Here is a 65,286-nt window from a genome sequence, read left to right on the forward strand (position 1 = left end):
AATAGATATAACCAATGTAACTGTGTGGGCAACAGAAGTTTTTCACAAGAGTACGCAAGGATGGATATAAGACATGTAAAATTACACCAAAAATATATAGGGGCTGATAGGCTAAAATATAAATCATAATGTAAAACATAAGATAACTAAAAATTTAGAAAATTGTATAGTCTAAAATATAAACCACAATGTAAACACAAATGTTACCTTGTTTGAAAGCTATTGTCTCAATATCTGTGCATCAGTTCCAGTAAATATAGTATGAATATGTAAAAAGATTACTGCTGTGAAAGGGAAAAGGTTTCATGATGGATATGTGGGAGTACTGTATATTGTATATATGAATTACTGTGATCTAAAACTCTTGTGAAGATAAGTTTAATAATTAGAAAAAAGAAAAGAAAAAGATAGGACGTAGACACTGAGGAAAAGACGGAAGTAGTTGCCTTGCCAATTTGCATACAGGGCAACACTAATTGCAGTGATGTAAGGCAAAACATCAAAAACAAAGCTTTTGCATTTTTAAATTTTTTGATACCCCAATTTATTTTTACCATAATTTTTCCAAATTACTATGTATTCTATATCTAACCTTTAAACTATCACTATATTCCATTTTACTATTAAGGGAACCTGGCAATATATTGGGTTTCACTTTTCAGGAAGTTTTGTATCACAGAGCAGTTTAACAATGGCAGCAGAAGAATACTGGAGTGGGATGTTATTCACAGGGGACACATAGTTAGCAGGGAGTTCGACAGGGCATATATCCAGGGTACATAAAAATGTTTGGAAATTTTCATAGTGGTTACAATTAAAAACAACAACTGAGGGAGTGCTGAGTTCCTAGCCAGGGGAGCTCTATCACAGTCCCAAAAGGAACAGCAACAATCCTCCAAGTGCAACGGTAATGACCAAAAAAGAATGAAGGTCCAACAATGAGCCCTTGATACTAATGACTATGCTTGTGAACCTGTACATCTGAAATAAGAACAAGGCCTAGAACTGCAGGGTGCCTAAGAGTTACCTCCTGAGAGCCTCCATGTTGCTCAAATGTGGCCAGTCTCGAAGCCAACCTCAGCTTGTAAATGCGTTGCCTTCCCCCCAGCGTGGGACATGACTCCTGGGGATTAGCCTCCCTGGCACTGAGGGATTGCTACCAAGTACCAGCTGATGATGTAACTAGAAAATGACCTTGAATAAAAAGGTCAACTCAGACCAGCAGAAGATCTCAGTCTACATATAATACCAAGAGTTAAAAATGCTTTTTGACTGGAATCAAGGGGGAAATGGAAAGGACAAATGAGTTTATATGGCTATGAGTCTCCAAAAAGAGCTGGGAGGTTATCAAAGGAGTTGCCCTTATGCACACCTCAGCAGAGTCCCAGAGACAGATAAAGTAGATACAACCCCGGGTATTGGTTCTTCTGAGGGCTACAGAGGCCCACAGGTTCTATGGTCATGGCAGATGGAGTTCAGTGCCATGTCAGTTGGCCCTTCTCTGGAGTTTGCATTTCTGTGTGATGGAGCTGGACTCAGATGTGGTCTTTTTTCACAAGCCTCTTTTGTTACTTTTACCAGAACTGTAGTTGGTGCTGGGGTTTAGTGTATACCCAGGGGACCTGAATCTCTATACTGACCATGTGATAGCCAGGCCCTGAGCCTCAACAGAGTTCAGCTCCAACACTCTGGTTTGTTGGACTTACTCCACTCAGCTAACATGGAGTTGAAGAAGGTCAACCACCACACCATGGAGCCAAGAGTGCCTACAACTGAAAGCAGGAGGATTGCATCCAGCATCCATGTGGAATCTAAGCCCCCTCTTGATATAGATGTGGAGTGGACACAACCATTCCCAGGTCCACAGGATTGAGGAATAGAATATGGATTAGAGTGGACTTACTGATATTCTATTCATGAACTATTGTGATTAGTAATTGAAGAAAATGTGGCATTGGTGTGGATAAAGTGGCCATGATGACTGCTGGGTGTGGGGAATGGGAGGAAGAAATGAGATGTGGAGGTGTTTTCGGGACTCGGAGTTGTCCTGGGTGATTCTGCAGGGACAGTTACCAGATATTGTATGTCCTCCCATGGCCCACTGGATGGAACGTGGGAGAGTGTGGGCTATGGTGTGGACCATTGACCATGAGGTGCAGCAGTGCTCTGAGATGTATTCACCAAATCCAATGAATGTCTCATGATGATGGAGGAGATTGTTGCTATGGGGGGAGGAGTGGGGTGAAGGAGGTGGAGGGTATATGGGGACCTAATATTTTTTGAATGTAATATTAAAAAAATAAAGACAAAAAAAAGTAAAAAAAAATCAAGGTGAAAAAAAATAAACTCATTTGTCTTTACCATTAAAAAAAAAGAATCAGCATGGAAACAAAACAGAGAACACCAATATTGCCATATTTTCCTCCTCCTCCAGAGGTCTAATTCTATTAGCCCCCACTGGTCCATAGCCACATTATCATGTAGGCAGCAGGGGGTTTGCACAGTTGCTCCCAGAATATTTTCCTTATCTTAGTTAACACTTTAGCAGAGAGTTTTCTTACAAGCATGATTTCACTAACAAGGGCTATGTTCAGCACTTTTGCCTGTGCGGATGTTGTCATTGTGAGTTAACGTTTTTTTTTGCACAAGCCTCTCAATGTGATTTGCCTCCATTCTAGCCTTCAAGATGCTCTGTTGTAAAGCTGACAACTTCGGCTGAGCGTCTCTGGGTATTGGAGTGGGGGGAGGTGTTGGCGTAGGGGAAAGTTACTTTCTAAAGTCAATTAATGAAGGAGCTGAAGGCAAAACTTTAGATTTTAGTATCAAAAGAGACTTAATAGTCCAAGTAGGCCAAATAGTAACAGGGAATAGAAGACCTTGTACATGTAATATTTTTAACTCTTTTTCCTACTCTTTCCTAATCTCCTAATTCTAAACTTCCTATTGCTGGGAATTATGAGCAATATTTTCCCATAATCTGTAAGAGTTCTGAAATACAAGGCCCACTGGCCTTGGCTTCTCCTGCTTTGAGCAGTTGTTTGAAGAGACAGACATACAGGCAAACTGTCTCTGTTTCCCATCATAACCCTGCTAAAATACTGAGAGTGTCCTTACTGAGGACTTGGAAGGCCTTCTAAACCACTTGGGGCTCTGCGCCATGACAACACCTTTAGTTTCACTCGAAATGAACCTTCTTCCCCTCGAGTCCCTGTTTGGGTGCCAGTTGCTGAGACCAGCTCAGCAATAGGTTTGCATGAAGGGAAGGTGATGCAGAAATTAAGAAATAAAAGGACAAAAAGAAAGACAAAAGAGAGAAAATAAAGATGGGACCAGGGGGACTCACAGCTTCTGAAACTGAGAGCCTCGACCCTAGTTTCCACCTCATATTTATTAGAAATTACAAACAGTACTTATCTATGTTTACTTTTGAGGCTTCTTGTTATAAAAGCTATAACAACTGTAATACTAGGGAATAGGCCATACAAAGTCCAAATGCCTCCTCACGCAAGTTTTCGTGCTGACCAGACAGTGTTTTCTATCTAATCAAGGCTGATATTCCTTAGCCCCCACTTTTTATCTGCATTATGGAAATGTTTCAACCTCAAACCATGTTCCCACATTCAAATTCAAGCTAGTTTCCCACAGCAGAGGAAACCCTAGGAAATGCAAATTCACTTAGAATAAGCACATACCTTGGGAAGGAATTTGGAATTACACAGACTATGGAATCAGGGTGTTTGGGCTATATTTACATAAGACTTCCAGGGAGGAGTGGTGTGGGATGAGGACAGATGATATCTAGGCACAAAAGTCATGCTTGAAAAGCATGTATAATCAATCTTCAATAAACGTTTACTTTTAAGATGCAAAACAAAAACTGCATAGCCTCTCTGCTTCATCTAGAACTATTCTCCTTGGAAAAAAAGTGGGGAAGAGTTGGGACGTTTCTAGAGTTTGTTAGCTGAGCAGCTTTATCCATGCCAGTTTACAATGGTTTCTGACACTCAGATACAGACTGTCATTGCTGATTTTGGGAAACATTAGTAAAAACAGTGGGAACTATTCTCTCATTTGTTTCTAATTGTCATAGAGCATGGCTGGTAGTGCAGATCCTATGAGGTTCTCGGGGAAAGAGGAGCCAGTGGGAAGGACCAACTTTCTTCTACAGTGGACACAACTTTGGCTTCCTTTGGGTGACAGTCTCCACCATCCCATCAATGGTCTGCCTTCCAAAAGTTTTTTCAAAAGATCCCTCAGACATTCTGGTTTATTGAAATCACTCTTGTTTTCCAGTCCTACAATGTTGGATGTTTATTTAAGTGGTACTTAATTTATCTCTAATTTATGCTATAATAGACATCTTTGTGTATGAATATTTGCCTAGATTTTAAAACTTTATTAAGGTTGAAATGGAACTACTTGGATAAAATATAATGAATCACTTTACGTTATGTTTAACTGACTGTAAGGAACTTATAAAAATTTCTTTGCACATAGTTGAAATAAAATTACAGTAGTTTTGTGCAAAATTTAGAATAGGATGAGCATTTAGGCCGTTTTCATTATTTCATTATTTTTAACAATATTTTAAAGCTAGTGCCTCATGGGAAACGGACTTTGGCCCAGTGGTTAGGGCGTCCGTCTACCACATGGGAGGTCCGCGGTTCAAACCCCGGGCCTCCTTGACCCGTGTGGAGCTGGCCATGTGCAGTGCTGATGCGCGCAAGGAGTGCCGTGCCATGCAAGGGTGTCCCCCGCGTGGGGGAGCCCCACGCACAAGGAGTGCGCCCGTGAGGAAAGCCGCCCAGCGTGAAAAGAAAGACCAGCCTGCCCAGGAATGGCGCCGCCCACACTTCCCGTGCGGCTGACACAACAGAAGTGGACAAAGAAACAAGACGCAGCAAATAGACACCAAGAACAGACAACCAGGGGAGGGGGGGGAATTAAATAAATAAATAAATCTTTAAAAAAAAAAAAGATAGTGCCTCAAAATGTATCTGTAAGAGTCGTTCCAATAAACTTCTGGAAATGTAATTTTTTTGAGTCAAAGGGAACACCCATTTTATTGGTAGAAGCTGGCAACGTGCCCCCAAAGACCCTAATCGTGTCAAAGAATGTTTTGCCAGTAATGGATGTTATGTTTAAAACTTGCCAATCTGTAGATTTGGTGAAGATATTGTTATAATTTGTATTTTTCCTTTTAAAGTGGAACACCTCAGGTATTTGTATTTCTTCTTTCTGGAATGTAAAGTACCTGTTCATATCATCTGTCTATTGTTTTAGCTGGCTTCTTTGTCTTTGATTGATGGTATTTTGATATATTATGGTATATTACTTTTCCTATTATATATGTTGCAACTGTTTTTTTTTTTTCCAGCCAGTTACTTGTCTTTTAGTTAATTTATGAATCTTCAAGTTTAAGGATTTTTAAACTTCACCTAAATGTCCTTTTTTGAAAAAATTACAATTTTTTTTTTTTGACAAACACTCTGATTAGTTAAGTTGGATATTAAATTTAGGCCTGGGTGGAGCCCAGGTGCAGTGCAATGGGACGCTAAGCCTACAATGCATGAGGAAAGCTAGTTTATTACTCACAGGTCCCAGAAAGAAAGGGGTGCCATGAGCGGGTCGCTAGGAAGGGTGGTAGGCTTGGGGTGTTCAACCGGCAGGTGGGGAGCACATGACCAGAGCGAGAGGGACCCGTGGGCTTGTGCCTTTATTGTGATCCGGGGGGGATGGGGGTTAATAGATGCTCCACCAGAGTCAAGGGTTTGTTAGCTTATCATTTAGGGCCAGCTGTGGGCTCTGATGAGGCGTGTGGGAGTTGCAGGTGGTGTGGGTGGTGGCTGCAGGTGTGGGTTTGAGCTCTGGGGCGCCTAAGCCCCCGGGGTGGAAAGCTGTTCATTAAGGCCAAGGGCGAGCATTGAGGCTAGTGGCTTAGCCAAAGTAAGATGAATGTCCAGGCAGCACGCAAACGTTTCTGATAATTATGACACTCACCAAGCAAAAACTCCCCTTTCCCCCTCCCCTTATCCCCTGATAACCTCAAATCTACTTTCTGTCTCTGCGAAATTTGCTATTTCTAGACATCTCATATAAGTGACATTATACAATATTTGCCCTTATGTGCCTTGCTTATTTCACTCAGCATAATGTTTTCAAGGTTCATAAATTGAAGCTTTGATGTAACTGATCTCTTAATCTTTCCTTTAGTTGCTTCTGGGCTTTCTTCTATATGAAAATCTTCTCCACCCCTATGATATAAATAGTCATATACACTTTATTTTGTTTCTTTAAGATTTTATTTATTTATTCCCTGTCCCCTGCCCCCCAGATTGTTTGCACTCACTGTCTGCTCTCTGTGTCCATTTGTTGTGTGCTCTCTGATTGTGCTTGTCTTCTCTTTAGGAGACACTATGAACTGAACCTGGGACCTCCCATGTGAGAGAGAGGGATTCAATCGCTTGAGCCACCCCAGCTCCCTGCCCTGTTGTGTCTCTCATTGTCTTTCCTCTTTGTGTCCCTTTGTTATGTCATCTTGTTGCATCAGCTGACCGCGCCTGTCCATATTGCCAGCTCACTGTCTTGCTTGTCTTCTCGAGGAGACACCAGAAAGTGAACCTGGGACCTCCCATGTGGTTGGAGGAAGCTCAATCGCTTGAGCGACATCTGCTTCCTGGTCATATATATTTTAAAATACTCAATTTAATTTTTTGTTTTGAAAACATTTAAATGTACATGAAAAAGAAAGAAAATATAACGAACTCCAATAAGCCATCACTTGGCTTCAATAACTATTAAGACTTTGCCATATTTACTCTATTTACCTTCTCACCTGCCTATCTACCTACCTCTCATTCTCTCTGTATGTATCTCTGTCTATCTATCTCTATCTATCAATCAATCATCTATCAATCTAATCTATCATCTGTTTTAGCTTGCCAGGCTGCTATGACAAATACCAATAGGTTAGCTTAACAACAGGAATTTATTGGCTTACATTTTCCAGAGGCTAGAATCCCAGAATGAAAACATTGGCAAAAGTCTGGTTTCTCCCCAAGTTTATGGCATTCTGGGGCTGATTGGCTACAATCCTTGTGGTTTCTTGGCTTGCATGCCTGCCTCCTGTCACTTGGCAATCTCTCTCTCTCTGCTCCTCTTGTTTTAGCTGACTTCTGGCTTCTCTCTGTAGCTTTCTCTGATTTCTGGCTTTGGCTTCTCCTTTTATGAGGCTTCTAGTAATTGGATTAAGACTTACCCTGAATCAGTTGGCCACACCTTTTAATAACACCTTCAAAGGTCTTATTGACACATTAATTCATACTCACAGGAACATGGAATAGATTAAGAACATGCCTTTGGGATACATAATTCAACCTACTGCACTATCTATCTTCCTCGATATTGTTGATCAAGTATTTTAAATTAAGATCCAGGTGGGAAGCGGACTTGGCCCAGTGGATAGGGCATCTGTCTACCACATGGGAGGTCCACGGTTCAAACTTCAGGCCTCCTTGACCTGTGTGGAGCTGGCCCATGCACAGTGCTAATGCACACAAGGAGTGCCCTGCCACGCAGGGGTGCCCCCGCGTAGGGGAGCCCCATGCTCAAGGAGTGCGCCCCATAAGGAGAGCCGCCTAGCGCGAAAGAAAGTTCAGCCTGCCCAGGAGTGGTGCTGCACACATGGAGAGCTGACAGAACAAGATGATGCAACAAAAAGAGACACAGATTCCCATGCCGCTGACAACAACAGAATTAGACAAAAGAAGAACATGCAGCAAATGGACACAGAGAGCAGACAACTTGGGGGGAAGGGAAGAGAAATAAATAAATAAATAAATCTTTAAAAAAAAAAAGATCCAGGCTTCACATCATTTTACCTACATACACTTCCAAATGCAGTTCTGCAATATGGATATATATTTTTTCATAATTGTCATGAAACACAACAAAATAAATAATAACTCCTTGGTCTCACCTATAGTCATTCCATATTCACACACCCCAGTTGTCTTTATTTTTATTATTTTTTTAAAGATTTATTTTATTTATTTCTCCCTCTCCCCCCGCCATTGTCTGCTCTCTTGTGTCCATTCGCTCTGTGTTCTTCTATGTCTGCATTCTCGGCTGCACTGGGAATCTGTGTCTCCTTTTGTTGTGTCATCTTGCTGCGTCAGCTGTGTGTGGTGCTACTCCTGGGTGGGCTGCACTTTTTTTGCACAGGGCGGCTCTCCTTGTGGGGTGCACTACTTGCATGTGGGGCTCCCCTATGCGGGGGACACCCTTGCGTGGCACGGCACTCCATGCGTGTGGCAGCACTGCACATGGGCCAGCTCACCACACAGGCCAGGAGACCCTGGGTTTGAACTCTGGACCTCCTATACGGTAGGTGGACACTCTATCAGTTGACCCACATCTGCTTCCCCCAGTTGTCTTTAAAAATGCATTTTTTTTTTTTACCATTGTGCTTGTTCACATAAATATCAAACATAGTTCCTCTATTGCATTTGGTCCTTTTGACTTTACTCTTATAATCTAAAGCAGTCCTACTTTTTTATGCCAGTGGTCTGTTGAACAATTATGTAACTTGCCCTATATAATGTCTCATATTCTGTATTTGTTTGCTTTCTCATGATGTTATTTAACTTATTTATTTATTTTTCATCAAGATCTGAATAAGATCCACCCACTACATTTGGTTGATATATCTCTAGGTCTTTTTTTCCCTTTATGCCATTGACTTGTAAAAAACAGGTCATGTCCCACTCTCTGTTTTCTTCCTCATTCTTCCATTTGACCTTATTTCTTGTAAATTGAATGTTAACTACATAGATTTAGGTTCAGTTTCAACTCTTTTTTGTTGTTGACAAGAACATTTCACAGGTGGTGATGTGTAACTATTATTTATTTATTTATTTTTAAAGATTTTATTTTTTATTTATTTCTGTCCCCTCCCCCCCCCCATTGTCTGCTCTCTGAATCCTTTTGCTATGTGTTCTTCTGTATCCACTTGCATTCTCGTCAGTGACACCATCATCTTGCTGCATCAGCTCTCCGTGTGTGTGGTGCCACTCCAGGGCAGGTTGCACTTTTTTTTCGTGTGGGGCATCTCTCCTTGCAGGGCGCACTCCTTGCGCATGGGGCTCCCCTACGCGGGGGACACCCCTGTGTGGCAAGGCACTCTTTCGCGCATCAGCACTACACATGGGCCAGCTCACCACATGGGCCAGCTCACCACAGCCCTGGGTTTGAACCCTGGCCCTCTTATATGGTAGGCAGACATTCTATCAGTTGAGCCACATCCGCTTCCCATGTAACTTTACATTGTGTCAAATCATGCAGCACATAATGACAGGTTGTCCTGCCATTAGTAAAGCAAAGCTTTATCAGTAGATTCAGATATGATAGCCCTTTATAGCCTTAGAACAGCTCCCCATCAACATTTCATCTAAATATTTTCATTCATTGAGGATTTCTCCCTTAATTACTTATTTAATTATGAGTTTAAAAATAGTATATTTCTGATTCTGTCATTCCTTCCACATTTATTACCTAGAATTATTCTGTAATGAACTTTTCCTCAAAAATTAGGGCTATTGATTTCCATGAAATCCATACTTGAACAGAAAAGAGGATGAGTACTCATATGATTCTCTTTAATTGCCAGTTTTCAGAATAAGGTGTTATTCTGAAATAATCCTAGATAACTCCAATACTGACCCAGCATTTTTGTTTTGTTTTACTTTTGCATGTCTCTTTCTTGCTTTATTTTATTTTTTTAAGTGTCATTATGAACTCATGGATTTTATTTTTCAGTGTATTTCAATCAATTGTAGTCCTTATTCTTTCTGATGCTAAAATTGTTCTATTTATGGCCAATGTGGCAATCCCTTTGAGTTAGTTCCTATTCGGTGACATTACTCTCTTTGATTTGATAACTTGCTTTTTGGTAGAAGGCGTTCAGCCTCAACATTTATAACTCGTGCCCCAGACCTGGAATCAGCCATTCTTCTAAGGACCCCTGGTACCTTTAAGTGAGGAATGGCTCTTAGAGACCACAAACTGGGTGCTAGGAGTAATGATTGCTAATGGGTTATCTTTGCTTCTAGGCCTTTTCAATAGACAGAGCTAGAAAATGTGTACAATTGAAAATAAAAAGAATCATTAATTTGTACACATATTTCTAATTCAGTTTAACATCATGAAGTTTTTTTTACTTCTTTGATTTTTTCTTTGTATCTCTTACACTAAAAATCTCATTTCCTAAAATCACTAATATAATTATTTGATTTATCCAATAAAATGTAAATTTAAAAAATAGTTTTAAAATAAACATTTCAATATTATTACTAATAAAAGACTATTGAATAAAGTTTGGGGTTTTTTTTCCAGCTCTATTGATCCTTAGAATAATGTTTCACTATGGAAGTACAGTCCAAACCTGTCAAGTGTTCTTAAGTCACTTGAAAAAAATTTCTATGTTTTGTCACCTTTATATACAGGTAAATATATTTGTTTGTTTGTTTTTAGTTTTCAGGAATTAGTTTTTTATTTAATTTTTGAATTTGTAAATCATCTATATTGTTCCAAAACTAAAGCTTTGTAACAAAGCATTATGAGATAATTCTTGTTTCTACCCATGTCTCTTCTGCCACGAATTCTCCTTGTCTTTGTGAATGATAATTTTTATTAGTTTTTGATTCATTTTCCAGTGTATTTTTGGAAAATATAAGCAAATATCTTTATCTGTTGCTCTGCGTATATTACCCAAGAGGTTGCTTATACTATATATACTGCAACTTGATTTTATCCTTTAACAAATAAATCTTGGTGACCACTGCACTGCAATTTATAGAACTCTTCCTCATTTTTATGGCTGCATTCCTTTCTTTTGAGAAGGTATATCTGAATTTATTCCACTAATCCTCTATTGGTGCACTTTTGGTGTCTTTTACTATTACAAATAATGCTGCAATGAGTAATCTTAATGCACAATTATTTCATATTTTTGCTACTGTAGCTTTTCAGAATGCTGGATTGAAGGTACAGATGTAGGTTTTCTAAATATTGCCAGCTTTTCTTTCATTTTGAATGCCCATCAACAGTGTTTGAGAGTGCCTTGTTGCCCCATAGCTTCATCATAGCATGTTTTCAAACTTTTGGACTTTTGCCAGTATGATAAAAAAGAGTGTTTTCAGAGTAGTTAATTTTCCTCAGTGTAGTTGCATTTCTTTTTTTATGTTTAAGGGCCATTTTCATTTCTTCTACTAAACTACCTGCTGTATCTTTTGCCAGTTTTTCAACCTGGATCTTTTTCTCCTCAAATTTTAAAAGGTTTTTATATAATAGGTACATTAGTTCATTGCATAGGATATAAATTGCAACCATTCTTTCTCTATTTATCATTTATCCTTTGACTTTGCTTATAATTTGGGGGCAGGTAAAATGTCTTTTAAAAATATAGTTCAATTTATGAGTCTGGATTTTGAGTTGTCAGTCTGCAAGTAGGAAAAAGAAAGAATACATTATTCTTTACAAGTATTGCAAATGTGTATTCACAGTTTTTAATTTATGTGTTCCCTCTTTTAATGATATCTTTTTATAAGCAGGCCCTAATTTCAAGATACTAACACTCACCAGTATTTTCCCTTATGATTCATGCTATTGGAATTTGGTGTAAGAAAATGTACTCTACCTTGAATTCATGACGGTATTTTTCTATATCATCTTCAACAATTGAAGAACTGTTTTATTACCATAGTACTCAAGCTATGGTCTGAGGACCTGTGCTAGTTTGTGAACTGTGTTTTTCTGGTCCGTGGTAAGTATGAAAATTGAGAGCAAGCATTTAGAAGCTTTTATAGGTATTGTGCCATTACCATGGCATGCAAGTGTGTGGGCAGTGGCTTACCTTCTTGCTAGTTCGGGTGTTGTTGAGCTCAGGTGGTAAGTAGCGGGTGGCAAGAACTACATACGAGTCATGTACAGCAGGACCATGTAGGATCCTTGAAAGCTTAGATATGAAAAAAAAAAAGCTCTTTACCTAGGGTGAGTCTCATTCTTCTAGACACTTTATTGCTTTGTTTTTCATATTAAGTCTATGATCTTCCTGGCCTATTTTCTTATGAATAGTATGATATAGGGGTCAGATTTTATTTTATTTTTGTCCCATGGAAATGGTTGTCTTTTCTCACTGCTCTGCAGTGCTCCACTTGTCATAAATGAAGTGCCCCTATATACAGGGACACTTTCTATTCCCTCTGTTCTGTTTCATTGGTCTCTGGTTTATCTTTGCACCAATAGTACTACACTGCCTTAATTCTACAGCTTTAAAAGAAGTCTTGAGGTTTGAAAGAGTAAGTTTTTCAGAAGTGTCTTGATTATTTTTGGTCCTTTACCATTCCTTAGAAATTTTAGAATCATATGGTCAAATTACACATTTGTACACACATACACTCTCTTTAGTTTTTTTAAAATTAGTTTATTGAAGTATATCACTCATACATAAACATACATAAACAATAAATGTGTAATAATAGTTTTGAGCTTACAAAACATATATAAAATCATACAGGACTCTCATAACTCATCCTACCACCAATAACTTGCATTGTTGTTAAACCTTTTTAACTAATGATGAAGAACATTGTCAAAATATTACTACTAACCAAAATATTTTTCCCCAGCCAACCCTATTATTATCTTTATATCAGTTATATATGAACATGCATAAACAATTAACTCTATAGTAAAAGTTGTGAACTTACAAAGCAAACATGCATAACATTACACAGGGGTCCCATATATCAACCCTCCACCAAAACCTTGCATTGTCGTGAGATGTTTATTACAAATTATGAAAGAATATTGTAAAAATCTTACTACTAATCATAGACCTTATCTTACATTTGGTGTGTTTTTCTCCCAACCCACCCTATAATATTTTTAAAATATATTTTTTATAACAAAGGTTGTAATCTTACAAAACAATCATGCACATGTGCAGAACTCCCCAATAACACCCCTCTATCAACATACCTCACTGTGCTGGAACATCTGCTACAAATAAGATAATATCATCTGATTGTTACCATGTCCATATGTACACTTAGCTCACATTTTCCATATTGCCTCATTATCAACACAGTACATCTTCCCATAGGTGAAAGAATATTATATTATTACTACTAACCACAGTTCATAGGTCACTCCATTGTATTTTTCCCATGCTTCCTCACATTTCCAACACCTTGCAGTAGTGCTATACATTTGCTCTAGCTCACAAAAGACACTCTTGCATCTGTACCATCAACCACAATTCTCATCCACCTCTTGGTTTACTGTGCTATTCAGTTCCTAGATTATTCTCTAGCATTTTGTCAACTGGCATTTACATTCCTAGACTACCATTTTCAGTCACATCTCCATTTATAAACTAGGTGTTACTCACTATATGTTACCATCCACTCTATACGTTTCCACACTTTTACAACAAAGCTAATTAAACCTTCTACATAAAGAAGTCCATCTCAGTCCTCCTCTTATCTCCTTTAAGAATCTACCACCTATCACCAGGTCTTGATATCTTCCTACAATTTCTTCTAGAAGTTTTATGGTTCTTGCTTTTATTTTTAGGTTTTTGATCCATTTTGAGTTAATTTTTGATAAGGTATGAGATAGGGGTCCTCTTTCCTTCTTTTGGCTATGGAGATCCAATTCTTTCAGCATCATTTGTTGAACGGATTGTTCTGCCCAAGTTGTATGAGTTTGACAACCTAGACAAAAATCACTTGACCATACATGTGAGAGTCTGCTTCTGAACCATAAATTTAGTTCCATTGGTCTATTGTGTCTGTCTTTAGGCCAGTACCATGCTGTTTTTACCACTATAGCTAGATAACATGATTTGAAGTCTGGCAATGAGGGTTCGCTTTTCCTTTTTAAAATGTTTCTGGCTATTCAGGAAACCTTATCCTTCCAAATAAATTTGGTGATCATGTTTTCAATTTTTCTTTAATGCTGGTGAAATTTTTATTGGGATTGCATTGACTCTGTATATCAGTTTGGGAAGAATTGACATCTTAATGATATTTAGTCTTCCAATCCATGAGCATGGAATGTTCTTTCAGTTATTTAGGACTTTTTAAAATTTCTTTTAACATTGAGTTGCAGTTTTCTGAATACAAGTGCTTTACATTGTTGGTTAAGTTTATTCCTGACTATATGAGTTTTATCTGTCATATTTTATTTTCACCACTCTTTTGACACTTTTAGTTACTTTTATTGATATAATCTTCTTTTTAGACTCTCTTCCAGGCCTCTATCTCCTGTCTTTTCTTTTCAGGCTCTAGCACACCCTTTAGTAGTTCTTGAAAAACTGGTCTCTTGCTTAGAAATTCTCTCAGTTTTTGTTTATCTTTGAATATTCTAAGTTCGCCCTCATTTTTGAAAGACAGTCTTGCTAGATATAAGATTCTTGCCTGAAAGTTTTTCTCTTGTAGTATCTTAAATATATCAGACCACTGTCTTCTTGCCTCCATGGTTTCTGGTGAGAAATCAGCACTTAATCTTACTGGGTATTCCTTATATGTTATGCATTGCTTTTCTCTTGCTGTTATCAGAATTCTCTCTTTGTCTTTGGCATTTGACATTCTGATAAGTATGTGTCTCAGAGTTGGTCTGTCTGGATTTTTTCGAATGGGAGTATGTTGTGCTTCTTGAACATGGATATCTATGTCCTTCAATAGGATTGGGAAATTTTCTACCATTTTTTGTCAAATATTCCTTCTACCCTTTTCCCTTTTCTTCTCCTTCCGGGACACCTATTACATGTATGTTTGCATGCCTTTTTCTGTCATTTAGTTCCCTGAGAACTTGTTCAATTTTTTCCATTCTTTTCTTCATCTGTTCTTTTGCATGTTCACTTTCTTTTTTTTTTTCCTCTTTTTTTATTGACTTTGTAATAATATTACATTAAAAAATATATATATATGAGGTCCCATTCAACCCCACTACCCCCACCCCACCTCTCCCCCCCCCCCCCCCCCCAGCAACACTCATTCCCATCATCATGACACATCCATTGCATTTGGTTAGTACATCTTTGGGCCCCTCTGCACCTCATGGTCAATGGTCCACATCATGGCCCATACTCTCCCCCATTCCATCCAGTGGGCCCTGTGGGGATTTACAATGTCCGGTGATTGCCCCTGAAGCATCATCCAGGGCAGCTCCATGTCCCAAAGACGCCTCCACCTCTCATCTCTTCCTGTCTTTCCCCATACGCATCAGCCACCATGTCCACTTTTTCCAATCCAATGCCACCTTTTCTATGTGGACATTGGATTGGTTGTGTCCATTGCACCTCTATGTCAAGAGGAGGCTCAGATTCCACATGGATGCTGGATGCAATCCTCCCACTTTCAGTTGTAATCACTCTAGGCTCCATGGTGTGGTGGTTGTCCTTCAGAGGCCATTTCTTCAAGATCACCAATCCTTTCTTCTGACTCCTCAAATCTGCTATTATATGATTCCAATGTTTTAAAAATTTCATTGATTGCACCTTTCATTTCCATAAGATCTGCTATTTTTCTATGTATGCTTTCAAATTCTTCTTTATGCTCATCCAGTGTCTTGTTAATATCCTTAATCTCTTTAGCCATCTCATTGAACTTATTAAGGAGATTTGTTTGAAGATCTATGATTAGTTGTCTCAACTCCTTTATGCCATCTGGAGGCTTATCTTATTCCTTTAACTGGGCCATGGCTTCCTGTTTCTTGGTGTGGACTGTAATTTTTTTGGTGTCTTCACATCTGGTTTACTAGAGTGTTTTTTCTGGGTGCAGTTTTTTTCTTTAGTTTAGGGCTTCCTGACCTTTCTCCCTTGCTGGTTTTGCAGTGGAAGCAAAGCTTGTAGTTGGTGCTGTAAACTGTGGAGGCTCAAGGTGCCCTCATTGCACCTAGGACCAATGAAGCATCTTCCTACTTTCTCCTTTGCCAGGGATAGGGACAGAATCACAGCTGTGTGGAATAATCCAAGTCATGCAGGCCTAGACTGTAGTTGCCTAGAAAGACTAATGAAGCTTCATGCTTCTTTCTCCCCTGCCTGGGGCGGAAATGAAGCTGCCGGTGTGGGCAACTATCTATGCAGTGCAGGTCTGAGATGACCGCAGTTGCCCAGGTAGACTTCTGATTTTCAATCTATGCCAGACAAAGTTACCTACAATTACCTGGATAGGCTGGTGCAGGGCCCGCCAGCCTCCTCCCTGCCTGAGGTGGGGCTGAAGGCCAGCCTACAGCTGCAGGCCAATCTTGGTGCAGTTCCTACTGTCACTGTATTTTCAGTCCTGGCTTTCCCTCATGTTGGGCGCGGAGTCAAAACAGCAGCCACTGGCCTCCCTCTGAACCTAGGCTGATTCATACCCCAGCTGTTCCCAGGGCTATATCCTAGCCAGCCGAGTCCACCAATGAGTAGCCAAAATCGGCAACCAACTGTCTCTTCCTCCCCTGTTCCTGGGAAATGGAACTTCCAACTCCAGCCACAGCATAGCTCCTGGGGCAGCTTGCATCACAAGAGTAGGTCAATAACTGGCCTCCACAGCCTGGCTGGCAATTTCCCGGAGAGGCTGGCGCAGGTCCCCATAACCTCCTCCCTGCTGGAGCTGGCACTGGGACCTAGACTAGAGCTGCAATCTGACCTGGATGCAAAGAAGCTGGTCTCCACCAGCAAAGAGATTTTCAGTCCGCCCCTCTTCCCCTTGTGCCAGGCGTGGAGTTAAGGTGGTGGCTCTCAGCCTCTTTCTGACTTGGACAGGCTCAAACTTTAATTGTTCTCAGAATTATAATTTAGCCTGCTGAATTTAGTCATCAGTAGCTGAAATTGGTGCCCAACCTTCTCTTCCTCCCCTGTTTTTGGGAAGTGGAGCTTTCAATTCTAGCTGCGGAACAGCTCCAGAGACAGCTTGTGCCTCCTGTGGAGGATGGGCACCAGCCCCCAGGGTGTGGAGTGCTCTGCTTATGAGTTTTCTCTGCAAATGGGCAGTCTCCTTCTATTCCTTCAAAAATGTTGCAGGATGCTCTTCTGGCCCTCTGGAGCCCCCAAACAGGTGCTTCAGTTAGGTTCAGATAGCTCTGGGTGTTTACTAACTGCCCTGTAGCAGCAGCTGACTCTAGGAACTCCTTACTCCACCGCTATCTTGCAGGTTCTTCTCTCTTTAGTTTTTGATTGGAATTATATCAAGTCAACAAGTCTAGTCTTTCAATTTGTGGCTATAGTATATATATATCTTCTCTTCGGTCTTCTGAAATTTCTCTCATTAAAATTTTATGGTATTTGGCATAGAGATCTTGCATATTTTTTCTTATATTTCTTACGAACTATTTAACTACTCTGGCATTATTTTTAATAGTTTGCTGAGATTTATTTTTAAGTTTTGTTCACATTTCTAAACATATAGCATATTTTACATTGCTAAAGATTTAAAAAGATATATTTATAATTGGTTACAAAGTATCAAATTTCTAGGATTAAATATAACAAAAGATGTGCATGGTTTCCATGTGGAGATAGTATAAAGTTCTAATTGTGTTGTCTATTTGGCTATGGCTTCCATGAGATAAGTTATTGATTTTTGTATGCTGCACTTACGTTAGGGCACTATTTTAGTTTGCTAGGCTGTTGAAAGCAGATACCTTAAAAAATAAAGACAAAAAAAAAAAAAAAAAAAGAAAGCAGATACCATGAAATGGGTTAGCTTAACAAGGGGAATTTATTAGCTTATAGTTTGAGGAGGTGAGAATGTCCAAATCAAACCATCTTCAGAGTGATGCTTTCTTCCTGAAGATTGAATGCCAGTAATCCTTGGGTCATCTGCCACATGGTAGCCTCTCCCTTCTCTTCCAGTTTTCGTTGCCTTCAGCATCTTGCTTCCATGGTTTTCTCGCTCTGTGTTCATCTCATTTATAAAGAACTCCAGTAAAAGGATTAAAAGCTATACGGAATGAGGTGGGTCACCCCTTAACTGAAGTGGCCTCATCAAAAGATGCTATTTACAATGGGTCTACGTACACAGTAAAAGATTAACTTTAAGAACATCATTTTTTTTTGGGTTCTTACAGTTTCAAATCACCATAGGCACCTTCTAACTTATTTTTTTCTTTAAAATAGTTCTGTTTAGACTCTTAATTTTTTTTAAGAGAATGATCAAATAACCTGAAACATTTACTTATGTTCCTTTCTGACATGTATAGCTCTCATTTTTTTCCATTGGTTTTAGTTAGGACTGCCAGTACTTTGTTCAAAAGAAGTGGTACTGAGCACCCATGTTTTGTTCCTGACCTTAGTAAGAAATGCTTGTTGTTTCATCCAGTAAGTGATGTCTGCTGGTAAGTTCTTCCTTTAAACCAGACATTGACAAACTCTGACTTATGGGCCAAATGAAGCCCACTGCCTAATTTTAGGATCTGTGAGCTATGAATGCTTTTTCCATTTTTAAAAAAGTTGTAAAAGAAGAATAATGTTCCCTGACATATGACAATCACATGAGATTCAAATTTCAGTGTCAGTACAAAAGGCTTTATTGTAACATAGCCATACTCATTCTCTAGCACTGCTATCACATTTCAGTGGTGGAACTGAGCAACTGTGATGGAGAAGGTATGGCTCGTAAGCCTAAAACATTTACAATCTGAGACTTTACAGAAAAAAGTTAGGTTTTACATCATCTCTTTTACCCAATATGTATCAAGTGATAGAAACTGTGACCCAATGCTTAAAAAAATAGGAACATTATCACATATAGGCATGGCACGATCATCTTTCAGGTCTGGCTCACTTCACTTTCTGCCCTCTTGGTTGTCATTGTTCTTAAATGACCTGCTCAGATAGAGTCCTCTGTATTCTATTTTCTTTGTCCCTAAAACAATGAAAACTTCTTATTTGTTTGGAGAGACAGTTCCTGGTGATGTTCTATAATTCATCCTTTAGCACAAGTAGTTTAAGAACATATTAATCTGCTGTCCAACTACATGATCGGGTGGGTGGACATTATTGGTGCCATATGCAATGGTCATGTCCCAGGCATCGATGACACCCACGTTGAGATCTTGGAGAATGTCGTTCATGGTAAGATACTGAAGGTAGCCATGGAAGTCTCCAAACCTCTCTGTATCTATGTTCATTTCTCTGATGTTTTCTGTCTTAATGACCACTTTAGTGGCTGGGCTTCTTAAGAACAGCCGTTCAATAGCCTTCCGGACATTGATGACCCTACGAATGAAAATGTCAATGGGGAAGGGTCTGAAGTGTTGGCCGAGGGTGATGACTATGGCTGTGTTTTTGTCACCTGGTATCCGGTCAATTTCTCGAGGGATATAATCCTCATCTATTATAGAGTAGAGCTGAAGAGTGACAAAAGGATAGCTATGCTTTTTCCACTGAATCTGAGTATGTCTTCCTGCATCCAGAAGCAAATGTTTCTTAAACATTCCCGTTCCATGCAGATCAAAAAATTTTAGTGCTGATTAAAAAAAAAAAAATAGATCTTTTAACTAGATGGCAATGATGAATAGTTTTAGAAGCAAATTCTAATCATTTAAATATCCACTGACCCAGATTATTTCTGACTGAAACATTTCTGCCCTCTAGGGTAGTTCATATTTGTTAAATGTCAATTAAAATGTAAACTTTTCATTGGAATTTATAGAGGAACAACATTTCTTATGAAAAAGGGAAGAAAATACATTTTAAATAAAAAGGTTCAAATTCAGAGGACTGAATGAAGTTGTAAACAAAACCAAAATGCTGCCAAAAGAGAATAGAGACTTCTTTAAAAATTCCTTATAAATCAGCCTGAGTTTCTAAAAGAATATAAAATAACTACATACTTTTTACAACTTTGGGTAAGTAGTAGATCCACTGACGTAGCGTCGAGTCTCCCAGGAGGTAAATGAGTTTTCCTTTCAAGCATTCATTTATCTTAATTGTGTTGAACTGAATATGATCACAAAATGTTGTCAACCACTTTCCTTTTAAAGTATAACCACCAGGGACAGGAGTCTCCATTCCGATTTGGCATTTCTCTTTTTTTTTTTCACTCTCTGGAAATAGACAGGCTGTAGTAAGTGATTTTATTGGCATAAGTTATTTTGGAAATATCCAGCCTTCTTTCTTCATCTTTCCCTTTTCTGATCTTTTCCTTTCTTTCTCTAAATCTTATTTCCTACTTCCTTCCCATTCTATTTTTTGATTACCAGCTTTGTTTTAGGCATGTCTACTCATTCTTTTGAGAAATTTTGAGTCATTTTGACTCTTCCCTGTTCCTTTTCTCCAAAATCTGGTCATTAGCTAAATCTTGATAGTCTATTTTAAAAATTATTATTATTATTTGCCATGCTTACTGATTTTGTGGTAACTTAGGCCTTTGTTTCTAACCTTAATAAATTAATGGCTTGCTTGATGGTGTCCTTGCATCAAATAATTTGTTTTTGTACCATTAATGAAGGAATCATCACAATTTTCCATGTTTTTTAAAAATAAAATATATATGTATTTTTAAAACTTCAAATAATATAAAATATCTAGCATGAATTAATCTTTTTTTAAAAAAATAGGGCTTTGCTGAAAGTAACATGAAGCAGCCAACACAAAACAGTACCCTGAGATTTTCCATTAAGTTCTACTAGAGTTAAAGGCCCTGTTGGCACATGGTCAACCTTCTAAGGTTTTGCCATGACATAACAAAATCATCAGATTTCTCATCTGTTGCATTCCTCCCCACTGTGCCTTATATTTAGGCTCCTAAACCAGTGCTCCTAGACTGATACCACATCCTGTATTAGATAGGAAACACAGTGGCCTTAAAATGTACAGGTTTATTTCTCCTTCACGTAACAGCCCTGCAGTGATCAGACCAGGGCTGCTATGCTCTGGCTTGGTGTCAGAAACTCCAGTTCCTTCTGTCTTGGAGCTCTGCCATTCTCAACATATGTTTCCAGTCTCATGGTCACATGGTTCTTTCATCTCTCACCATTACCTCTACATTTCAGCCAGTAGGAAGGAGAGATGAGGAAAGGAAGGCATGATGTTATACTTTTAAAGGCATGACAGAAGCTTCTCATATCACTTCCCCCTGCATTCCTGGCAAGCATCTAGTCATGGCCACCACACTGCCTGGAAAGCTGTGACTGTTAGCTGGGTGGTCATGGGCCCAGCTAAAATGATGGCATTTTATACTAAAGAGGAATAACTATTAGGAATGGATATTGGGAGAACCAACCGTCTTTGCTTCTCCCTCCATGCTTAGTCTCTCCTGGGCCTTGTAGTCTCTGGTTGCCTATGTCCACAGAATAGTCATCATTACTTGGCTACAGTGTGTTTGCACAAGTATAAGGCCTATTCTTAATTATGTCACCTGTGGACAAAGTGTCATATTCTGTTGGTGGCAGAATTGGAAATTGCACCTGGAATCCAGTCATTAAGTCCTGGTGATGTGGCTTGCTAAAGGGAATTTTCATAATCCTATAAATTAATTATGTTAGAATTTCAGTGCAACATGGTTGGGATTCTATGAGGTTCGGTAATATCACACTCTGGATACTTGAATACCATGATCCTGGAGACTTAAAAACTTTGCTTATCAAATATCCCTCATCCTTACATGTACAGGCATCCTTGGTGAAAAGATAGCATTTGAGTTTATTATCGTAAGCCATATCTTGTATAATATTTATGTATCAGAGTATTCCTTTTGTCAGGAGTCATTAGTTTGTTCTACAGGTCTATTCTAAATATCTAACAAATTATCTTATGGTTACTCTTGCCTGTTTATTTTACTTCAGAATTTAGGATAAGCTTGAGCATTTTTAATAGTATGTGGGTAATGGTATTAGAATTCTATATTGATTAGTTTAGAGATCGTGGTAGTGTTGAGAAATAAAAAGCATAACCTTGCAAAAATATCTAACAAGTCACTCCTGCCCCCACTTCTGTGGATCGACCTGTGAGGCCATGGCCTCACAGGAGAATACCAAATGAATAACTCCTGTCCCCTGTTTCTGTAAATCAGCCTGTGAAAACATGGCCTAAAAGAAAGATATCAAATGAGTGACATCCCACCCCCCTGCTTCTGTAAATCAGCCCACAACCTTGCAGCTGCATTCTGCCTCTGTAACTCCCCTGCTTGCAAAATTTCACCTAGTAACGCATTAGCCAATGAGCAAAAGTTATGCTGACCCCACCTGAAATCCTATATAAACCTATGAAAACTGAAAAACGGGATTCAGAATTTGGAGATTGACGTTCCTCTGGGTCCGTGCGTAATAAATCTGTTCCTCCACTTCTCCTGAATGACAGTTTTGGATCTTTCTGCTTTGCTCCTGGCTTTGCCACAACATTTGATTCCCTGACCCGGAAACCCAACCTTTGAGCCTGGCCCTTTGAGCCTCGGGTTTAGGATTGGAGGGCGTGGTCAGCGGAGATCTCCACATGCAAAAGGTGGCGCCACCTATCCCTTTTTGGGGAAAGGATTCCTGTGGGCCGCATCCTCCACCCTGGCCTGACTTGGTGGAGAGGTGGATTGAACACCAGGAGACATTGGAAAGGTAAAGCCCTGGGGTTCTGAGTCCCAGTCAGGCCCGTCTCTGGACAAAAGGGGAGACTGATCACCTCCCCTAAAATTCGAGATTTGAGATTCCAGGATAGGGCAGTCCCTTGGGTGAGACTGTGTAACCTCTGAGTGATTGAGTGAATGAGTGGGGACTGCAGAGGCTTGCCTCTGCTGATCCAGTTTGTGGCTCCATGACCTGCGCAACAGAGTCCAAGTGGGTCCCAACCTGCACTCCATAACTTAAACTGAAAGCACCACACCCCTTCAAATTTGGAAAAGCCTCAGGCTCTTATCAACCTCATGGAGTCCATTTTCCAATCCCATCATCCCACTTGGGATGATTACCGCGAGCTCCTCCTAACCCTGTTCAATATGGAGTAGAAGCACCAAATCCTCATGGAAGCCAAAAAGTGGTTGCAGCAACAGCCCCCGCAGTTATCTTAGAGCCAGAGGAATGGGCCTGAGAAGCAGCACCGAAAGCTCAACTGGCCTGGGACTTTAACACAGATCAGGAACAGGCTGCCCTTCAGCAGTATCAAGAAGCCCTCCTCCTGCCGTGCCATGCAGGGGTGTCACCCATGTAGGGGAGCCCCACGGGCAAGGAGTGCGCCCCGTAAGGAGAGCCACCCAGCGCGAAAGAAAGCGCAGCCTGCCCAGGAATGGCGCCGCACACACGGAGAGCTGACACAAGATGATGCAACAAAAAGAAACACAGATTCCTGTGCCGCTGACAACAACAGAAGCGGACAAAGAAGACGCAGCAAATAGACACAGAGAACAGACAACCGGGGTGGGGTGGGGGAGGGGAATAAATAAATAAATAAATCTTTAAAAAAAAAAAAAAAGAAGCCCTCCTCAGAGGAGTATGGGAAGGAGCAAGGTGGCCCACAGACAGGTCCAACATGGCCTCCATCACTCAAAAGCCTGAAAAACCTCTGGGAAATTTTTATAAGAAACTTTGCAAAGCCTTCAAAATTTGCACCCCCTTCAACCCAGAAACCCCAGAAAGCCAGAAAATGGTCAAAACACAGCTTTCGTAGTCCAGGCGGCACTGGACATCAAACAAAAACTTCAGAAGCTAAACAGGTTCACAGAGATAAACATCTCCCAGCTCCTCAAAGTTGCAAACAAAGTATTCGCCAGTTGGGAAAAACTGCTGAGTGGGAAGCAAAAAAGCAAATAAAACAGCAGGTCTCCCTATTAGCAGCAGCCTTAAAAATCCAGACCCAACCAATTGAGAAAGGCTACCCCAGAAAGGGAATATTTCACCCTGAAACTCCCGGCTGCTGCCAGTACCTCCTGGGGCCACCTTGTTTATGTGTCTGGGTTTAAAGGATGCTTTTTTTTTTTGCCTGCAGGTAGTTTCCCAGAGTCAGTCACTATTTGCTTTTAAATGAGAGAATCCCAAGACTCAAAAAAAAAAAAAAAAGGACTCAATTAATTTGGACTCAGCTCCTGCAGAGATTCAAAAAACTCCCCTACCTCTTTTCCTAAATCCTGCCATTTTCCTGCTGACCAAAAGAGGAACTCATGAACACAACTGTGCAGACATGACAAAAAGGTGTATATCCGCTGCCCCAACCTCCAGGATGGGTCACTTTCTTGCCCAAATCAAACCCTATTCACAAATGGCAGCAGTTTTGTCAGAAATGAAAAGAGGCTTACTAAATACACAGTCACCACAGCTAAATAAGTAATAAAACCAGCTTCCCTAACTGAAAGGTAGTCTGTATAGAAAGCAAAACTCTGGGCGCTAATTCAAACCCTACAACTGGCCACCAGGCAAACAGTAAACATTTACACTAATTCTCGGTATGCATTCACTACTGTTCATATCCATGGAGCAGTTTATGAGGAGAGGGACTCCTAACTGCAGGGAAAAAAAGTCCTTCAACTACTGAAGGCTGTCTGGCAGCCAAGCAGGATTACTGTCATACACTGTCAGGAACATCAGAAGAAAACGGATGCAGTTACTAAAGGAAATACACTAGCAGCTCGACAGGCAACCCAAAAGGCCCTCAAACTGCACCCCACCACTGGTATCTCACCTGTCCTTTTTAAAACAACACATTAAAAAAACTAACCTATACCCAGGAAAACAGGAATGGGCAAAGAAAAAGAAAGGCACCAGAACCAAGAGGAAAACTGGCTACTCCCGCATAGCCATGTCTTCATCCCAGAGGGGGCTGTCTACACCCTTGTTCAACAATACCACCAGCTCACCCATTAAAAAAAACACACAAAACTGCTTTAAAAGCCCTGCTCAGAAAATATTACTACATTACCCAGATGAGCTCGCTTTGCACCATGGTTAGGAGCCAATGCCAAATCTGTGCTAAAAAAACAACCGCTCCCAATATCCCCAGGCCCCGGCTGGCATTCACAGGGACTGCCCCTTTTAAAAACTTAACAATGGACTTTACAGAAATAAAACCAAGTCAAAGGTATAGGTACTTATCAGTAATAATGTGCACCTCCTCGGACTAGGTCAAGGCCTTTCCCACCCACACTGAAAAACAAGAAAAGTAACTAAAGCTTTGCTCTGAGAAATAGTTCTCTGGCATGGGATACCTTTATCCATAAGCAGCAACAATGGCCCAGGTTTTGTGTCAGCTGTCATCCAAGAGCTAGCATAATGTTAGGAATTAGGTAAAAACTTCACACAGCATTTAGGCCCCATAGCACAGGGAAAGTAAAACGCATAAATCAAACCCTCAAACCACCCTAGCCAAGGTCTGTTAAAAAAAAAAAAAAAAACTGGCCTCCCATGAGTAAATCTACTCCCATTAGCCCTCCTTAAAGTCAGACTGTACCCTCAGGCTTCTCACCTTTTGAAGTTCTGTTTAAACAATCACTACCAATTATTCAAACTGTCAAGGGAAATCTCAGGCTCCTAGGAAAAACTGGCTAGGAGTCTGTCCTCCAGCACTTGGAAAAAATCCTGGCCCAAATATACAAAATGGTCCTGTCTTGGGATCCCATCCCATTAGACCACCCAATACACCCACTCGCCTGTAAACCTAATTTGGGTAAAAATTGAAAAAAGAGCCCCTCCAACCTACCTGGATGGGCCCACATACTCTTATCCTTGTAACCCCCACTGCTCTCAAAGTTTCAGGTATTGGCCCTTGGATTCATCACACTCCAATGAAAAACAAGACAACTGGGCAACTTACCCTGCACATGACTGCCCCTTGAAAATCTGAATTACCCAGAGCCACCGAGAATTGCCATCACCTGACTAGATGAACTCCTGTTCCCTTTGGCTCCTACTCCTCTTTGGACTACTCAGCTTGCTGTTTGGGACTGGACTTTCAGCTACAGCTTCCAGAGACTGGAGTGTAGCTAAAAGGACACTAATCTTAACAACATACTTGTGTTTTGTAAAATGCTTTACTACCATAAGTTGTTTTTCTACTTAGCTCAAGTAACGCCCTATAAAAATTATAAGGGTGTTAAAGGGGGGAATTGTTGAGAAATAAAAAGCATAACCTTGCAAAAATATCTAACAAGTCACTCCTGCCCCCACTTCTGTGAGTTGACCTGTGAGGGCATAGCCTTGCAGAATATCAAATGAATAACTCCTGCCCCCTGTTTCTGTAAATCAGCCTGTGAAAACATGGTCTAGAAGAAAGATATCAAATGAGTGACTCCCCCCTCCACTTCTGTAAATCAGCCCACAACCTTGCAGCTGCATTCTGCTTCTATAACCCTGCTTGCAAAATTTTGCCTAGCAACGCATTAGACAATGAGCAAAAGTTATGCTGATTCCACCTGAAATCCTTTATAAACCTATGAATACTGAAAAACGGGGCTCAGAATTTGGAGATTGACTCTCCTCTAGGCCTGCGTGTAATAAATCTGTTCCTCCGCTTCTCCTGAGAGCCAGTTTTGGGTCTTTCTGCAGTTCAGAATTCCTGGCTTTGCTGCAACAGTAGACACACTAATGACCTCTCCAAAGATGTCCTGTCCTAATCCCAGAGCCTGTGAATATTTACCTTCCATGGCAAAGGGATTTACCAGATGTGATTAAGGATATGGACATTAGGATGGGGAGATTATTCTGGATTATCTGCATGACCAACCTAATCACACGAGTCCTTAAATGTGAAAGAGAAAGGCAGAAGAGTGGGTCAGAGAGATGTGACATGACAACATGAGCTACTGTTGCTGGCTTTGAAGATGAAGGAAGGGTGCTACAAGGAATATGAGTCATCTTTAGATGCTAGAAAAGGCAAGGAAATGGATTTTCCTCTCCAGTCTTCAGAAAGCAATATAGCCCTGATGACACCTTGATTTTTTTAGTTCATTGAGACCTATATCAGACTTCTGCTCTACACAAGTGTAAGCTTGTAATTTTCTGATGTTTTTTAAAATCAATTTTATTGAAACTTATTCACAAACCATACACTCCATCTAAACTGTACAACCAATGGCTTTTGATAGATTCATAGATTTGTGCATTTATCACTGCAATCAATGGCAGAACATTTTCATTACTCCAAAAGGAAAAAAACCCTACCTCTTAGTAGTCACCTTTTGATCCCTCTGTCCTTCCCCTGCCACATATAACTGCTCATCTATTTCCATCTCTATACTTTTATTTGTATGTACATTTTATATAGATGTAGTCAAACATTTTGTATCTCTCTATGTCTGGTTTCATTCACTTAGCATAATTCCTTTTTTAACCATTGATGGAATAATATTAATATATTACTATTCTTTACATTCATAGTTTGCTTTAGTTGTATTTTTTTTGCCAAAAAATCACCATTATTAACATCCTGTAACATTAATGTGCATTTTTTCTGTTTCAGAGAAAAACATTCTTATATATGTGCTATTAACCGTACTTATTGTCCATACGAGGGTTTGCTCTGCTATATGGCCCCATGGTTCATCTTTTAGCTTTCCTTCTAGTGATATACATCATCTTAAACTTTCCTTTTCAACCACTATCCTACCCATATATTAGTGCTGCTAATTGCAATCACTAAAATGCACTATCATTGCTTTTATCCACTTCCAAACATTTACAAACTACCATTTTACAAATTCTGCAAAATTAATCCTCATCTTTCCATTTTCTATTCTACTTCTATCTTCTGGTGACCTATATTTTAGCTGTTTACTCCATGAGTTTGCTCATCGTATTAGTTCATATTAGTGAAATCATAGAATATTTGTCTTTTTGTGTCTGACTTGTTTCACTCAACATAAGGTCTTCAAGGCTCATCCATGTTGTCATATGCCTCACAACTTCATTTCTTCTTACTACTAAATAATATTCCATTGTATGTATACACCACAATTTGTTTATCCATTCATTGGCTGATGGACACCTAGGTTTCTATCTTTTAGCAACTGTGAATAATGCTGAATGAACATTGGTGTGCAGATGTCTGATCCTCTCTCTGCTTTCAGTTCTTCTTGGTATATACCTTGTAGTGCAATTGCCAGATCACATGGCAGATCTATTTTAACCTCCTTAGGAACTGCCAAATTGTCTTCCAAAGCAATTGCACCGTTCTATATTCCCATTAACCCTGAATGAACATTCCTGTTTCTCCACATCCTCTCCAAAATTTGTAGTGTTCTGTTTTTTTAAATAGTGGCCATTCTAATAGGTGTGAAGTGATATCTCATAGTTTTGGTTTACCTTGCCCTAATAACTAGTGATGTTGAACATCTTTTCATGTGCTTTTTTCCCCCCCTCACCATTTGTATTTCCTCTTTGGAAAAATGTCTATTTACATCTTTTGCCCATTTTTTGATCAAGTCATTTGTCTTTATGTTGAGTTGTAGAATCTCTTTATATATCATGGATATTAAACCCTTATCGGATATGTGATTTCCAAATATTTTCTCCCATTGAGTAGGCTGCTTTTTCACTCTTTTGACAAAGTTCTTTGAAGTACAAAAGTGTTTAATTTTTAGTAGGTCCTATTTATCTATTTTTCCTTTCATTGTTTGCATTTTGGGTGTGAGGTATAAGAACTCACCTCCTACCTCCAAATCTTGAAGATGCTTTCTTACATTATCTTCTAGGACTTTTCTGCCTGGCTTTTATGTTTAGGTCTTTGATACATTTTGAGTTATTTTTTATATAGGGAGTGAAGTAGGAGTCCTCTTTCATTCTATTGGTTATGGATATCCAGTTCTCCCAGCACCATTTGTTGAAGAGACTGTTCTGTCCTAGTACAGTGGACTTCAAAGTCTTATAAAAAATTAGTTGACTGTAGAAGTGAGTGTCTATTGCTGAACTCTGATTTTGATTCCACTGATCAATGTGTCTATCTTTATGCCAGTACCACTGTAGCTTTGGAATTTGCTTTAAGGTCAGGAACTGAGAGTCTTCTGACTTGATTCTTCTTTTTTAGGTTGTTTTTGACTATTTTGTGCCCTTTTCCCTTCTAGATAAATTTGGTAATTACCTTTTCTATTTCTGTAAAGTAAGATCTTGAATTTTGATTGGGATTGTGTTGAGTCTGTAAACCGATTTGAGTAGAATTGAAATCTTCGTGATATTTAGCCTTCCAATCCATGGATATGGAATGCCCTTCCATTTCTTTAGGCCTTCTTTGATTTATTTTAGGAATATTTTGTATTTTTCTGAATACAGTTCTTTTATATCCTGGTTAAATTAATTCCTAGATATTTGACTCTCCTAGTTGCTGTTGTAAATGGAATTTTTTCCCTTGATTTCCTCCTTAGATTATTCATTGCTAATATACAGAAACAGTACTGATTTTTGTATATTGATCTTGTATCCTGCTGAACTCAATTATTAGCTCTAGTAGCTTTGTCATAGATATTAATATTTTGGAATTTTCTAAATATGGGATAATATCATCTGTGAATAATGAGTGTTTTACATTCTGTTTTCTAATTTCAATTTCTTTTTCTTGCTTAATTGTCCTAATTAGAACTTCTAGCATAATATTGAATAATAGTGGTGACAGTGGGCATCTTTGTCTTGTTCCCAATCTTAGAGGGAAAACTTTCAGCTTTTCCTCATTGAGTATGATGTTAGTGTGGGTTTTTCATGTATGCTCTGTATCACGTTAAGGAATTTTCATTCTATTTCTATCATGTTTTTATTCAGAAAGGTTGTTAAGTTTTGTCAAATGCCTTTACTGTGTCAGTCGAGATGATCATCTTTTTCTTCTTTGATTTGTTAATGTGGTGTATTACATTAACTGATTTTCTTGTGTTGAGCTACCCTTGTAAATACCAGGAATAAAATTCACTTGATTGTGGTGTATACTTCTTTTAATATGCTGTTGGATTTGATTTGCAAGTATTTTGTTGAGAATTTTTGCATCTGTATTCATTGGAGATTTATCTGTAGTTTTCTTTTCTTGTAGCACCTTTATCTGGCTTTGTTATTAAGGTGATGTTGGCTTCGTAAAATAAGCTGCCTAATTTTCCTCCTCTTCAATTTTTTTTGGGAGAATTTGAGCAGGATTGATATTAATTCTTCTTGAAATGAAATAATTCACCTGTGAAGCCATCTAGTCCTTGGGAGATTTTTGATGACTGATTCAATCTCTTTACTTAATATTGGTATACTGAAGTCTTGCCTTTCTTCTAGAGTTAGTGTAGGTTGTTTGTGCATTTCTAGGAATTTTTCCATTTCATCTAGGTTGTCTAACTTGTTGGCATACAGTGTTTCATAATATCCTCTTATGATCCTTTTTAGTTCTGTGGGGTCAGTAGTAATGCCCTTCATTTGAATCCTGATTTTATTTATTTGCATATTCATTCTTTTTTCTTTGTTAGTCTAGCAAAGCTTTTGTCAATTTTATTGATCTTCTCAAATAACCAGATTTTGGTTTTGTTGATCTCTCTATTGTTTTTTATTTATTTTTTCTCTTTTTCACTTATTTCTGCTCTACTCTTTATTATTTCTTCATTTCTGCTTGCTTTGGGAATGGTTTGCTGTTCTTTTTCCAGTTCTTCCAGGTGTTCAGGTAGGTCTTTGATTTTAGCTCTTTCTCCCTTTTAATATACATGTTCAGGGCTAAATTTCTCTCAGCACTGCCTTCATGGTATCCCTTAAGTTATGATAAGTTGTGTTCTTGTTTTCATTTCTTTCAAGATATCTACTAATTTCCCTTGTAATTTCTTCATTGGTCCACTGATTGTGTTGTTTAGCCTCTATGTATTTATGAATTTTCCCATTTCCTGCCTATTTTTGATTTCCAAATTCATTCCATTATGATCAGAGAAGGTTCTTTGTATAATTTCAATCTTTTGATATTTATTGAGACCTGTTTTGTGACCCAATATGTGGTCTATCTTAGGGGAAGTTCCATGAACACTTGAGAAGACTGTATATCCTGCTGATCTAGGGTGCAATGTTTGTATATGTTTGTTTGGCCTAGATTATTTATCGTATTTTCAGGTTCTCTGTTGATCTACTGTCTAGTTGTTCTATCTATTGATGTGAGTAGAGTATTGAACTCACTATGTCAACTATCATTGTAGACATGTCTATCTCTACCTTCAGTTTTGCCAGAATTTGCCTGATGTATTTTCGGGCACCCTGGTTAGGTGTATAGATATTTATGACTATTATTTCTTGCTAGTGGATTGTCCCTTTATTAATATATAATGGCCTTATGTGTCTCTTACAACATTTTTGCATTTAAAACCTGATATTAGTATAGCTACCCCAGCTCTTTTTTGGTTACTGTTTGCAATATCTTTTTCCAATTTATCACATTCAACCTATTTGTATCCTTGTTCTAAGTTGAGTCTCTTGATAGCATGATGATGTATATATACATATATATATATTTTTTTTTTTTTTGAGGTACTGGGGATTGAACCCAGTACCTCTTTGATCAAAACAGGGCCGGAGACCCACTAAAGAGGTGCAGACCAGTCTTCAAGTGCTTTGGGGAGAGGGGCAATAAAAGTTCCCAAACCCCTCTTTTTTAATTATTTTTTGGCATGCACTCTCCTGACCTGCCAGCAGACGGCATTCTTTGACAAACCTTTTAGCTCAGTCCTAGAGGGGAATGTGTTCTCTGGAACTACCACCAGATAGGTGATTTTGAGACAATGTCAGGAGAGTTCCCCTTCTGGGTCAGCTATTCAGACCAAGCCTCACAGTTCAAACTCACTGATCAGAAGCTACTCTTGTCCTTTGGCCACACCTTCCCCTCCCTTTTCCCAGGGAGGAAGAAATTACCGCTCCCCCCTGCATCAGCTGTAGCCAGTCCCAGGTAATAAGAGGGTATTTGAGAAAGCAGGCTATTTTATCTTTCTGCCAGCCCCCCAGGTGGATACAATAGCCCTACAGTACCTGGCAGAATAGGTAGAAACTGTGGGACTGCCACAGTCCAAACTTGCTGGCCAAAAGCTGGATCAGCAGTGGGCTGTGACCTTCCATCCCCCTATTCCTGGGGATATAGACCTCTGTGGCCCTCTCATTCCATAGCCACATGCCAGAGATTGGATGATCTGAAGGTGTCTGCCCTAAGAGTGGGAATTGGGTGCCTGCAGCAGCAGCAGCCCAAGGTACTCACAGATGCTTACCACAGTTTCTCCTTCTCTTCACCCCTTTGTTTCCTGGGTCCTGCCCAGTTCTCCTCTGGCTTCCAGGGCCCTAAAACAGTTGTTTCAGGCACTTTCTGCCTGACCTCTAGTTGTTTTTCTGGGAGAGAAGAGAATCCCCTAAATCTCTAATCCTCCATCTTCTCAGAAGTCCCAATTTTTGATGCTTTAAGCTGCCAAATTTGTTGTAGTTTGTTATAGCAGCAATAGAAAGCTAAAACAAACATAACTGACATCTTTTCAATATCAAGCAATCCCATCCAGAGACCAGGGTATTTTTTTCTCTTTATTTAGGTTTTATTTTATATCCCTTAGTCACATTTTAAATTCTTCCTATAGATCACACATATTTTGTTAAATTCTGAATTAGCTTTTTAAAGCACAGAGTGGATCATGTCACTTTCTCAGTTGGTTTCCACGGCTTTCAAAAGCCTTCTCAATAAACACTTGAATCCTCAGCATTGCACTTGAGAACCTCTGTGACCTAGTTTCTTCTTCTCTCTCAAGCCTCATCTTTTGCTTCATTCCACCATGTGCTCACTCCCATTGGTCTGTTGAACAAAGATCATGATAATCTTGCTCATGTTAAAAATTCAGATAAAGATACAGGATGTGGACTTTAAGCCGCAGCATCAGTTATAAAAGCAACAACCTTAGAGTCCACTTAGCCAGCTCCATAATGGTCAAATCGCTGTTATGCCAACAGGGAAATAGGAAGCCAAAATTAAAATGTTCCTACTTTGAAGTTGTGGATATTCTTCAAAGAGAATTGCTCCATGTCTCAGTATTGGCTCTAAGAGATGGGTTCCCAGATTTAATAGTGAAAGTAGTAAACTCATATTTTCCCCTTCGGATAAATTGAGATGAAATCTATTATAAACAGAATTTGAAATAATTTCCTGGAATTGATTTCTCGCTTTAAAATCCAAGGTGAATAACACCCTTGACAGCTGCTAGGAATTTTGCTCTGGGACAACTGCGATTGCTAAGGTTGGCCCTGAAAAGCATTCCTCTGTGTAAGTGATCCCATAAGAGACCGATGCCAAGCAACATGTACCGCAGGACAGAGCAGACTTACTGTTACATCCAGAGACATCAATGCCTTTAAGACCTTTCAGCATTTCAACTCCCACATTGGACCTTCAAAAAATAGGACAATAAATTAGCCTCCTGTCTGTCCATACAATACAGGTAACATGAAACACCTGTGAGCAAAGGATGAATTTTTTAAGTTTTCTCCAGTTGAAAACTATTATTGTTGCTGTAAATCTAAGATATATTGGGTACTGTAAACAAATTAGGATTTGGGAAGACAGTTCAACCTGCTGAGAGCTTCTAAAGTCCAGGGTAGTGCTATTCATCTGCCACATGCAATCAAAGTGCCCTGGAATTTTATATTCAAACTATTTATCTAATCTTTGAGTTCTGTTTCCTCTTTCTGCTTCCACATCACCAGTTAAGTTCACACTTAATTTTTCTAATCGACTACCTGTTTTAGTTTAGTCCCCTTAAATTCTTCAGCCCAACTGCCAAGCCCCCCTTTCTAAATACAAATGCAACTGCCTCACTGCCTAAAATCCTTGGTTGTCACCTCATCGTTTACCTTCAGAGTCCGTACTCCTTACTGTGATGTGAAGATCTCTTATCATGGTGCCTTTGCTTCTCTCTCTCTCTTATTTTTTAATTTTAGGAGTTATGGGGATAGAATCTGGGACCTTGTACATGAGAGGCAGGCACTCGACCACTGATCTACATCTGCTCCCTTCTGCTTCTCTCTTGTTCCATGTTTCCTATGATGTTTACCTTCAATTTTTCTGGAAACTTGCTTTCTGAAAATTGTAAGCTTCCTGAAGGAAGGCAATGCATTTGTCTGGTCTACTGCTGTCTCTCTAACATCCACCAAAGTGCTGGCAGTGAGCAGGGTTCAATATGATGCATGAATAAGCACCCACGTTGGATTTCTTTCCTCCAATGAATGAAAGCCTGTCTGACTCTCCTGCTTCACAGCCCTTACCTTTGTAAGTGTGAATGTAAAGGCAGAAAGGGGTTAAGGAGGGAATGCGGGTCCAGGTGCCAAGTAACACAGATGTAAGTTGGTATCTGATTTTCTGTCTCCAGAAAGAACCAGCATGTCTTTCATCCCTACTAGGACTTAGGGATGGTTACTGGCTAGGAGGAGATTAGGTGAGCTGCACCATCAGACATAGAACAGAAGAAACAGACATGCAACTGTGCTTTTACTTATTTCAGAAGGAGTCAGGGACTGTGGATCAGGAAACAAAACTTGGGTAACTAGATAAAATTCTGCAATGCATATTATTTTTTCCCCCATGCTTTGTATCCACTCTTTATATCCTATTAGCAATTAAATATATTTTGAAACCTCAAGGGAAAACAACTGTGAGCTTGACTCTGAAAACTGCCAAGGGGATTGCTGAAGCTGTAGCATTCCACTCAGTAGTCAGGCTCCAGAATAGTGAGTCCTTAGGAATAAAATGGATCGGTGGGGGTGGGGGGCAGTGGCAAGGGAAAAGGAAGGGGACTGAGCCTTTGTGGCTTACTGAAAGATAGCAAAGGAGCAGAACTGATAGGTGTTCTTGGGGCTTGGCAAGAGAAAGATCCATGGATTCTATGATTTGTGTTGACCAGAGGTAGGATAGTTACCTTTTGTGAATCCTCTAAATGACCCTGAAGAGACTCTAGTAGTTATTGTGAATAAAAAAGTGTTTTCCTGCTTAGCAGAGAACATGGAGACCAGGATGTGAGCATTTTGTTTGTAAACAAGGAGAGAAAGGCATGCGGTTGATGTGGCCATGTTGATACGAGAACCAAGCTTACAACCCACTTTGTGGAGATCTGTCCAGCCATGGGCTTCTAGGAGCCTTGGGGAATCTAAAGAACTCCTCCAACCTGAGTAGTATTTACTCAGGAATACCTGATCATGAGGTCAACCAGAGATGACCAGGAGAAGTTAGCTTTTAGTAAAGACTACACAGTTGGGGTGCAGTGTGGAGAATGAATTACAGAGGACACAAGTGGCAAGAGGTAAACCAGTTAGGAAGACGATACAAGGAGACTAGATGAGATGATGGTGGCCTGAACTTGGATAGTAACATGAGGGATGAAGAGAAACAGATGGTTGCAAAAGATATTTAAGAAGGAGAATATACAGAAAGTGATATGATGGGGTAAATGAGGATGGATACTACCATTCACTGCTCAAGGAATCTGTTTCTGTTGTAACATCTCTTAACACACAGCAGAATATTTCTCTATGGGGAATATTGTGTAAAACTTATCTACAATGAAAGACATAAATAATCTGTGAACACTAGTCATCATGGAGAAATACAGGCACTTATATTATAGAGTTTCATCTTGTGCAGCCTTCTTTTATTGAACAATTCAGTGAAAATGCCAACCTTGGCTGTGGGAGTCATGAGCAGGGGTCCTATGAAGATGCCATAAATCTGATCTGGACCCTGAGTAGAGAAGGCATTTGAGGGGGTTATGCTCCATATTAATTAAAATGGGAACGTAGTTCTGCTTGTGGACATTCTCACTATATCTAAAGGTGTACTTACCTTTGGAAAAGGCTTTTTTCCTCGACGGTAAGATAGGAGATGTCTTTGTTCCTTGTGCTCATGCGGGTCAGAGCATCACAGGGCATGTGCTGAGGCCTCACGCAGTAGAAGGCTTCTTGGTCTCGAGGGTCCAGGTACTGGCACAGCTCAGCACTCGTGTTTAGGGTCAAGCCACATTCAGTGAAGACATGGGATGTGCCATTAACAAACTGACCTTTGTAAATAACCCTGTCATAGCCTTGGTTCCTCGCCCTCCAGAGGGCTGACGCCCCTTCACTGGGGTGGATGAGCAGGACAGACAGAGAGACCCGGCCCTCCCAGAACAGAGTGAAGCTGACCAGGTAGGTGCCGTTGTTGAAGTCTGTCACCTTTCCTGAAGCGCCTGCCTGCAGGGCTGGGGAAGACATCCTGGCCCTGAGGAAATCCCCGCCGTAGTCCTTCCTGCGTCCCAAGTGGTCCCTCACCTCCAGCAGGACGTCGAGCTGCTCCCCCCTGCAGTAGGGGTCTCGGGGGTTGAGGATGGAGGCTCTGCTGTGCGCTGCACTGGTGGTGGAGTTGAGGTGGGCGAAAGGTCTGGGCGGGATCAGCTGGTCTAGCTTCTGCGTGATCTCCTTTATTCTCAGGTCAGTCTCTGTTGGTGTCCTGGTTGGATTATTTGGTATTTTAGGGTGTGAGGACCTCGTGGAGGTATTCCAGTGTTGCAAGAAGATGGGTAAGTTTAAGGCAGACCAAAACTGAAATGACAAGGAATGTGACATACTATGAGATGAACCTGTCCCTAGTTGTGTTTGCTTACTATGGGTTTGAGTATTTATGTGCCATCATCAATATAATTTAACATTTCTGACAGTTTTGCATAAAATGTAAAAATTTGTGATTCTACCTAAATATATTATAGCTAAATATATTGAATCCAAAATGTATCACTCAGAGAATACTTATGAGTGCATTTTCTCTTCCTCTTCCTTTGCACCTGCCAGCCTGCTATCGCTATGTTCTTTTGAGTTCACCTCTATGTTCCTCTTATCTATGTCAAATAGTCTTTTCTTTCCCTATTGTATCATAGTTCAAACCATCAATATTCATACTCTGGATTATAATAGTCACCTCAAGGTTGAAAACTTTGTCTTCCATTCTGTTTCCTCTTCAGTTAATTTCTTCCATTGTCACTAAATCAATCCTTCTACAGTATGAATTTTAACCCTTCCATGGCATCTCCTTACTTTTGGGGTAAAGTCCATCTTCTTAAGGTAACTTCATGCATGGCCTCTTTTTAACTCTCTAGTTCTGCCACTTCCTCTTTTGTACTCAGTGTTTTAATGAGACTGACTACTTTTATTTTTAGAAGCTGACCGTTTTTCTCTCAGTTTTTGCTCTTTACTAATACTTTTCCTCTTCCTGGATTGCTTACACCTCCACATTTTCCTTAAGACTCCTAAACATGTTAACTTGTAATTTAGAAACCACTAATCTTAGAGGTCACTTCTTAAAACTTTTAATGCTAGAGAGTTTAAAAGTTCTTTTTTATTTAACTCAAGACAGTGATTTCCAAACCCTGTTGATTGTTAGAAGCACCTGCCCTGTCAAACTTTTCTAAGAATTTGAATTCTTAGACCTTAGCCCAGATCGGTGGAGTCTTCATGACTGAATGTTATTGCCCAGGGGTATAGTTTTTCAGAAGTCTCACAGGCAATCTTACAGTCAGGCCCACACAGTTACTAGGGCTTAGACCAGTGATTGCCAGCCTCTCACATGTTTTAGAACATACATTGACCGTTAGCCACGGGTGATGATGAGTTAATTCAGGATTACAAAGATGGCCCCAGAAAGAAATATCTTTCAGTATAATTTATATCTTAAAGGATTGAAGATAAAATCTCAGGACCAACAAAATGTAATTGCTAAAAAGCATTTCCTGTATTTCAACATTTATTTATCCTTAAAGTTCAATAATAAGTTCAATAATAAATGATGGAAGCGGACTTGGCCCAATGGATAGGGCATCCGCCTACCACATAGGAGGTCCGTGGTTCAAACCCTGGGCCTCCTTGACCCGTGTGGAGCTGGCCCATGTGCAGTGTTGATGTGCGCAAGGAGTGCCCTGCCACGGAGGGGTGTCCCCGCGTAGGGGAGCCCCATGTGCAAGGAGTGCGCCCCGTAAGGAGAGCTGCCCAGTGTGAAAGAAAGTGCAGCCTGCCCAAGAATGGCACTGCACACACGGAGAGCTGACACAATAAGATGATGCAACAAAAAGAACCACAGATTCCCGGTACTGCTGATAAGGATAGAAGTGGTCACAGATGAACACACAGCGAATGGACACAGAAGAGTAGACAACTGGGGTGGGGGGCAGGGGGACAAAGGGGAGAGAAATAAATAAAAAAAAAAGTTCAATAAATGGAAACTTAAGTACTTTCAAGTTCAGGAACAAGAGAAAGGTGTTAGCTACCATCATATGAGCTAACGTTTAACATAATTTTAGAAGAGCTGGATAAACAAAATAAAAAATTATCAAAAATAAATCAGATGCATGAAAATTATAAGGGGAGGAACAAACTGCCCTTTTTTGCCTTTTAAAAAAATTATTATTTTTAACTAAATTTTTAATTGGAGAAGATGTGAGCTTACAAAACAATCATGTATAATGTACAGAATTTCCGCACATTACTCCTCAGTCAACAGCTTACATTATTGTGGAACATTTGTTTCAGATTATGAAAGAAAATCATCAGACTTTTACCACTAACTATGGTCCATAGTGTACATTTGATATATTTTTTCCATATTCTCCCTATTATTAACACCATGTATAGCATATTTGTTGTAGATCATGAGCGAACACTCATATTTGTACCATTAACCACAGTCCATCTTCCACCACATGGTTCACTGTTATACAGTCCTATGCCTTGTACATTCTATCTAAAGTGTACACTCAGTGGCTTTCACTTTCATCACAGAGTTGTGCAGTCATCACCCCAGGAAATCTTTGAACATTTTCCTTACTCAAAAAAAAAAAAAAAAAAAAATCACATGCCCCCCTATTATTGACCATTATTGTTGACATAGTTCCTTCTTTGACACTGATGCAAGAATATTATAATATTGCTGTTAGCCATAGTCCATAAGTGACATTAATTGTACTTTGCCCATACATCACCATATTCCTACCACCTTATAATAGTGACATACATTTGTTCTAGTTTGTAGAAGAACATTCTTGTATTTGTGGGTAATAGTACAAATACAAAAATATTCTTTTCTTTTTCCTTTTCTTTCTTTTTTTCTTCTTTTGAAGTACTGGGGATTGTACCAGGAACCTTGTATGTGGGAAGCCGGTGCTCAACTACTGAGCCATCCCCTTAGTTGGCCTTCTCGCCTGTCTCCTTGTTGTTTTTCCTTGTTTTTAGGAGGCAATGGGAACTGAACCTGGGACCTCCCATGTGAGAAGCAGGTGCTCAAAGGCTTGAACCACATCTGCTCCCCTTTCTTCTTTATTTTATTTTACTTTTTGCAGTTGTTGTGATTGTCTGTGTAGAAAATCAAATGGAGTTAGTGAATTGTTAGCATTAAGAAAGTCAGAAAGGAGCTGGATACAAAATAAACTTGTAAAGATCATAGCATTTCTCTATATACCAGTACTAATTGACTAGAAAATACAATAGAAAAACAGACTCTCTTTCACAATTACAACTAAAGCTGCAAAGTGTCCAGTTTTTAGCCTGATAAAAGTGAATAAAACCTATATAGGGGCATTTTGTGTGTATGTGGGTGTGTTAGACAATGGTTTATTTGATTTTACCAAGGAACAAGCAAAAAGTGAAGGAAAAAAACCCAGGTAAATGGGACTTCATTAAAACCAAAAACTTTCAAATGATTTCAAACCCAAGCTTATAATCAAAAGTTTTTAAATGAATTGACAATATAATCAGTTCAGCAAAGGAAGACTATTACATTGTGATCCTAGACTACTAAGTCTAATCTTCAGAAAGACTAAATTATGGAGGCATTTTAAAACTCTTTTAAAGACATTTTAAATAGACCAGATTGAATGAAGAGCTATACCACTTTGTAATGTTGGAGGTTTTAATATTCTGCAATCTTTTATTTTCCCTTAAAGTAATTAGAGAATTCTGTGTATTTCTAATAAAATCCTCAGAGGGAAAATCTATGATAAGGTGGAGAGGTGTGATTGGGCAGTGGACGGGTGTGAGAGTGGTGCAGTGATGTAATTGGGTTCGGCAATGCTGGTCTGTGAGGCGGAGTAGGGTGGGGGGTTGGACTGTATTATCCATGTAACTAGGGGGAGGGTTGGAGGAAGGAGCAGGTGAACTCTGGGGATTTGCAGGTCTGTGGTTAAAACTACAATGTTGGGAATGTTCTTTTGGCAAATATGGCAGAGTAGGGTTACTGGTGTAGGGCATCGGGTGTGGGGGTACATACGGAACAGGGCATACCTGGGGCATGCTTCTATGGAATATGGAATATGTGTTCATCATGTCATAGTGTGTCAGTGAGTGGAGACCCACACAATAAAGAAGAAAATACTATATTCCTATTTTGGGGAGTCCTGCTATGCTCTCAACTAGAGGGACAAGAATTCCTCGAAAACATAGGCAGTGCCTAATAAAATAAAACAGACTAATATGTCTAGCCCTCGATATTATTGCAAGTAACTATGAATCTTATTTTTCGAACATTGAAACTTAGTGGTTACCATAGATTCCGAGGAGAGGGGAAAGGAAGAATAGAGTAGTGAAACATAGGGCATTTTTTAGGGCATTAGAATTGTTCTGCATGTTTTTGCAATAATGGATACAAGCCATTTTAAATTTCATCAAAACCTGTAAAAGTGTAAGTTTCAAAATGTAAACCATAATGTAAACCATTGACCATGGTTAATAGCAATGCTTTAATGTTTTTACATCAATTGTAACCATCAGCATGTAAAATGTTATTAATAGGGGAGAGTGGAAAAGGGGAAGTATATTGGGTATATGAAAATCCCCTATATTTTCTATGTGACTTTTCTGTAACCTAAAGCTTATTTGAAGATAAAATGAAAAAAAAAAAGAAGACACTGGGGGTATATGGAAGAAATTGTCACTGTACACTTAAGACAACAGATCTTACAGTGAGGAAATTCACAATTTCTAAAAAATTTTTATATTCAAAAAATTTTTTGTATTTTGTTATTTTTAAAAATTATTATTTCATTTTCTTATTAATTTTATTTGGTGATTTTGTTGGCTTTGCTTTTGGAGAGGTTTTGGATACAGAAGGGTCACAACTGTGACGGGGAGGATCACTGATGCAGGGGTTGGTGATGGGGGTAAGTGTGGTGAAGGATGCACTTAGGGCATATGAATATGTTCAAATGTTCATTGGGCATTGTCTCAGTGGGTGGAGACCGATATAATAACCAAAAGAATATAGAATTCCCATCCTGGGGAAACCTGATACATTCTCTAATAGAATGGCAAGAATCCCCCAAGTACAAGTTCAGTGCCTAGTGGAGGAAGACAGACCATTATGCCAGGTCCTTATATTGATAATTGTACTTATGAGACTTTTCTTGTGAAACTGAAACTTAGCCTAGTATTATATGCATAATATCACACTAGTTACCTCCTGAAATCTCCTTGTTGCTTAACTGTGGCCTCTCTCTAAGTCAAACTCAGCATATAAATACACTACCTTCCCCCCACTGACATGGGACATGATTCCCGGGGATGAACCTCCTTGGCACTGAGGGATTATTACCAAGTGCCAACTAGCAATGAAACTGGCAAAAGACCTTGACCCAAAGGGGGAAATATTAAATACAAATTAGTTTTTATGGCTAAGAAGTTTCAAAGTAAGTCGGGAGGTCATTCCAGAGGTTAAGTTTATGCACATCTCAGCAGCATCTCATTTACTGCCACAGTAAACAGTGCCTCAAACAGCAGGGCTCCTGAAGGCTCTAAAGATCCAGACACTACAAGCAGGGAAGACAAGCTCAGGAATTCAGCACCCTGTCAGTGGGCCTTACTGTAGAATTTATGCTCCCCAATGTAACAGAGTTGAATTAATTTACAGTTTCCCTACACAAGGTTCTTCTGCCCCTTTTATTTGAACCTGTAATTAGCACTATACTTATTAAATATATGTCCCAGAGACTTAAATCTTTGGTCTGTTCATGTGCCAGTTGAGCCCTGAATCTCAGCAGACTTACAATACCTACCCTTCAGCTCATTGGAGTCACCCAGGAAAACTAACAAGGAAATGATGATGGACAACATCCATCCCAAGAAACAGAGAGTGTCTGCAACTGCAAGCAAGATAGTTCCATCCATCTGCCCCATGAGATCTAAGTACCATTTCAATTAGAAAGAGAGTGGGCATCACTATCCCCAAATCATCAAGACTGTGTAATGAAGGATAGACAAAAGTAGACTTATTATTCTTTATAGATTCATTATTACTCTAGCAATGGAAGAACTTTTATCATTGATATAAAGGTGGTGGCCACCAGAGGTTCTGAAAGGAGGGAGAGGTAATTATAGGTGTAATATGGGGCATTTTCAGAACATTGCAATTGTCCTGCATGACACTGCAATGATGGATATAGGCCCATTATATATTTTTTCATAACTATAAAATTGTGCAGGACTAACTGTAAATTATAGTGTAAACTGTAGTCCACAGTTAGTAGCAATGCTTCAGTATGTGTTCATCAATTCTAACAAATGTACCACAGTAATGAAAGAAGTGGTTAATGCAGGAAAGTGTGGGAGGGGGTGAAGGAGGGTCATATGGGAATCCCCTATATTTTTTATGTAACATTTATGTAATCTAAAACTTCTTTAAAAAAAACTAAAAAAAAAAAAAAAAATCCAAAGAGGGAGAGGGACTCTTATGAACTGAGTGTAAAAATTTTTTGGAGCCTAATAGTCTGTGAATAGCTAGTAACTTTAAAATAATAATACTAATTCATAAATTATAGTAATCCTGTAGTATTTTACATGCTCAGTGTCAAACAGAGACCAATCAAATAGGATAGATACCCCAGAAACAAACATGCTTATATAAGGCAATATGGAATATGTTAATGGTAACATCACAAATTAGGAAATTCTTTTTAGTAAACTGTCTTGGGAGTATTGTCTCATTATATAGAAAAAATAAAAAAAATTCCTACCACATGCCACATAGAAAGGTCCAAATGAATTAGTGAATTTTAATGAATATTAAAGTAACAAGTACAATATATAGAAATGCATACTTTATGACTTCAGACCAGGAAGGTCATAAAAGCATAATACATAAAGAAAAATGTGTATATATCCAATTTCTTCAAAATTAAAAGTTTTATTTAATAAAGATCACCAAATCAAGGTTAACAGATACATGATAGACTGGGATAAATAGATGCAACATCTAAAAATTGAAAGAAACTACTATCTAAAATTAAAAGATACTACTGAAAATAAAAAAGAAAATTTCAATAACCCCAATATAAATATGGACACAGGACATAAACTGAAAATTCAAATAAGGGAAATCTGGGTATATATTCCAGAGAAACTGTCACTCAGATTTACCAAGAAAATATGTATAAAATTTTTTATCCTGTAATTGAGTGCATTAGGAACAGGATGGATGAGTTACTTTGTATATGCATATAACAGAATACATGCAGCTATCAGAGACTATGAATTAGTTTTATATATAGCAACACAATTAGATCTCAAAAATCAATTGTGAATGAAAAAAGTAAAAAACCATTTATGTAAATTAAAATAAATATACATGCTAACAGAGCATTATACATCTTTCAAGGACACATATATATCAAAATGTATGTGTTGCATAAGAGTTGGAATGCTTTGAGATTAAATTCTATGGAGTGGGTACCTATTGGAAAAAAGAAAGAGGATGGATAAGAAAAAATTGTGAAAAATAATTTAAAAAAAACAAAAAAAGATTTCTGCTGAAGATATGGACATGTAACTTGTAACAGACTGCCTCTCTTTCTGATGATAATTATCTACTGTGAACAAAATCTGTATCCCCCCCCAAAGGAAAAAAAAAAACAGAACAACCCAACTCCATTTAGGCTATGGAAAGTGAATAAAAGTAGGCGCATTTTGGAGGGGAGATGAAACTTGGAAGAAAGTCATTAAGAGGTGAGTTTCCTGTTTTTGCTCTGGCCTGAGTAAAGGTCACAGGAACATCATGCAGTGGCTAAAGCACCAAGAGAAACTCACCATTTGATTTTCAGGCCTAAACTACATTTCCTGTAGTTTTTTCTCGGGCTCTGAGAACAGAGCCTATGACAACCAAGTCATTGGAAAAGAGGGGTGCCCTAGAAAGCAGAGAGCAAGAGAAAGGCACATGTCAAATTCTGAATATTATATCTGCTCATATCTCTAGCTGACCTCTGAAACACACATGTGGAGTCGACACAAATCAGTTTACATTGAAAGCTAAAAGAACTTGACTAATATTTGAGTTGCCGCCAACCACATGTGAGACAGAGTTCATAGTTTGAGAGTGACCATGTTAATTGCCTGCCACAACAAAAACATCAACAGACACCTAAGGAGTATAACAGAATCCACAGTCTCTACAATATAATGGTCATGATGCCTAGAACATGTTGAGTAAAAATTACTCAACGTAGCCCAAACAGGAAAATGTGATCCTTCTCAAGGGAAAAGACAGTCAATGGAAGCCAAACCTAAAATAACCTAGATGTTGAACTTACCACACAAGGACTTTAAAGGAATCCAGGAAGCCTGAACCCTCGCAGGTGTCAGCAGCCATCTTGCTCCAAATAGACTTTGGTGAGGGAAGTAACTTATGCTTTATGGCCTGGTATCTGTCAGCTCCTACCCCAAATAAATGCCCTTTATAAAAACCAACCAATTTCTGGTATTTTGCATTAGCACCCCTTTGGCTGACTAATACAGGGGCAAAAGAGATTAAAGAGATTGCAGGCTAATTTATTGCTCATTATAAGGAGCCAATAGAAATTGATCAAAATAAAAAGGGAGGGTAATATAAGGGATTATTACAAAGTTAAGCATTAGAACAAAGATGTAAACTTTCCTAAATAACAGAAAAAAGAACTCAAAAATAGAAAGAGCAAATCAAACATGAATATATGTGATTATAACATAAAACATTGTATTGGAACTAGGACCAAATATATTTATCATATTCAATTCATATAAATGTCTTTATACCATCAGTAAAAATGTTTTCTTATTAGTTAACAAAGCAAAATCCAAAACTATTCTGTATACAAGAGACATACTTAAAGCACTGAGTAAAAGATGTTAAATTTCATTTCTTCATTAAGTAAAAGGTTGATACTTAATGGAGAGAAATCAAACACTTTCTCCCTTAGATTGGGAACAAAGCAACGATGTCCTCTCTTACCACTCCTATCCAACATTGAACTTGAAGTCTTAGGTAGAGCAATAAGACAAGGAAAAGAAATAAAAAGGTACACAGATTAGAAAGCAAGAAATAAAACTGTCATTTTCAGATGACATGAATGCCTATGTAGACAACCCTGAAGAATGCACCAAAAAACTCCTGAACTAATGAGTGACTATAGCAAGGTAGTGATCTACAATGTCAATACACAAAAGCCAAATGATTATTTATATATCAGCAATGAACAACTAGAATTTGAAATAAAATATTGCCATTTACAATATCACTCCCCCCCACCCCTTAAATGAAGTACTTGGGTATACATCTAATAAAACATGTACAGGTTCTGTATGTGGAAAACAAAACACTGATGAGAAATAAAAGAAGATATAAATAAGGGGAGTGATATTCCATGTTCAAGGATTGGAAGGCTCAATATAGTAAAGATGTGATTTCTTTCCAATTTGATCTATTGTCTTAATACACTCAGTCAAATCTCAGCAAAATTCTTCATAGATATTGAATCTAAAACTTTGTATGGGAAGGCAAAGGATCTAGAATAACACTCAATTTTGAAAAAGAACAAAGTTGGGGGCTCACATTGCCTGATTTTAAGACTTACTATAAAGCTACCATTATCAAGAGAGTGTGGTATTGGCAGAAAGAATGGACACATTGGACTCTTGATAGGGTATGATGGGAGTGGCACTTTACCTCTGAAGACTTCTGTCTAAAAACTGATAACCTCTAGCTAACCCTGAGTAAAATATCAGACAAACTAAAGTGGAGGACATTCTACAAAATATCTGACCAGCACTCCTCAAAACTGTTAAGGTCATCTGCAACAAGGAAAGTCTGAGAAATGTCACCATCTAGAGAAGCCTAAGGAGACAAGACAGCTACATGTAATGTGGTGTCCTAGATGGGTTTTCGAAACAGAAAAAGGACTTTAGGTAAAAACAAAATATTTTGTATATATTTATGTATATATACACACACAAAATCTTTAATGTATATATATACAAAATCCAGAGAAAGGATATATAGAAGAGATGACCCCATATATGATAGAAAATGACAACATAGTACTTAGGTATATCTTTAACATAAAATTATGAACTGTCTAGGACTTATATGAGGAATAGAAAAACATCATAAAGATGCTGTTTTTCCTTATGTTAAGTTACACATTTAACACAATTACAGTAAAAGTAGCATCAATATTTTCTGGAGATAGAGAGGCCAATTATAAACCTCACTTGGAGAAAAAAATAGGAAAAAGTGTCCAAAATGCTTTGAGGGGATTAAAAAAAAAAAGAGCAGGGGTGGTGAGTATGGGTAGTGGTTAGTCCTACTAGACATTAAAATTTACTTGAAAAGTCTCTGTAATTAAAATAGTGTAGTATTGATGCATGAATTAAAAAGACAATGGGATAGAATCAGAACAGAAAATCAGAAATATATCTCATTGTATATGCAAATTTAGTATGTGATATAGACAGCACTGCAATCAGTAGGGACTGAGATAACTGGACAGCCTTATGGAAAAAGGTGAAATTAGCTCCCTAACGCATACCATTCGACAGGATAAATTCCAAATGGATCAGATATTTAAAATATAAACAATGGAATGATACATGCAAAAAAATAAGAACATGTGTAACCCTAGAATGGGAAAAACTTCTAATTACGACATGACATTCAGAAACAATAAGGGCAACTGTGTTACTTAAAAAATAACTTTTGTATGACACAGGAGATAATATTCAAAATAAAGAGTCTAGATTATGTGGCCAAATTGTATATGCACTTGGATTTAGTGACAAGAAAGTTATTGCTGGCCTAACCACGGCCATTTGTGGGTATGTTGGAGGTAGTACTGATAAGAATGGATTGAGGATGAATGGGAAGCAAGGAAATGGAGATAGCCAGTGCCCACAGTTCTCTGAGAAATTAGGTAGAGAAGGAGAGAAGGCCGAGCAGGGTAAGAGTCAGAAAGCAGGGAAAGGATTGCCTGACTGGGACCCACCTGAGACAGGTCACTCATGCAGGGGCTTTGAGTCAGGTGGGAGAAAACTATTCTTACCCCTGTGGATTCCGGATACATGATAAAATGGACCCAGGCGACCACCAATAAAGACATCAACATCACCAGAATTTTTCGAAGCATCGTATTTGAGAACATGATGAGTGTCCTAGGAGAGACGACACAAGAGAGGGAACCACGTGAGAGGTGAATCCCTCTATGCTCACCTTGCCTTTTACTTTTATCTTGTTATTTGCTGCTGGGATGCTCTTCTCTTGTGAACCGCTCTCCTCTTTTCCTCCCATGAGCAACTCACGGCCAGCTTGTTTGTCCACCTACTGACTATTCTATATCCACGTGTGGAGGGCTGGTTGCTTTCTTTTTCCTTAACCCTGAAGGAGAGGGGTCAGATGCCTCATGTGCTCTTTTACTGTGCTCCCTATTTTCTCAGTCATATCACTTACCACAATTGCATGAGAAGCAGGAAAACTACTCCATCAGAATGTCTTTTGGGGAAGAATAAACAAGAACACTATTGAATTACAAAAGATAATCTGTGAAATGTTCTTAAAGAAAGTGGCCCTGTTAACTGGGTGGGAAGCTGGTGCTCAACCACTGAGCCACATTGGTTCCCCTGAGTTGGTTTCTTCATTTGTTTGCTCATTTGTTTTTGGTTTTTTTGGAGGCACCAGGGACTGAAACGGGAACCTCCCATGTGGGAAGCAGGCACTCAACTGCTTGAGCAACAACCGCTCCTCTGTTTACTTTATGACTGCCAAAAGTATGTTGATTGGGAAGCAGACTTGGCTCAACAGATAGAGCGTCTGCCTACCACATGGGAGGTCCATAGTTCAAACCCAGGGCCTCCTTGACCCGTGTGGAGCAGGCCCATGCACAGTCCTGATGCACACAAGGAGAGCTGTGCCACACAGGGGTGTCCCCTGTGTAGGTGAGCCCCATGCGCAAGGAGTGCATCCCATAAGGAGAGCCACCCAGCGCGAAAGAAAGTGCAGCCTGCCCAGGAATAGTACCGCACACACGGAAAGCTGACACAACAAGGTGATGTAACAAAAAGAAACACAGATTCCCGGTGCCGCTGATAAGGATAGAAGCGGTCACAGAAGCTCAGCAAATGGACACAGAGCAGACAATTGGGGGGGGGGGGGGAGGAGAGAGAAATAAATAAATCTTTGGGAAAAAAAAGACTGTCAATTACTAAAGAACTAGAATAATGTATTACACTTGGTATTGTGTTCTCAGTACCTAGCACAGTGTTGCACAAGCATAGTTATTTGTCAAATGAATGAATTTCAAATAAGAGTCCTGTTTTTCAGACCAATTAAACTTCTACCTCCAGAATGTAAAAACAGCACGTTCAATAGCAGAGTCAAGGGCTTACTCTGAATTCCCTGCTCCCCATCCCCACTAGGAGAGTGACCCAAGTTTTCTAATTTTTAAGTGAATTTTATAACACGTGACTTACAATATCTGGTTTGGTCCTTTTTCCTTACCTAGAAAGTAATGGATTTAGATAAGTTTCAGCAATTTTTAAAAATAAAAATGATTATGACTGCATTTTCATGAATCTTAGACTCTCAACCTCCTTTTATAGACTTTCAAGATTATCCTGTCTATTGATTTACTTGAAAATTTAATAGTTACTCAATATGTGTCAGGTACAAAGGAGTAGACTGAAGTAAAGAGAACTGATAAAATTAATTAAATGAACATTTATGTAGCATTAGCATCCTGTAGTAGAGGGCCAAAGTCTTGCTGCTCTGGGAACCAACCTTCTTCTCCCCTGCCCCGAGGCCTTAGCTGTACTGTTCCGCCAGAAGTCCTCGCCTCTTCCTCCACTTCGCCTCCCGCACTAACCCGTGCTCCCTGAGAAACCTGGAAATGGGAAAATTCCTGTGCATCATTTGAATGTGTGCCTGATACCAACAGTTGTAGTTAATCGTTTATTCCTCTGTGCTCCCCTAGTCCATGATACATATTTTTGTTATATAACATGTGCACTGTGCTGTATCCATCGACTTGAGTGTTCCTTCCTTAACTGATGGACACCCTAAAGGAGATTTGCTTTGTGTGCAGTCACCTCAGGGGGAACCCAACCACTGTGAATTACAAATAGTGTTGGGGAAACAGACATCTGTTAAGTGGCCTTCTCCCAGAACTCACCTACCCCACCTCTTTCTCTGGGGAAGTCACAAACACACGCTAAGCAGCCGTGATGGGATTTCTTCCATGTAAGTGACAAGGTGATTTGCCCTTCCTGGACTCTTTGCTATGTTCAATAAAGAAATCATTTGCTGAAAGTTTCTGTTGTGCCCTGACCCTCTGTTCCCACAGCCTGCTGTTGTAGCAAGCCCCTCCAAAAGTATGTGTACCACCAGTCTCGCTCCTGGCAAACAGCTGCTTCTATTGCTTATGTCCCTGGTCTAATACTTTTACTGACACAACCAATTTTGGCTAGAGTTGGCTCAACTAAGGGTGACCTGTGTGATTCTATCAAAGAAGGTATTTTACCGATGGCAAGGTCTTAGAAACAAAATAATCCCATCCTCTGTATACCTAGAGAATAATTTCAATCCTTATTCTCAATCACATTTGCCTAAATTACAAAGAACTCCAAATCAGAATTATTCTTGGACCCTTATCACCAGATAATATTATTGATTCTGAAATCACTATCTCACCCAGATTCTATATCTTACCTTCAGCTCTGTATATCCAAATGTCTTTAGCACGTCTCTACTTGGAAATCCTCACAGGCCGAGCTGTGCTGGAGCCGGCTCACCCCAGCTTATGAGAACACATTGCGCACAGCTCTTCCCAAGTTCCAGTTCGGTAAAGTCCTGTTGGTGGCTTGAAATCAGCCACATTTGTCTGTTTACCTTATGGAAATCAGTAAACACTCCAAACAGGTTTTGTTTCCGGATTTCCTCTAGGTTCTTGGCTATGCTATATAAAAGAATTTAAGAATATGATGGTTTAGCTAGGCCAGTAGTTTATTAAGGACATGAGAGAAGAGAAGAGAAATGGAACATAACAGATTATAAATTCCCAGGTGTACTTGTGAGCTGGTTCAGGCAGAGAAGTGGCAATTGAGCCTCTACACTTGCTTTTTCAACCATTAATTATTCCTCCCCTTGTTAATGCTTGGAGGGAGTGGTCCCAGCTGTTTGCTGTTTTGATTGATTACCCCCCCATCAATCCCCTGGTGGGGGGCACAATGATAAGACTCCTTGAGCATATCTGAGGCTTTTCCTTGATTCCAGATGAAATCTTGTTTCACATGGGGCTTCTCGTGGGCTTCTTCCAGCAGCCTTCTTGTGAGGTATTTCTCTCAGGGTATTTCCAGGTAGAACTCCATGGCCATGTGTTTCACAGTCATGTTCTTCTGCCAGGTTTTAGCTTCATCTTCTCATTCCCCAAACTAACCTGCCTCAGTTTCATTTATTTCTTTTTCTTGGGGAGCAGGTTTGTTAGTACACACATGCTCACAGGAATCTCAAATTGTACATGTCCACGTGGACTGTTCCCTTCTTCAGTATGTCCTCTCTCTCTTCCTTCCTCTATCTTTTTGAATGATACCACCAATCAGAAACCTGGCCATGTCCACCTTATACTCATATCCAGTTATTCTCAGACACTACTGCTTCAATGTGTGGAGACTGCTAGCTGTCCCTTTCATCAGTAGTGACAGAAATGTAGCTGGGCTCATGGCAGCCCAGATGAACAATGCTTCACAGCCTCCATTGTCTTTGGCCAAGAGACTCAATTCTGTGAAATGGAATGTAAACAGAAGTGATATGTGCTACTGCTTGAGCTTTTCCTTAAGGACGTAGGCTACCTCCTCCATGCTCTCTTTCTTCCTCCAACCCACTGAAATTAGACATGGGCAGCAGCCTAGCTTTAGTCAAGGAGGAGAGGACAATATCCTAGAACAGGGAGGTCTTAAAACACTTTTGTAACATGGGCCCTTTGGCAGTTTGATGGAGTCTTTAGACCTCTTTTCCAAAAGATGCTTTTCAATACAATTAATATTTCTATAAAATTATAATAAAAAACAATTACATTCAAGTAATGTTATCAATATTTTAAATAACTTAATTTGTGATATAGTAATTCTTGACTAACAGACTAATTTACATGATTTAGCAGCAGACCAAATATTTATGAATCATTTCAGTAGTATGAATGATATTTCACATTATTGGCAATAATTGTATAGTGAAATGAAAATACCTGTGATTTCAATTGGTGACTAAGCCACAGGTTCTCCTAGTACTATTGTGATTTGTTTGTTACTGTTCATAATTGAAGGAAGGATTGTTAAGTTTCATTTAGAGATTAGTGAAAGTAAAGATGCAATTTTTTTTGCCATTCAAGTTCAAAGACCTCTTTAATTCAATCCATGGGCCCATTTGGGGGGTCCATAGACTCAGGTTAAGACCACTGGTAGAAGATGTCCCTCCCTCCCTCCCTCCCTCCCTCCCTCCCTCCCTCCCTCCCTCCCTCCCTCCCTCCCTCCCTTCCTTCCTTCCTTCCTTCCTTCCTTCCTTCCTTCCTTCCTTCCTTCCTTCCTTCCTTCCTTCCTTCTGCAATTCAGCCTACCTTTATCTACCTATTCAATATCTCTTGAATCCATGGTCCTTTTCCTAAGACCACCACCACTGCCTACTTCAGATCATGTGAATTGCTGCCTAGGAACTGCTACAGTAATTTTTTAAAAATTAACTTTAGTGAAGTATAATTTACATAGCATAAGAATGTAGGCCTTATAAACATGCAGTTTTATGAGGGTTGAAAATGCATACACCTTGTAACTATGACAATCAACATGTAGACTATTTCCATTACCCAACAAAGTTTCCTTGTTCCTTTTCCCAGCCAATTTTGTATTCCTGCACCACCCTCGCTTCTGGCCCCAGACAACCATTGATCTGGTGTCTGGCACTATAAATTAGATTCGTTTTGTAGAGTTTCATATAAATGAAATCATGCAGAATGTACTCTTTCGTGTCTGACTTCTTTCACTCAGTATGTTTTTGAGGATTCATTTATGTTGTTGCATGTGTCAGTATGCTGTTCCTTTTCTTTCTTTTTTCTTATTATATTTTTATTATCCTTTTTTTAAAAATATGTAGATCACACAAAATGTTACATTAAAAAATATGAGAGATTCCCATATACTCCATTCCTCACACCCCCCACTCCTCCCACATCAACTTGTTTCATTAGTGTGGTACATTCATTGCATTTGATGAGTACATTTTGGAGCACTGCTACACCACATAGATTATAGTTTACGTTGTAGTTTACACTCTCTCTTAGTCCATGTCGTTCCTTTTTATTCTTGAGTTGTGGTATGCTCAGTGGGTTTATGTATGGATATGTATGGGTATATTGTCATATTCTTATCCATTCATCAGCTGATGAACGTTTAGGTTGTTTCCAGTTTGGGGCTATTGTGCCTAGAGCTGCTGTGAATATTCCTATGTAGTTCTCTGTATGGACAAATATTTTCATTTCCTTGGGTAAATACCCAAGACTGACATGACTGGTGGACTGTAGTAAATGTTTAACTTTTAAAAAAAACCTCATTTACAGAAAAAGCCTGTCAGAATTTATTTCTTTTAATCTATAAATAAATTTGCTATTTTAACAATTCATGAATGTAGTTTCTCTCTCACTTTTAACGTGTGGAGACTTGGTTTTATGTATTTTGAGGTGAGTCTTTGGAAAGTCCAAGCTTTTTATAAAAACCTCTTTACCTTCTGTGACTCAGACTCTAAACTCTGTCCCCTGCCATGGGTGAGAAAAGAGATAAAACAAAATGGAGTTCCTATGGTGAGGAGATTTTAAATGGAGTTGGGAGGCCATTCAGGAGGTTACTCTTATGAATGTCTCAGCCAGATCTCACAAACTGCCGAGATCTCCAAACTCCAAGTAGCAATGTGTCTGAGGACATCCGGATGCCATGAAATAACTACAAGATAAAAAATTCATTCAACTGTCTAACTTGAAGGACATTTGGAAAGCCGCCACCTCCCAACATCCACCAATCATACTTCTTTACAAAGAGCTGTTTCTTTAAAGACCCTGGCTTGGAAGTCCCAAGACAGGACACAGTTTGGGTTGCTATCTGAACGTCTGCTCCCGAATTGTAATTCTGAGACCTCACATAAATGCTTTTGTTGCTTTACAACTCAGTTTGTAATTTCCCCGTCGGCAAGAGCAATAGATGAAATCCCTACATGACTATTTCAGGCTACTGTTTTCTGCTAGGGTTCTCAGAGTTTATACCCGCATTTGGGGGCTCTTCTCTCTGAGCCTCTCTCCTCCCTGAGATTTCTCTACTCAGCTTCTAGCCACTTTACTGCCTTGCACTTTGTCATCTGACACCCATGAGCCATAGGTCTGCAGTTTTCTGCTTGGGTTTAAGGTGCCCTGTACACTATAGACAAGGCACATGCTCAGGTGAAAAGCCGCTGAAGTGTGGTCTCTCACCCAGGATGATTCCCTTCTTTGAATTCTTATCTCCTCCAGTTTCTACCAGTTTTTTTTCGGGCTCTTCTCTAGTGTTTTCAAATAATTGTGTTTTTTTCATTCTTTCTCTTTTTTCTTTTTTTCTTTTAGTATATTTTTTCAAATAATTGTTTTTTTAACATTTTTTCCCAGAGTTCAGTACTGTCATTTATGAGAAAGTCCCATATAAGCTTTCTGCTATGATGGCAACTGGGTCTTCCTAGTCTACTTACATTTAATATCATTACTGATATATCTGTGTAATTTTAACTTACTACTTGGTTTTTATTTGTCCCACCTGTTTTCTATTCCATTTCTCTCATCCTTTGACTTGCTTTTATTACAAAAGATTCCATTTCTACCTCAGTTAGCTTATGAATTATACATTTGTCTACTCCATTTTAGATATTTCATCGTGCATCTTTGATTTAATGAGGTCTAATGTAAATGGGCACTTTCAGTAATTCCTACAAACTGAAGGACCTTAGAAAGTTATAAGTCCATTCACATTCAAAACCCTTACTTTTTTGTTGCTATTAATGTCAGATATTTTAATTCTATAAATATTTAAAACATCACAATATATTATTACTATTATTTCGTATAATGCATTCTCACTTAGAGTTACACATTTAATGTGCCTTTCTATTGCTTTTCACTCTTTTTTGCATGTCTGTACTGTCATTTGGGAGTACTTTTTTTTTGCTTGAAGACCTACCTTTAGTATTTCTGTATGTCAAAATCTTTAGTAATAAATTCTCTCTCTCTTTTTTTAAAGATTTATTTATTCCTCACCCCCCTCCTGCCCCCGTTGTCTGCTCTCTGTGTCTATTCACTGTGCTTTCTTCTGTGTCTACCTGTCTTCTCTTTAGGCAGCACTAGGATCTGATCCTGGGACCTTCTGGAGTGGGAGAGAGGTGCTCAATCTCTTGCACCACCTCAGCTCCCTGGTCTGCTGTGTCTCTTATTGTCTCTCCTCTGTGTCTCTTTCTGTTGCATCATCTTGCTGTGCCAGCTCTCCATGTGGGCCAGCACTCCATGAGGGCCAGTTCACCTTCTCCAGGAAGCCCCGGGAATCAAACCCTGGACCTCCCATATGGTAGACAGGAGCTCAATCGCTTGAGTCACATCTGCTTCCCAAAAATATTCTTAAAATTATATTTTTTCTTTTCATTTTTGAGGAATGCAGTTCATGTGTATATAATTCTAGATCCACAGGTTTTTGTTTTGTTTTGTTTTGGTCAGGACTTTGAAGGTGTTATTCCATTTTCCTTTTACTTCCTTGATTACCCTTTGCTCTTATTTTCATTCTGGATCTGGACCTCTCAAGTCCTCTAGGCCTTGGTAGCTCTCTTATGCCACTAACAGATTTAAAAAAATTGTCTAGCTATCTAGTTGTTCTGGAAAGATTTATTCTAATACATGTTGGGCTGTTATTTTTGGAAGCAGAAATTGTATGTGTGTGTACATATATATGCATATATATGTATATACTACATGTATAGTATCATTTTAATTCCACTTTCTAAATGCTTGTGGCTGGATTACAGAAATGCAAGTGATTTATTTTTATACTGTTTTTATATCAGCACATATTTAGTACAAAAATGATTAGAAGTGACTATATTGGACAACTTTGTCTTGTTTTAATTTCAATATTCACCATGTTTGATCAAATGTATGTGGTTTGATGCAAATGGGATTAGGTATTTCTTATTCCTTCTATTAGATTAATGAATCTCTCTTCTATTCACAGTTTGCTAAATGTTTTTTTCAAATTATTAATGGAAGTTGAATTATTGTTAAAGGCTTTTTCTGGTTCATTGAGGTGATTATATCATTTCTCTCCCTTTTCCTGAAAATGTGATAAATTACAATAATAGATTTTCCAAAGCTAAACCACTCTACTGTTGTTGGGTTAATCCAAACTGGGTCATAATATAACGGTATTTTAAAAAATAGCTCTATTGTACTGTTGGTGGGAGTACAAATTAATATAACCATTTTTGAAAGCAGTGTGGAAGGAGTGGTTTTGGAAATTAGGTATACCTATACCGTTAAGTTCAAATAGTCCAATTTGGATCTATCACAGAGAACTTCTTATTCGGAAACATAAACTCTCATGTGCAGCATTTTATTTCATTTGTTTGTATATTTGTGTGTGTTGTTGTGGGGACTTAGATAGACTTTAACGTGCATTACTCCGAAATGATTAGGAAAACTGATAAGTACTGTGAGGTGCTCTACAGCAGTTAGAGGCAACTCTTTGATTTACATATAGCATGGAGGGCTCTTAAAAACAGTGCAAAGCGATGAAAGTCATAATATCACGAATCTTTATCACAGCATTATTTATATAAGTTAAAATATGCACACACAGTATGAACAAAGGTACACACATATGCAAAGAAAAATAAGAAAGTCTTCCTGCATTTCTGCCTTTGTTTATGACCACGCTGCCTCCACCCAGGATGGCTTGTCTTCAGCACCCCTTCAAAGTCTGTAACTAATCATTCCCCAACCAAGGACCCATCTTTACAGAAACCTTTCCAGAACAACTCTAGATCACATTATCTTCCCATATTCTGAATTCCTGTGGTATATTTATGTATTTCCCATCCAGATGATGCCTCACATGAAACAAGACAAAGACATATCACGGACTGTAAACAGATATTTTTGACACGAGTCCCCTTTCTCCATCTAGACGTTAGGCTGAGTGGCTGTAGATGCACCCATTCCCTTTGGGTCATGTCACAGTCAAAACCAGCCTACCATGTCAGGAAGAGAGCCCATTCATTTTTCTCTCATTATCACTTCTTGTTTCCCACTCTTTTCCTCTGATTACTCCATGTTCTTTCTCTTACTGGAGAGAAGACAGTCTTTCTAATTTATTTTCCTTAGCTTTTTTCACTCTCTCACTGACCACAGACCCGATTAGACATAGAGAATGACAGTGTCTCCGGAGTTTTGCTTACTCACCTGTTTTAACGTCTTTCCCTCTTCTTCACTGGGGTAGTTGGAAAAGTATCTGTAAGTTCTGAACTGGCTCTTGTGGCGGTGCTCTTTGTCTGTGAACGTGTTTCACTTTATTTCTTTTCCCCATCAGTCTCTGTCATTCTTGTGTTGGTTTATTATTATCTTGGGGCGTAGATTTGGAGAGACAATAAAGAATTGTGCAATTAGATAACAATATATTTCTACAGGCTCTGCAAACTGGGTGTTTCCCAGAAACTTTTTATGATTTCTGTGTCTCTCCCCAGGTGTTATCCAGAGATCCTTGGGAAAGGAAGTCCTTGAGTTCTAAGACAGCAAAAGTCCTTGGTATCGTAGGGTGAGTATACGCCTAATGGCTCTACTGTATGGGTAGACTTTCCTCTGAAAACCTGGGATCTCAAGGTAGCTCCAAATCAGAGCACATGTTGTCAAGGACACCAAGCTGGTGGGTGCAGGAGATATTTCTATCGGTTTGAAAAAAATCTCTAATAAAAGGTGAAGTATTATTTCTCTGTGGGATAGAGAAAGAGGGGTGCAATTCTTTTTCTTGCTGAGGAGGCTTGTCTCCCATGCCTCAGGCCCTTACCCCTCAGCACCTTCAGTTTTGTCACATGACTAGAGCTTCACTCTGAAACATACTCCAACTTCATCTCCTTTTCTAGGCCTGGATGCCCAAACCTTTGTGCCTATTTCTAGGATTTGGTTTTGAGGATCACAAGTGACATGTACTCAGCTAATAGCCCCAGTGCAATGCTTCTCAAACTATCTGTAATGAAAGACAAGTTCTTTATATGTGTTTTTAATTTCCAAACTGCCACCCACCACTACTTTTGAAGAGACAATAGAAATCTGCTGGAATGTTATGGCAATGTCAACTTGCCTGGAAAGTTTCAAATGCTTACTCTCTCAGTTTCTTTAAGTACATGAATGAGGGCCTAAGAAGCAATTTATGGACTAGCGCTGGTCTGTGGACCATGTTTTGGGAAGAACTGATATAGAGGAAAGTAAGAAAAGAGGGTAGTGGAAACATATGGCATGGCAGGAGGTCATAGTAGAAATGTCTTCAGGGTAGAGCTTGAAAAGCCAGGGTAGATTTTATACAGAGATTCTGATATCTCTATATTCCTTTTGTGAATCTGAGACCATTGGCATAGCAGGTGGACAGTAATATTTACTGATGAATTTGATAATGCTTATGTCAATGAAAACTTAAGCCATTATAGTCCACAATATGTGTCCATTGATTGTTCATTTATTCATCCAATATTTACTTCCTTATCTATTATGTTTAGGTGCTAGGGATATAAGCATGAATAAAAAATACTATCCTTGCTCTGAAGAAACTCATAGGCTAGTGATCCAAGGGTTTCTGCAATAATAAATTTGTTCCTAGGATATCCCATCCTACCTGGAGCTCCTTCTGCCTCCCAGGCACTGTATTCCTATGTTTAGACTTTCTTTCTAAACTTTCTTTTGTACATTTAATCATTGAAAATATAAACAATTAAAAAGAAAACACAGGTGAATAAAAACATACATTTCTCAATTAAGTGTCCTGGAGATACATAAATTTAAAAAAAAATTATGCAGTATGTTACACAGTATATTTGGTTCATTCATAGTAATGCAATCATACAGTATTTGTATTTTTGTGTCTGGCCTGCTTCACTTAACATAATGTCCTCCAGGTTCATCCATTTGTCCTATGCTTTATGATTTCATTTCTTCTTAAAGCTGCATAATCTTCCATCATGTGAATAGATCACAGTTTGTTTATCCATTCATCTGTTGATGGACACCTGGGTTGTTTCCAACTTTTGGCAATTGTGAATAATGTCACTATAAACTTTGGTGTGCAGATGTCTGTTCATGTCACTGCTCTCAGTTTTTCTGGGTATATACCCAGTAGTAGTATTGCAGGATCACGTGGCAAGTCTATATTCAATTTCTTTAGAAACAGCCAAACAGTCCTCCACAGTCGCTGTACTGTTCTGCGTTCCTGCCAACAGTGAATAAGTATTCCTATGTTTCCACATTCTCTCCAACACTTGTAGTTCTCTGTCTTTTTAATAGTGGCCATCGTAATAGATGTGAAATGATATCTCATTGTAGTTTTGATTTGCATTTCCCTAATCATTTGTGATGTTGAGCATTTCTTCATGTGTTTTTTTTTGCCATTTGTACTTCTTCTTTGGACAAATATCTATTCAAATCTTTTGCCCATTTTTTAATTGCCTTGTTTGTCTTTTTATTGTTGAGTTGTAACATCTCTTTATATATCCTGGATATTAAACCCTTATTGGATATGTGGTTTCCAAATATTTTCTCCCATTGAGTTGGCTGCCTTTTCTCCCTTTTGGCAAAGTCCTGGGATTCAAAAGTGTTTAATTTTGAGGAGGTTCCATTTATCTATTTTTTCTTTTGTTGCACGTGCTTTGAGTGTAAAGACCAAGAAACCACGACCTGTTACAAGGTCTTGAAGATATTTCCCTACATTTACTTCGAGTAGTTTTATAATCCTGGTTTTTATATTTAGGTTTTTGATCCATTTTGAGTTGATTCTTGTATAGGGAGTGAGATAGGGGTCCTCTTTCATTCTTCTGGTTATAGATATCCAGTTATCCCAGCACCATTTGTTGAAGAGACTCTTTTGTCCCATTAACATTAACTTGGTAGGTTTGTCAAAAACCAGTTGACTGTATAGATGAGGGTTGATTTCTGGGTTCTCAATTCTATTCCACTGATTGATGTGTCTATCTTTATGCAAGTACCATGCTGTTTTGACCACTGTAGCTTTGTAGTATGTTCCATGGTCAGGCAGTGAAATTTCTCCAATGTCACTCTTCTTTTTTAGATTGCTTTTGGTTATTTGGGTGCACTTTCCCTTTCAAATGAATTTTTTAATTGCCTTTTCTAATTCTGTAAAGTAAGATGTTGGAATTTTGATTGATATTGCATTGAATCTAAGAATCAGTTTAGATAAGATTGACATGCTCACAATATTTATTCTTCAATCCATGAACATGGAATGTCCTTCCATTTGTTTAGTGCTTTTAAAATTTCTTTTAGCATTGTTTTGTAGTTTTCTGCATTATAGATCCTGTACTTCTTTGGTTAAATTAATTCCTAGGTATTTGAGTCTTTTTGTGGCTATTGTAATTGGAATTTCCCCCCTGATATCCTCCTCAGATTGTTCAGTATCAGTGTATAAAACATAACTGGATTTTGCATGTTGATCTTGTATCCTACCACTTTGCTGAACTTATTTATTAGCTCATGTAGCTTTGTTGTGAATACTTCAGAATTTTCTAAGTATAGGATAATGTCATCCACAAACAGTGAGAGTTTTATTTCCTCTTTTCCTATTTGTATGCTCTTAATTTTTTTCTTGTCTAAATTCCCTAGCTAGAACTTCTAGTACAGTATTGAATAACAAAGGTGACAGTGGGCATCCTTGTCTTGTTCTGGATCTTAGAGAGAAAGCATTCAACTTTTCCTGTTGAGTATGATGTTGGCTGTGGGTTTTCATATATGCTTTTTATCAGATTGAGGAATTTTCCTTCTTTTCCTATCTTTTGAAGTGTTTTTATAAAAAAGGGATGCTGGTTTTTGTTGAATGTATTTTCTGCATCTTTTGAGATGATCATGTGTTTTTCTTTTTTCCTTCAAATTGTTAATGTGGTGTATTACATTGATTGATTTTCTTATGTTGAACCAGCCTTGCATACCAGGAATAAATCCCACTTGGCTTTCTTTTTTTTTATTTCTCTCCCCTTCCTCCCCCCCACCCTGCCCCACCCTGCCCCACCCCAGTTGTCTGCTCTTGTGTCCATTCACTGTGTGTTCTTCTGTGCCTGCTTCTATTCTTGTCAGCGGCCTGGAAATCTGTGTCTTATTTGTTGCGTCATCTTGCTGCATCAGCTTTCAATATGTGCAGCACCTCTCCTGGGCAGGCTGGACTTTCTTTTGTGCTGGGTGGCTCTCCTTACAGGGCGCACTCCTTGCGCATGGGGCGTCCTTATGTGGGGAACACCCCTGCATGACATGGCACTCCTTGTGTGCATCAGCACTGCGCATGGGCCAGCTCCACACAGGTCAAGGAGGTCCTGGGTTTGAACCGCGGACCTCCCATGTGCTAGGCGGATGCTTTATCCATTGAGCCAAGACCGCTTCCCAATTCTACTTGGTCTTGATGTGTAAGTCTTTTGATATGCTGTTGGATTCCATTTGCAAGAATATTGTTGATAATTTTTGCAGCTCTGTTCATTAGAGATTGGTCTGTAATTTTCTTTTATTGCAGTATCTTTATCTGGCTTTGGTATTAGGGTGATATTGGCTTTATAAAATGTAATTGGGTAGTTTTCCCTCCTCTTCAATTTTTTTGGAAGAGTTTAAACATGATTGGTGTAAATTCTTTTCAAAATGCTTGGTAGAATTCACCTGTGAAGGCATCTAGTCCTGGACTTTTCTTTGCTGGGAGATTTTTGAAAATAGATTCAATCTCTTTAAAATGATAGGATTGTTAAGTTCTTGTATTACTTGTAGTATCTGTGTAGGTTGGTTGTGCATTTCTAGGAATTTGTTCATTTCATCTAGGTTGTCTAGTTTGTTGATATACAGTTTGTCATAGTATCCTCTTATAATTCTTTTTATTTCTGTGGGGACAGTTGTAACTTTCCCCCTTTCATTTCTGATTGTATTTATTTGGATCTTCTCCCTTTTTTTCTTTGTTTATCTAGCTAGGGGTTTGTCAATTTTATTGATCTTCTCAAAGAACCAGCTTTTGGTTTTGTTGATTTTCTATGTTGTTTCTTTTTATTCTCAATTTCATTTATTTCTGCTCTGATCTTTATAATTACTTTCTTTCTGCTTGCTTTAGGATTGGTTTGTTGTTCTTTTCCTAGTTTCTCTAGTTGTTCAGTTAAATCTTTGAGTTTAGCTCTTTCATCTTTTTAAATATAGGCATTCAGGGCTACAAATTTCCCTCTGAAGCCTGCCTTCGCTATGCCACATAAGTTTTGATAAGTTGTATTCTTCTTTTCATTTGTTTCAATATATTTACTGATTTCTCTTGCAATTTCTTCTCTGACCCACAGATTATTTAGGTGTTGTTCATCCTCCACACATTTGCAAATTTCTTTCTTTCTTTTCTATTACTGATTTCCAGTTTCATTCCATTATTATGATCTGAGAAGGTGCTTTGTATAATTTTAGTCTTTTTATGTTTATCGGGAGCTGCATTGTGCTTGAATGTGTGTTCTATCCTGGAGAAAGATCCATGGGTACTTGAGAAGAATATATAACCCACTGAATCTGAATGCAGTGTTTTGTATACATGTTAGGTCTAACACGTTTATCATATTGTTCAAGTTCTCTGTTTCCTTCTTGGTCTTCTGTCTAGGTGTTGTATCTAGTGATGTGAGTGGGGTGTTGAATTCTCCAACAGTTATGGTAGAGATGCCTATTTCTCCCTTCAGTTTTCCCAGAGTTTGTTTTATATTTTGGGGCACCCTGGTTAAGTGCATAGGTATTTATGACTGTTATATCTTCCTGGTGGATTATTCCTTTTATTAATATAGAATGGCCTTCTATATTTCTTATAACATTTTTTTCATTTAAAGTCTGTTTTGTCTGATATTAGTATAGCTACCCCTGCTTTTTTTAGGTTACTATTCACGTGGCGTATCTTTTTCCAACCTTTCACTTTCAGCTGGTTTGTATCCCTGGGTCTAAGGTGAGTTTCTTGTAAGCAGCATACGGATGGCTCTTGTTTTTTTTTCTCCATTCTGTCAACCTGTATCTTTTGATTGGGGAGTTTAATACATTCACATTCAACGATATTACTGTAAATGCACTATTTACTTCCACCATTTTATCCTTTGATTTTCATATGCTATATCATATTTTTGTCTTTTTACTCTTTTGGTTATCCTTTCTGCTATTCTTTCTTCTATACTCTCCTCCAAGTCTCCCCTGTCTCTTTCTTTCAGGTTCTTATGCTTTCCTTTAATATTTCATGCAAAGATGGATTCTTTATTGCAAACTTTCTTAGTTTTTGTTGGTTTGTGAATATTTTATACTCACCTTCCTATTTGAAGGACAGTTTTGCTGGATATGAATTCTCAGCTGGCAGTTTTTCTCTTCGGTATCCTAATTGTATCATACCACTTTCTTCACCCTTCCATGGTTTCTGAAGAGAAATCTGCTCTAAGTCTTATTGGACATAATCTTGCATGTGATGGTTTGCTTCTTCCTTGCTGCTCTGAGAATTTTCTCTTTACCTTGACAATTGATATTCTGAGTAGCATGTGTCTTGGAGTAGGTCTATTTGAGTTTATTCTGATTGGGGTACGGTGTACTTCTTGGACATGTAAATTCATTTCTTTTGTGAGAATTGGGAAATTTTCAGCTATTATTTCCTTAAACACTCTTTCTGTCCCCTTTCTCATCTTCTCTCCTTCTGGTACTCCCATGACACGTATGTTGTGTTTTGTGTTGTCATTCATCTTTCCTCATTTTTTTCCATTCTTTTCTCTCTCTGTTCTTTTCTTGCTTCAATTTTAGCTGCTCTATCTTTGGTATCACTCTTTCTTCTGTCATTTTGAGTCTGCTGTTGTATGCCTCCAACTTGTTTTTTTTAAAAGATTTATTTTTTAAAATTTCTCTCCCCTTCCCCCTGCTGTTGTTTGCTCTCTGTGTCCACTCACTATGTGTTCTTCTGTGTCCACTTGTATTCTTGTCAGTGGCACTGGGAAACTGTGTCTCTTTTTTGTTTCATCATCTTGCTGGGTCAACTCTCTGTGTGTGCAGTGCCACTCCTGGGCAGGCTGCACTTTTTTCATGCAGGGTGGCTCTCCTTATAGGGTGCACTCCTTGCACGTGGGGCTCCCCTGTGTGGGGGACACCCCTGTGTGCCAGGGCACTCCTTCCACATATCAGCACTGCATGTGGACCAGCTCACCACATGGGTCAGGAGGCCCTGGGTTTGAACCCTGGACCTCCCATTTGGTAGGTGGATGCTCTATCAGTTGAGCCAAATCTGCTTCCCTAATTTGTTTTTTTAATCTCACCTATTTTGTCTTTCATTCCCATGAGCTCTGTTGCTTTTCTGCTCAGGATTTCAAATTTTTCTTTGTGCTTACTCAATGTCTTCTCTCTTTTATTTTTTAATTTTGAAAAGGATACTTAGATTACATAAATGTTACATAAAAATATAGGGGATTCCCATATGCCCTGCTTCCTATGCCTCCTAAACTTTTCTACATTAACAACATCCTTCATTTGTTACAATTGATGAGCATATTGGAGCATTGCCACTAAGTGTGAATTACAGTTTACATTGTAGTTTAAACTCTCTCCCACACATTTTAATTTTTTTAAGTTATGACAAGATATATAATGGCCTATATCCATTACTGCAACATCGTTCAGGACAATTCCAATGTTCTGAAATGTCACTATAGTACACCTATTTTTTTAAAAAGATACTTAGGTTACATAAATGTTACATAAAAAATATAGGAAAACAGGTGGGGCAAGATGGCATCTGAGTGAATGCACCTCATAATCTCTCCTGCAAAGAAGCAACTGAGTGGGGTCGGAGTCCTGCTGGAGCAGGCTGTTTCAGGGGCTTGCAGGAGGTGTCTGGACGTGATTTGGTGAGAGAGGGACAGAAGAGGTTCTTGAAAGAGGTAGAGCCTTTCCGTCTGGCGGCGGCCATCAGGGTGAGCCAAGATGGGTGCCTGCAAATACATGCAGGAGCTGTGGAGGACGAAGCAGTCCGACGTGATGCGCTTTCTTTTGAGGGTCCGCTGCTGGCAGTACCGCCAGCTCTCTGCGCTGCACTGGGCCCCCCGTCCCACCAGGCCCGATAAAGCGCGCCGACTGGGATACAAGGCCAAGCAAGGTTATGTCATCTACAGGATTCGAGTGCGCCGAGGTGGCCGCAAACGCCCTGTTCCCAAGGGTGCAACCTATGGCAAGCCTGTGCATCATGGTGTTAACCAGCTCAAGTTTGCTCGAAGCCTTCAGTCTGTGGCTGAGGAGCGAGCTGGATGGCACAGTGGGGCGCTGAGAGTCCTGAATTCTTACTGGGTTGGTGAAGATTCCACATACAAATTCTTTGAGGTTATTCTCATTGATCCATTCCATAAAGCTATCAGAAGAAATCCTGACACCCAGTGGATCACCAAGCCCGTCCACAAGCACAGGGAGATGCGTGGGCTGACGTCTGCAGGCCGCAAGAGTCGCAGCCTTGGAAAGGGCCCCAAGTTCCACCACACTATTGGTGGTTCTCGGCGTGCAGCCTGGAGAAGGCGCAATACTCTCCAGCTCCACCGTTACCGCTAATCTATAAGTAATGTTTGTAAATTTCATACCTAATAAACAATTTAGGACAGTCCTGTCTACTTAAAAGTGTTCTTTGTTAAAACAGTAGTTGTCTGCAGATTGTTTCATGGATATATTGTCAAATTATGAAAGTTAAAGTGCAATAATGTTTGAAGACTAAAAAGTGATCATGTATCGTGTTTCTAATAAGATAAACAAT

At 39.0% G+C, this 65,286-nt stretch overlaps 2 protein-coding genes across 8 annotated transcripts in view; one reads left to right on the forward strand and one right to left on the reverse strand.

Annotated features, from left to right (window-relative positions):
• Nucleotides 1–15,092: 15,092 nt before the first annotated feature.
• Nucleotides 15,093–56,875, reverse strand: LOC101422329 (NXPE family member 1). 7 transcript variants are annotated; one of them, XM_012528082.3, is made up of 9 exons: nucleotides 56,724–56,875; nucleotides 49,925–50,171; nucleotides 48,998–49,100; nucleotides 48,691–48,718; nucleotides 47,268–47,376; nucleotides 35,756–36,489; nucleotides 33,250–33,311; nucleotides 19,885–20,097; nucleotides 15,093–19,517 (listed from the first exon to the last, which is right to left on the reverse strand). In XM_012528082.3, exons 5-9 carry the CDS (start codon nucleotides 47,364–47,366, stop codon nucleotides 18,982–18,984), a joined length of 1,644 nt encoding a protein of 547 aa, XP_012383536.2. In that variant the 5' UTR covers nucleotides 47,367–47,376; nucleotides 48,691–48,718; nucleotides 48,998–49,100; nucleotides 49,925–50,171; nucleotides 56,724–56,875; the 3' UTR covers nucleotides 15,093–18,981. The 7 variants fall into 7 exon arrangements, with proteins under 7 accessions (XP_012383536.2, XP_058145011.1, XP_012383537.2 ...); XM_058289028.2 differs by lacking the exons at nucleotides 48,691–48,718; nucleotides 48,998–49,100 and adding an exon at nucleotides 44,005–44,102; XM_012528083.3 differs by lacking the exon at nucleotides 48,998–49,100.
• Nucleotides 56,876–64,441: 7,566 nt separating this feature from the next.
• The window catches only part of LOC101426897 (large ribosomal subunit protein eL15-like), a 950-nt gene continuing 105 nt past the window's right edge, over nucleotides 64,442–65,286 (forward strand). Inside the window, exon 1 of the mRNA XM_012528093.3 lies at nucleotides 64,442–65,286. This exon is cut by the window's right edge and continues 105 nt beyond it. Coding sequence (XP_012383547.2) covers nucleotides 64,473–65,087 — 615 coding nt within the window. The 5' untranslated portion in view covers nucleotides 64,442–64,472 and the 3' untranslated portion in view covers nucleotides 65,088–65,286.

This window comes from Dasypus novemcinctus, chromosome 27, assembly GCF_030445035.2.
Source record: "Dasypus novemcinctus isolate mDasNov1 chromosome 27, mDasNov1.1.hap2, whole genome shotgun sequence".
NCBI lineage: Eukaryota > Metazoa > Chordata > Mammalia > Cingulata > Dasypodidae > Dasypus > Dasypus novemcinctus.

Coding starts and splice junctions, on each gene's coding strand:
- LOC101422329 (XM_058289027.2), bottom strand. Junction 33,312..35,755: donor GAAAAAAGCCTTTTCCAAAG/GTAAGTACACCT, acceptor TATTTTTTGAAG/GTCCAATGTGGGAGTTGAAA. Junction 20,098..33,249: donor TGATGTCTCTGGATGTAACA/GTAAGTCTGCTC, acceptor GTCTATTTCCAG/AGAGTGAAAAAAAAAAAGAG.